Genomic DNA, 72,089 nt, shown 5'->3' with positions numbered 1-72,089 from the left:
CCTGTGATTGGTGCGGTGGGCGGTGCTTGGGTGTCACCGTCTCCTTCCCGCCTGGGCGGGCCCAGACGACAAGAGAGGATCCAGAGCCAAAGCGTTCCAGTCCCGACTCCCGACCCCTGCTGCCTGCTGTGAGCCTCAGCCTGACTGTCTTCAGTACTGTAAGTGACTACTTAGTTCGTGTTTCAGCCAGAGGCCAGGGGCACGCTGTATTAACTCTGCATTGAATGGGGGCACGCTGTATTAACTCTGCATTGAATGGGGGCATGCTGTATTAACTCTGCATTGAATGGGGGCACGCTGTATTAACTCTGCATTGAATGGGGGCACGCTATATTAACTCTGCATTGAATGGGGGCATGCTGTATTAACTCTGCATTGAATGGGGGCACGCTGTAGAAACTCTGCATTGAATGGGGCACGCTGTGGTAACTCTGCATTGAGTGGGGGCACGCTGTAGTAACTCTGCATTGAATGGGGGCACGCTGCAGTAGCTCTGCATTGAAGGGGGCATGCTGTAGTAACTCTGCATTGAATGGGGGCATGCTGTAGTAACTCTGCATTGAAGGGGCATGCTGTAGTAACTCTGCATTGAATGGGGGCACGCTGTAGTAACTCTGCATTGAATGGGGGAACGCTGTAGTAACACTGCATTGAATGGGGGCACGCTGTAGTAACTCTGCATTGAAGGGGGCATGCTGTAGTAACTCTGCATTGAAGGGGGCACACTATACTTTGATTACTGAAGGCCCCTTTCACACTTTTGTGACCTCAAAGTCATGCAATTTTTGCCACGTTTTTTGCCGCAAAGCAATGCCTATTATATTTTTTCTGTTTGCGCCCCCCCCCCAAAAAAATTTTGAGCACCAGCCGCCAATGGGTAAGACCCTCTGAGTATCCCTGCCACCCCAATCCACCTAACAATGCCCTCCTCTCTTAAAACTCTCAACTGCCGTCCTTTGGGCCTAACCTTCGCCCTCTTTGCCACCCAGAACACATAAGAGTGCCCCAGAATCCAGATGAGACACACGGGAAAATTTGTAAAAACATAAAGATGACCATACACCAACTGTACCGGAATTTTCGGCAACAAACAACATAATAATCTAAAGAACGACAGGAAAAACAGACAGGAGGAAACACACCACCCATCACTGATAGACTACAGCAGGTGAGGCCGCCAATATATTTTGTATCTATTGGACTTCCACCTGTCTATTAGTTTCACCATTCCTTATTGAGACCCCACCATGACGCTTCCGTGGCTACCACTATGCGGAAAGAATGGGAGGAACAATCTCCAGCAACCAACCTTGCCTCCGATAGACAATTACGGAAAACCGCAAGGAATTGAAACTTGGACACAAATTAACCATCCGAATGGATGAACAAGGCACCCTCTTCTCTGGGCCGCACATTCATAAATTGTTCTATTACAAAGACTGGACAAAGCTGAGTGCTATTGCCCCTAAAGAAAGTCAACCTGCACTCCCTTGCCTCTCTGGTCAGTCTTGGAACGCCTAATCCAGAACTTTACCGACGAGGCAAAACACATAGCATCCCCCACCATCATTCTCCCCAGAACTCTCCTGGATAGGCAGGCTAACCAGCTCGCTAATCCGGAAAGCACCAAAAAATGCCACCAAAAAAGCAGCCCAAAACAAATTCACCTCATAAGGTGATGAACAAACCATAGGCAAACGGTTCAGCATTGAAATCAGTACTGAAAAGGTAACGGGTTGCCTAGAATCAAAACTATGCCTTTCCCTCTGGTAACCTTTAAGCACCTGATGCAACACAAAAAACTTGGTGAAATCTGTGATACCTGTCAACTTAAATAAAAATGTCCCGACAACTTTCGATCCACCATGGGCACTGAGGTACCCTGCATAAGATTATAGCAAATGAAATATAGCACCAAAAATGACAGGTCCACACCAAAATTCTCCCCGCCTATCTCCTCTAATAAAGAGAACCATTCCTTCCACGCTTTGGAATAAGACACCCATGTTGCCGGGCTGAGCGAGTCCTGTATCAGTCCAGCGGCAACTCCCTGTAACGCTCCTGCGTTTTTATTATAGGCTGGATTTGCAGCTGCAAAATCTCCACTCAGTAGTCATGTAGAGATGTGTTGAATACCAGATCCAACTCTCCAGGACTCATCACCGTGGGCCTGTCAGCTTCAACATACAGATATATACACACTCAATGAGATGTTCCTGGAGTGATAGGATGTATATGATAGTATGAAGGTGATGTGCTGAAGGGACAGGTGAGAACAGTGACAAGGATGGTAATCACTTGATAGGTTTTGTATAGGAGAGTTCAAGATGGTATTTAGGAATGCAGATAGGTTAGTATCGAGTATGCTAACAGGTGGTGAGGACAGCAGATGACAAATACAGGATAGACTAACCCAGTGCAAGGATAGATAGTAGTAGACAGGAGAGCTAGCAATCTATGCAGCAGTGCAGATGATAGATGGTAGTAGGCTGAAGAGCTAGCAATCTATGTAACAGTGCAGATGATAGGATAGTATAGATAGGTAGTAACAGTCCTTAATGTGCATAGGTAGATAGTGCAATAAGTTTATGGAGGGTTCCCCTGCGGGGTACTTATCACTTGTAATGTTAGTAGTTTAGAGAGGTCCAGTAGATGAGGAATGATCCGGTAGCGAGATACAGGGATCAGTAGCGAGGTTCCGGTCTGCTCCAGGTAAAGGGAATGGCTGGAGGTTCCGATCGAGAGACAGGCTTGAAAGCATGTGGGTAAAAAGGCAGGTTGAACGAACAATGTGAGTGAGACCGCCGGCGGTTGAAATAGCCGCTCTGCGGCGCTCAGCAGTGACATCATCGTTCTTAAAGGTATATGCGTACCACCTGAAGAGAAAGGTGGGACGCATTACAGAGGAAAGTGATGATTAAGGGTACCGGAGGTACCAGAATCTTACAGTACCCCCCCCCCCTTAAGGCCGGCTCCGGAAGGCCTATAGGACAGGTTTCTCTGGGTGTTTCGAGTGAAAGTTCCGTATAAGTCTAGGCGCATGAATATCAGAGGTATCTAGCCAGGTGTCGTCTTGGGGTCCATAGTTCTTCCATCTTATGAGATACTGGAGTCTTCCTCTATGGATGCGAGAATCCAAAATTTCCTTGATCTCATACTCTTCTCCGCCTTCAACTTGTATTGGAGGTGGAGGCAAGATGGTAGGCCTTATTCCTTGGTTAGGAACATGGGGCTTCAGTAGCGACACATGGAAGATGGGATGGATCTTGAGATCTGCTGGTAGGGTGAGCTGTATTTTGTGTGAAAAAAATTATATGTATTTTGTTAAGATATAGCATTTTTTGATCACGGAATTACCAGTTAAAGTAACACAATGCTAAATAGCAGAAAATGGCCTGGTCATGAAGGGGGTAAAACCTTCTGGAGCTAAAGTGTTTCAACTTGCTGACTGCCCTATAGTACTTTTACTGCTAATTCACAGCAGAAGCCGATTTGCGGGTCCCTGGGACACGATGTCCTCCGGTATCCGCTGATCGTTAGTAATACACAGAGAACTGAGATATGTCTATGTATATAAGGTTTATCTCAGTTCTGACAGGGGGGAAGGGACAATCCTGTGTCTCTGCAAAGCAGGGACTAGAACTTTATCATTAAAGCGGAGTTCCGGGCACAGATGTCATTTTTCAATAAGCATACCCCCGGGACAGTCAGGGCTAGCACATTCCACAATGGCTAGCCTCTGATCTGTCCCGGTTCGCACTTACCTTTTAGAAGAAATACTTACTTATAAAATTTCTTCCACAGCGTTTCCATCTCTCTTGTGGGCAGCTGAAGCCGGCGCGGTCCTCTTCTGCGTCTTCTTCTGCGTCTTCTTCTCCCAGAATGCGCCGCACCGGCCCCTCTCGTCACTTCCGGTGCGGCGTCGCATTCCTAAACAGCTTCTGGGCATGCCCAGAAGCTGTTTAGCAGTGGAATGCAGCGTTGCATTCCACTGCTGGTGCCGTCGCATTGATTCCTGGGAGCTATGACGTTCAGCTCCCAGGAATCATCGCGAGGCAGGAAGTGACGGGGTGAGCCGCGGCTCCGAGGGAGGAAGTACCCTGAGGTGAGTATTTACGATCTACAATTACAAGGTGAGTTTTAAAAAAAAAAAAAACCTAACTATCCAATTCCTTTTCAGGTTATCCAGAACTAGCGGATGGGCACAAAAAAAAACATTGATTTTGTGCCCGGAACTCCGCTTTAACAGTTTGGTAAAAAGTAATGTTCTTTAGTAAGGAACATACATTCCACAATAATAATTATGCTAAAAGATTAGTGTGCCCTGTAAATTGCCTCCAGCATTGCTCCTGTTTCTTCTTGCGGCAAGCTGCCATTTTGCTAAAACCCAGAGTCCTTGAGCAGCAGTAAATCTTTTTTTCCTGTCAGCAGATTGGCCTCTAGTGGCCTGATTTTCCACACAATAGAGAGCAACTGCGCCTGTGCACAGCAGGGTGAGAAAGTATATTACTGGATTTTAAACAGTAAAGGCACTTATTTTGAATGTTTTACATAGCTATACCCTTAAAAGGGGCCAGCCTAAACTGATCTACCACAACCTATTTTATGACTAAAGTTCCACTTTAAATTGGTTTTAAACCCAAAACCTCAAAACACCATTATTTTCCACAGTTTAGTAAATATTGTTGTTATAACCTAATTCACATTGTGTGTATCTCTCAAAAAAGTCATCCTCATTCAGTTGTAGCACTCCGAAATCTGTGGGCATGGCATAGCAACAAAGCTTGAGGGATGGAGACTTAAAGCGGAGTTCCGGCCACAAAATCGACATAGTCGATTTTGAGCCATCCGCTTGCTATAGCTCACCTGAAAAAGAAATGGGTAGTTACGATTTTTTTACTTACCTTGTAATTGCAGAAAAATATACTCACCTTTCTTCCACTTCCTCCCTCGGCGGCCGCGGCCAGCGCCGTCACTTCCGCTTTGCAATGATTCCTGGGAGCTGAACGTCATCGCTCCCAGGAATCAATGCGCCTGCACTGGCCTCTACGTCAGTTCCGGTGTAGGCGCGTCATACCTTGCTAAACAGCTTCTGGGCATGCCCAGAAGCTGTGCAGGGATGACGCTGCAGACCCGGAAGTGACAGCAGGGCTGGCGCAGTACATCGTGGGACTGAAGAGGACGCAGAAGAGGATCGCACTGGCTTCAAGCTGCCCACACCTGAGATGGCAGCGCTGGACAAGAAATTTTAAAAGTAAGTATTTCTTCTAAAAGGTAAGTGCGAACCGGGACAGATCAGAGGCTATTCATTGTGGAATGTACTAGCCCTGACTGTATGCAAAGTTCATACTCATAAATCACAGAAATCAATTTTTTTTTACAAAATGTGGACACACATGTATATCTGTATCGAATATATATACATCACTAAGCGTATGGGTGCCTAATACCACTCAATATCCTAAAAAAATCTGTAACTTTCCTTCACAAACTTCACTGACAGGTATTAGTGGTTTTTCAGGAAGACGAGTTCAAAAGTAGTAGAGGATGGTGGTAAGGCAGCTCCAATGCTTGACGGCTGTTTTAAGGCTCAGGCTCAACATGTTTTGCGCTTTCACACTTCCTCAGGGGCCTATCAATGAGTACTGAACAATAACATATGGTAAGTAGACATACAATGTAAAATGCAAATAACAAACAAATCAATCAATATTGATCAATTATAATTTTACATATCTAAATATATGGCCATAAGGACGTGTAGAATTCTCAGAACATAATTGGTATATAATATAGTAGAAGTGCAGCTATATTCTCCAGAAGGAAGGCCACCCCATAGAACGATCCAAAAACACTGAAGGTAGGGGATGCATCCATGGACATTAGTACTCTAAGAAGAGATTTAAAAAAATAAAGTAAACTACTATAGACTATTCTGATTGTGTAATTTCTGATACAATCTGAATCCTGACCGGGAAGACCACTGCAGTAAAGGGATCTAAAAGCGAGGGGCAGCATGGAAGGGATGACGTAGATGGCGGTGCAGAGGATGGTCTATGTGGACAGCTTTAGCCTGGATGCCTGCATACTTAGATGTGCCTGTTCCAATCATCAACCATGTGAGTTGCTAAATGTTGTACCTTCATTAAATGTAACCATATTGCTACACTTAGAGGCGCCTCTATTCTCTTTTATACTCAGCTGTGACTTGAAGCTACTTGTATATCAAGACATCGCTTGTAAACCAAGTCAAAATTTATTTGAAAATTTTGCTTGTCTTGCAAAGCGCTCTTAAACCAAGTTACTCTCAAACCAAGGTTTTACTGTATATTGATATAACAGCCTAGTACGTAGCTGGTCTGCCTGCTTCTTGAAATCATGTAAATGGGTGCAATTTCTTCTGAGTCTTACATATTGTGCATACGGAATGCTGCGTATCAGAGCTGGAGGGTGTGAGCTATTGGCATGCAGTAGGGTTTTACCTGCTGTTTCTTTGCAGTAAAGGTCTGTAACCAAGCATTGGTCATCATCAACATATATACGCAGGTCTGAAAATGTGATCAGTTCGCTCACGGAAAATGCCAGCAAATTCGTCGATTTTTTCCTGACCCCTCATGTAAATAGGTTACCTTCATTTATTAACCACTTTAGCCCCGCTCACATGGAGGCTACTGTGGCAAAGTGCCGCAACCCCTTCCAGCGACGTAGACCTACGTCGCTGGACTCCGCCCCTTGTGGGCGGCGCTCGCGCGCCGCCGGAGGCTCGCTCCCGCTGTGTTCATACACAGCGGGAGTCGGGCCAGGGGAGGAGCAGCAGCGATTGCCGCTGCTCTGCCCCGATCGTCGGGGATCGAGTCTGGAGATCCGCCCGCTGTGTGTAAACACAGCGGGCGGATCTCCATAGTGACAGGGACTGACAGATCGGAGTGTTCAGCATAGCTGGACATCCGATCTGTCCTTCTGTCACACAGTCACCTCCCCCCCCCACACGTCAGTAAGCACCAGGCATACATTAACCCCTCCCTCTCCAATAAAATTAACCCCTTCCCTGCCAGTGTCATTTTTACAGTAACAGTGCATATATATAGCACTGATTACTGTAGTAATGTCACTGGTACCCCCAAAAGTGTCAAAAATGTCAGTCAAGGGTCCGATCTGTCCACCGCAATGTCGCAGTCCCGCAAAAAAAATCGCAGATCACCGCCATTACGCGTTAAAAAAAAAACACCAAAAATGACAGAAATCTTTCCCTTAGTTAGTAAACGCAATAACTTTTGCGCAAACCAATCAAAATACGCTTATTGCGATTTATTTTACTAAACATAGGTAGCATAAAACAAATTGGCCAAAAATTTAAAAAAAATTTGATTTTTACATTTTTTTGGGGGGGAATTTCATATAAAAAAATGTGAAAAATATTGTTATTTTTTCAAAATAAACGCTCTTTTTTTGTTTATAGCGCAAAAAGTAAAAATCACACAGGTGATCAAATACCACCAAAAGAAAGCTCTGTTTGTGGGAAAAAAAGGACGTAAATTTCGTTTGGGTACGGCGTCGCACGACCGCGCAATTGTCAGTTAAATTCGCACAGCGCAGAATCGCAAAAAGTGGCCTAGACGGAAGACAGCAAAATCCTCCGGTGGTAAAGTGGTTAAAGATACACTTGATTTATTTAAAAACATAGAAGAACACTGCATTCACTCCTGTAATTACAAGTGGTGTAACAGAGTTTACTACCACTTTAACAACAGCCTACAATGCTAGCTTACCCAAAGGTTTACTAGTCTTAAACCATCCCTTGCTCTTACTCTTACTCCGTGTATACTTCCAAGTGACTGTTTAGTGACAGGTAAGGATACAAGAAGTAAGAGCAAACCAGCTAGTGAACTAGGTTTGGGTAGTACTAGAGTAGAGTTGTAGGTGGTTGTTATGAATGAAGGATAGACCAATGAGATCTGACCTTCAACACACTCCACTGTATCTATGACACTAGTGAGATCACAACTCCAGTATGCATAGCTCACTTTCCAGTATCCATGCCACCAGTAAGATCATTTGCTGGTTCTGCTTTTCCCACACCTTTTCCTTTCTCATGTTTACTCTATCTCTAGCAGGTTATAGATTATCCATTCTTCTATAACAACACAGTGCCTCATACATCTCTGTTACAAACTTTCTCTTACCTCCCTAAAGCTTTCAGTCTTACATGCAAAATCTTATAATTTTCTCTATATCCTGTAGTTAATTACATGCAGTTCCCAATGCCCTTCTGGTACTACACACAGTGATTTGTAATTATAAATAATACAGGGAGTGCCTTATATTATTGTATTAGATGCAGTGCCCTATGCCTCTGATCTAAATACAGTGCCATGAGATATGAAAATGTTGCCAGGTGTGGAGACGTTGTTTAAAGTGGAGTTCCGGCCTATTTTGCGACTTTAGCGATTCCTGGAGTGCTCGCTATGCTGATCAACAATTGGGCATTTTCAATTTTTTTCGGGGGTCCCTTACCTTATTTTCAGGGCATTTTTTGATTGTACTTCCTCCTTCTCCCCCCTCTGTGGCCACGGCCACCGACATCACTTCTGCCTTTGCATTGCATCCTGGGAGCTGTTTGTCATCACTCCCAGGAGGCTGGAATCAGGAAGAACTCCCAGAACACTCCCTGGAATCAGGAAGAAGGACACAGCAGATTACACTGCGGCTTCAGATGCCCACATCCAAGATGGCCACGCCCAGACAGCGTTTTTAAAAGTAAGATTTTGAGTAAAATTCAATACTATACACCTTGTAAGTATGAGAATAGCGGTTCTGTAAAGGGCGATGGATTAGTATTATAGGGGAATTTTTAGTTAAAAAATGTATTTGAGGCCAGAACTCTTCTTTAAGTTAGCGTATCAGGAGGGGGGGGGGGGATTGCCTGGTAAAGGGTATGGTATGTCAGGGTCAAAGTGATTCCAAAGTAGGTAAGAGAAGTCACCCATGGAAAGGAACAATTCAGTTTTAGGTGTGGTATGGTCTTGGGAGCAAGGGACACATTCATTGTTCTAAATTTTGTTTTTATTCAATTTTTGGCCTGAAATTTGGACTTCACCTTTTGAAGTGGGTTCTAAGTGGCTTGCAGTAACCTAGCCATTAGGGCCCTAGTATTATTCTTGCTCAGGGCCTCAAATTATCTATTTATCTGGCTCTGGACAATAATAACATTTTCAGGCACACCACATTGCTGATTATATAATGTTAGCATTGTTAACAACAGGTACAGTGTACTGCTGAACGGATGTAGCACCTCCTAGGTAGGTGCTAGACGAGAGAATATGGGTTTTGGATCTTTTCTGCTCATCAGAGAAACTGCCAAGTAAATTTATATTGCTCTCTGCCTACCAGAGAGCAGGATCTGCTAGTGAGGTCTGCTCATGGTGCTCAGGTGCAGCTTAGTTTGTCTGAAGTGTTTCACACTGGTCCAATAGGGAGGCATATTAGACAGTGGGAGGAAACCTGACAAATGAGTGCACAGACATTTAGTACAGCCTTGATGATTGGCAGGGGAAAGTGCCTCAGTGCATGCTGGGGCACTGTATAAATGCCAAGGGCACATATGCTTGGGGTCTTTCAGCTGGAGAGTGGGGTCCAGAAGGGAGGGGGCAGCTGCCCCTCCTCTGTAAAGGCTGCCATGCAGCATAAGGTGGTCGAACTGAGGGCCAGAGAGTTAGAGAGGAGCTGAACCCAGATGTCCTGCAGAGTTAACTGGAAGGGAGACACTGGAGAGGATCTGATTCTGCATACACTGAGTACAGATCTGTGGCGTGGGGCCTGTTCTAAGAAGGCCATCCCTTTAGCGAAAGAGTCAGTGGATGTTAGAGAGTGTCCTGAAGATAAAGTAGTCGCAACAAGTCTGCTGCTAGAGAGAGAGAGAGCAAGAAGACTTCATTCTTCCATACAAGTGGCAGTATGGTTAAAGCAGTGTGTCTGCTTCCACAAATAACCTGGTGAGGCCAAGTGAGAGTTGTCCTCATCAACTGTAAATAGTTCAAGTTGGAGTATCCCATTATTCCCTTCTCCCATCCAAGTTCCACAATATGTATAAAACACAAACCCCTGGACTGTTGAGTAACGAGCAACTGGGAGTAAGGATGGATGAGTGAACTATTCCTAAGTGATTGTCTGCAGGTAATCAGAGGAGGCCTAAGAAGTCAACTCACAGCAAACCCCAAGGGGACAGTGCTACATGAATGAGCCAAATTATGTGAGATAATAAGTACTTACAAAGCTCACATGTACTCAGTATTGCTTGATAGGTTGGGTCACCAGACAATAGCAAGGTATACTTCTGATCTTTAGTATCGTTTGCAAATATTTTGCCTATCTCTGAGCTCATAGTGGCTACAATGAATGGCTTCAGTAGTCTGATGTGCCTGTTTTTTATAGGGAAACTTTCCAGCTTGTGACATATCTCCCATTAGGCAGGCCCAGTCATTTAGCCCTTTATGCAGTTTGGGTTGCTGTCACCAATTAGGCTCCATTCACACCCAAGGCCACTGATAGGGGGACCACCAGTCCTCCTGTAGGGGGCCCAGGCACACAGGGGGGCCCCAACAGTAGGGGGATTCGGTGCGGTTGGGCAGAGGGGCAATTACAGAAGCCCTGTGTGGCTCTCTGCAGCAGCTGAAAGCCAGTTTCTCCCACTCCCGCCAGCTTTCACCTGCTGCAGGGAGAGACACAGACACAGGGCATTGTTTCTGTAATTGCTTATCCAACAGCGATCCTCCTCCCTGCTCGTTGGTAAAACTGTTGATTTACTGAAATTTTCATGCACAACCATCTCTCTGGTTTACCGAGGATGGTCCAAAAAAGAGAAAATATTCAGTGAGCGACAGTTGTGTGGACGAAAATGGATTGTTGATGTCAGAGGTCAGAGGAGAATAAGCAGATAATAGAAGATTGGAAAAACGTTGCCTGGTCTCGATTTCAGCTGCAACTTTCAGATGGTAGGGTCAGAATTTGGCGTAAACAGCATGAAAGCATGGATCCATCCTGCCTTGTATCAACGGTCAAGGCTGGTGGTGGTGATGTAATGGGGTAGGGGATATATACTTGGCACACTTTTGGCCCTTTAGTACCAACTGAGCATCGTTTAAAAGGCCTACCTGAGTATTGTTGCTGACCATGTCTATCCCTTTATGACTACAATGTACCCATCTTCTGATGGTTACTTCCAGCAGGATAATGCACCATGTCACAAAGCTCAAATCATCTCAAACTGGTTTCTTGAACATGACAATGAGTTCACTGTACTCCAATGGCCTCCACAGTCACCAGATCTTAATCCAAAAGAGTACCTTTGGGATTTGGTGGAATGGGAGATTTGTATCATGGATGTGCAGCTGACAAATCTGCAGCAACTGCGTGATGCTCTCATGTCAATATGGACCAAAATCTCTGAGGAATGTTTCAAACACCTATGCCACAAAGATTTAAGGCAGTTCTGAAGGCAAAAGGGGGTCCAACCAGGTACTAGCAAGGTGTACCTAAAGTGGCCGGTGAGTGTATCTGCTGAACTACCTATAACCATATCATTGCTCCCCAAACAATTCTCATATATTCAGTTAGTGTTCATTACATATCAGATGAAATAAATATACTATTTTTCTAGCCAGTGGGTTTACATCTCTGAAATCCTGCTGCTTCCACTAAATGAGGTGTTAATTAAAATTTCCTTGTTCGAAGGCCTGATTTTCAGCCAGTTGCAAACTGACAGGTTCATTATTATTTTCTCTCTGATGAGCTGGTGCAGAGTTTGCAGTTTGCCTCCTCCGCTCCTCTCCATAGTCTAAACACAATGACAATATGATCATTTATACACTGAACAAAATTATAAACACAACACTTTTGTTTTTTCATGAGCTGAACTCAAAGATCTAAGACTTTTTGTATGTACACAAAAGGCCTATTTCTCTCTAATATTGTTCACAAATCTGTCTAAATCTGTGTTAGTGAGCATTTCTCCTTTGCCGAGATAATCCATCCACCTCACAGGTGTGGCATATCAAGATGCTGATTAGACAGCATCAGGGCTTTTTTTCTCAGAGAATAGGTGCAGGAACTCCTCCCTTCTTAGTCACCCCTTGACTCCGTCCCCTACCCACCCCCCCAGCACCGTTCCTTGGTTTCACCTCCTACCCACCTCCCAGTACCACTCCTTTTAGAGAATTAACGATAATAAGAAAGGCAATATAATAGATCTAGAAACAATGGACACCCCAGCGACAATAGATTCACCCCTGCAACAATGGACTTCCAACATCAAGCATCAATAGACTCTCCAGCAGCCAGCAGCATTAGACCCCTCCATCAACAGTAGATCCCTCCCAGCAATGATTGATTCCCTGCAACATGATACCCCATCAGCAACAACAGACTTCCCCAGCAACAATAGACCATCTGCGCAAATAGATCCCCTCCAGCAGCAACTAGATCCCCTCCAGCAACAAATAGATCCCCTCCAGCAACTCTAGATTCCCCAGTAGCCAGCATCAATAGACCCTCCAGCAGCCAGCAACAAAGATCCCTCCCTCAACAATAAATCCCTCCCAACAACAACTGACCCACCAGCAACAAAAGACCCACCCCAGCAACAATAAATCCTCATGAGCAACAGAAGACCTCCCCAGCAATAATAGACCCCCATCCTCTGCAAAAATAGCAGCAATAGATTTCCTATTAGCCAGCATCAATAGACCCTCCAGCACACCCCAGCACCCCTAGCCATTACATACATTCAGTTCTGGAGGTGCCGGAACTGCGTTCCCCTGTGTTCCCGCTGAAAAAAAGCCATGGACAGCATGATTATTGCACAGGTTTGCCTCAGGCTGGCCACAATAAAAGGCCACTCTAAAATGTGCGGTTTTATCACATAGCACAATGTCACAGATGTTGCAAGTTTTGAGGGAGCGTGCAATTGGCATGCTGACTGCAGGAATGTCCACCAGAGATGTTGCTCGTGAATTGAATGTTCATTTCTCTACCATAAGCCATCTCCAAAGGCGTTTCAGAGAATTTGGCAGTACGTCCACTTGGCCTCACAACAGCAGACCACGTGTAACCACAACAGCCCAGGACCTCCACATCCAGCATCTTCACCTCCAAGATTGTCTGAGATCAGCCACCCGGAGAGCTGCTGCAACAATCGGTTTGCATAACCAAAGAATTTCTGCACAAACTGTCAGAAACCATCTCAGGGAAGTTCGTCTGCATGCTCGTCATCCTCATCGGGGTCTCCACCTGACTGCAGTTCGTCGTTGTAACCGACTTGAGTGTGCAAATGCTCACATTCAATGGCGTCTGGCACTTTGGAGAGATGTTCTCTTCCCGAATAAATCCCGGTTTTCTTAGATCTTTGAGTTCAGCTCATGAAAAATGGAGGCAAAAACAAGTGTTGCGTTTATAATTTTGTTCAGTATATTTAGGGATGCCGTGGATGGCATAAATACCAGGGTGTTCAGATCATGCCTGCAGGCTCAACTGATCTCTAATATCTATGATCACCCTTAGAAAAGCTAGATAAATCAGATTTCAGCTGTCATTTTCTTGTACATGTTAGTAGAAATAAGGCTTCAGACACATTTCCATTCCATTCCATTTTTTTAAAACTCCTCCTTGTACAAATCTTAAATTTATAGATGACTATGCTGGGACAACAGGAACCTAAAACAAAGAGATATTATTTCTGAGAATTGCTTCATTCAGCCTATTTAGTGCACGCTAGGAAACATACTCATTGTCTCTATTGGCATGCAAATGGACCAACCTATCATGAATCAGTTGAAACAATACCTTGCGGGAAATGTCTAATTCAACAGGTTCCATTGGGTTGTGGTTTATTATGGTTCATGATCACTTGGTTCTCATATATTGTGAGTTTGCTACCTTTCTGCTCGTGCATGACTATAAAACCTGAAAAAGATAGAAACAGGGGTGCGCTTGCCTATGCACCGATGCCCAATAACCAGTTCAGCCCCGGAAGGTTTTACCCTCTTAATGACCTGGCTATTTTTTTCGATACTGCACTACGTTTCTTTAACTGAAAATTGCGTGGTCCCTTTACCCAAATAAAATTGATGTCCCTTTTTCCCACAAATATAATTTTTTTGGTGGTATTTGATCACCTCTGCAGTTTTTATTTTTTGCTCGATAAACAAAAAAAGACAGACAATTTTGAAAAAAAATATATATATTTTTTACTTTCGCTTTAATACATATCCAATACAAAAATGCAAAAAATCTAATTTCTTCATCAGTTTAGGCCAAAATGTATTCAGCTACATATTTTTGGTAAAAAAAAATCCCAATACGTGTATATTGATTGGTTTGCACAAAAGTTATAGCGTCTACTTACTAGGGGATATTTTTATAGAATTTTATTTTATTTTATTTTTTTGTAGTAATGGCGGCGATTAGCAATTTTTGCCGGGAATGCGACATTGGGGCAGACAAATCAGAAAACTAACTGACACTTTTTTGGGGACCAGTGACACTAATACAGTGATCAGTGCTAAAAATATGTACTGTTACTGTACTAATGACACTGGCTGGGAATTGGTTAACACCAGGGGTGATCAAATGGTTAAGTGGCAATTTGTTTAGTAGTGACTATAAAAATATAAATATGCCTGTGGACATTACATTATCTGACCCTAAAGCTTAGTATGTCTGTACGGTACGCCTTCAAAATATGACCCTACTGAAGATTGCTGTGGATGGAACAAAGTGAAAATCCATGCTATTGGATTCCTATTCCTGTCTATGATTAAGAGCCGGTTCACATAGGCGCGACCCGACTTGCCGGGGCGACCTGTGAAGTCGCGGTGCGCAGCTCGCACCGCGACCTCGGAGCGGCATGCATGGACTTCATATCATTGAAGTCAATGCAGGTCGCTCCAGGTCACCCCAAAGTAGCTCAGGACCCTTTTTCTAAGTCGGAGCAACTTGTGTCGCTCCTATTAGAACAGGTCCTGTGCTAATCTATGGCAGGCGACCCGCGGCGACTTGTCAGGCGACCAGGTCGCCTGACAAGTCGCCCCAGTGTGAACCGGCTCTAAAACATAATATAATAATATTGAAGTTTGTAAACTTGCTTTGTGAAAATCCCCATTATTCTTTGAATTCTGTGACAAGTATTCAATATACCCCGTGAGTAGGCACTGGTGTGTCACGCATTTCACAAAGCCTGCCTTCTGAACTACAGAGATGCTGGGAAGAGGTGGAGTCTGTGCAGGAATCACTGCTTGCAGGTAGCAAAGTACCATGGGATATATAGTTCATAATAATTGAAAGTAAATAGCAAAGTAGAAGCTGCATAGCACCCAGGGAATCCCAGAAGTTGTGAAAAGAGATGGCCAGCAGACAGGAAGAACTCACAATATGAAAGTATGAACTCACAGCATGAACTCGCACAGATGTCTTTCTAGCCGCCCCGAAGTCGGACTGAAATGCAGCTTTAAAATCGTGCCAGTTCATCTGATTTCAAAGCCGTGTTGATGTGAACGAGGGTTAAAGCACCTGTCACACTGATGGACCGATCAGGTCCACCTGTCAGTTTTCAGGCGGACCTGATCAGACCATCCATTGCTCTCTATGGAGCGGCAGATGTCAGTGGACACCCACTGACATCAGATCAAATCTGTCCGCTAAAAACAGACGGATTTGGATCTGTTCCCTATCCATCCGGCGGATTGGATGACAGGCGGTCCGAATCTATCCAGCAGCCCATAAAGGACAGCGGGCTGTGTCCCTGTCCACTTTGCATTAGTGGAGAGAGCCCCTGCTGAACAGGCAGATCCATTGGCGAATTAAAACCTAGAAGTGGATTAGTTACTATGCACAGCTGCACCAGATTCTGCTTGCACAAGTATTAGTAAATATCCCTCATTGGCTGATCAAGCTGTTTTTAGAGGCAAAAAAAATGCTTCTGAAAGTAAAATGTTTTCTGCCTGTGTGCAGGAAGCCTAAAATGCAACCAGATTCCCAGTTTAAGAGCAAATGTATTTGCTTTTATGTTTACAGCATGAAAATACATTTTTGTTTTTTGCCAAGTAAAAAAAAAATACTAAGGCTTCATTCACATATAGGCGTCTCGGATCGCGGGCAGAATTGCCGCGATTCTGCCCGCGATCCCAAACCATTGCAAGTCGCGGGACACCTGTGCCGTTCCCGTGACTTTTAATGGCACCCCAAATGCAGCACGATTTTGCCTCGATTGTCGTCCGACGAATCACAGTAAAATTGCGCAAACAAACAAGAACTTATTTTGGGCGACAGGCGTCGGGCGACAATCGCAAAACAATCGCGCCACGTTTGGGGTGCCATTGTAAGTCACAGGAATTGCATGGGTGTCCTGTGACTTGCAATGGTTCGGGATCACGGGCAGAATTGCAGCAATTCTGCCCACAATCCGAGACGCCTATATGTGAATGGAGCCTATGAGTGAATACTTTGTATTTATTTTTTCTAGCCAGCAGATGAAATTAAGCTTCTGATCACATCTTTACCAGGCTCAAAAGCCTGTTATTAGCAGAACAGAATATCTAAAGCTCAAAATGTACAATACATATATTGGGGGTGATTTACTAAAGGAGGAGTAAAATAAATGTTGACAAACAAATGTGCATGAACCAGGGGCATAGCTACAGGCGTTGCAGTGTTTGCAATTGCAACTGGGCCCCATGCTTCAGGGGGCCTGTGCGGCTCCCCTGTACACCTGGATAGGAGGGGCATTGGGGGCAGCATGTAGAGAAACCACTGTCCTCCTTTTTCCTACTATAGCTGCAGGAGGAAAATGGAGGAGATTGGTTCCTCTGTATGCTGCCCCCGCCCCTCCTTCTATCCAGTTCACTTTTGTTGTGCTGTCTCTGGGCCCCTGTGTGCTCCCCTGGTCCCCCCCCCCCCCACTATGCTCCCTCCCTTCTCCTGCCGGCTGCTGCAGGGGATATGTCACAATAGAGAACCAGGAAGGGGTAGGTAAATATGTAATTTACCAGCTCCTTCCTTTTCTGAAGGGACAGAGTCATAGTCAGTGATATTGTAAAAAAATAAAATAAAATGATAAAAAATATTACAATTAAAATACCAAAAAATAAAAACTACTGACACCAGTGAGTGAACTTCCAGGATCGCAACGGTTACACTTGCGACCGGGCCCTGGCAATCCACCACCGTGGGGAGGCCCCAAGATGACAGGAAGGGGGCCCACTGCAGAACCGTAATAAAGGGCCCTGCAATGAGAGTAAAGGGCCCCAGGATCAGTGCGAAGAGCCCTAGGCTTGAAGGGAAGGGCCCGGGTCAGGGGTCCGGGGGGCCCTTAATGGTTTCTTGCACCGGGGCCCTGAAGGTTCTAGTTATGCCTCTGGCATGAACTTAGTGAATAGGAGGACACTATTCACTTTTTACACCCAATCATGTGCAAAGAAAAAAAAAAGCTGATGAGGCCTATTTGCCGACAAAGAAGGATAAGCGTTGAAAATCTAGTAGGGATAGAAGAAAAAACACAAATAAAAAAAAAATATTGGCATAAAATATATTATGTTTTTCTTTAATCATTGATGGTGTGTTCCCAGCTGAAAGTACACTATTTTATGTGTTTTGCAGAGAGACTGTTTTGCAATAGTAGCACATTTCTGCGTGTGATTGATGAACAATTTGGAAATGACAGTTAGAAAGAATCAGCACATTGTGAATGCAAGGAGGAGTTTCAAGAAAATTACCGTTTTATCATTCTTTTCCCAGATTATCCAGTGAGGAGGAAACCTTTCTTGATATACATGCATGCTGCTTTGTTCCCTAGACTCATTTTTTAGCAGTTTAATTCCCATATTACCCTGTTTAGAAGGAACTTTTTTCCATCTACGGTATATGCTAATTTATTCCTATTGGATTCATCTTTTATCCATTTCGCTTCCTAATTATCCAGTGTAGAGGAAACCTGCTTCTTTCCAATACGTATTTATTTCTGATTCATCTCAAAATGAAGCAGAAAATAAGTGGGAAAGCATTGAATAATAGCTATTAGGAAAAAAAATGAACACGACGGTAGCATTTAATCATAAACACTAAAATTGCTTTCGGATAAAACAGGTAGACTGATTTTAGCAAACCATGATTTGTACAGATGTAATAAAATTCCCCTAGCAAGAGGGATCTTAGAAAACCTCAGTTCAATAAAACCAGCGTGACACATGATTTGCAAAATTAAACAGCCGACTGGATGAAAAAAATCCCCCATTTGTTTCTCGACCAAGCTTTAAAATGTGCACTTTATCCGGAAAGGTCACTAATTCCCAAAACTGTGTTCCAAGACATGCTCAACAAGACAACCTTTCAGCCATGATGTCCCCTGAAGTCTTTTGAAGTGAAATGCAATTTTACTATAAAGCCTTCTTTTGTTTCCTACCACACTGATGTGCATCCTTTTTTTTTTTTCACGATAATATTCTCTTAATGAATTATTCGCTTGTGTGACACAAAGACATTGTTTTCAACTTAACCTGTAGCTTGACCGCTCATCCTGCTTCTGCGGTGCCAATTATATTACAACAGAACATGACATTTAAGGGGTTGAAGCATGTGTTTTATTCCAGCTTCCCTTCGTTTGACATCATGAAGTCATTTCTAATTGAAACAGTAATGATACTGCTTGAAGGTCAGTTACTCATATCGCTAACAACGCTAGCTTCCTGTTCAATCACTCATCAGATATTCTGGAATATGACTGGCGATTAATAATTACACTGTGTTTGTATGTAGTTTAAACAATGAGCCTTGATTGGACAAGTAATGTTTTCAAAAAATGTTTCTGCTGGGTGGAGATGCATTATAATTTTGCTAGGTAACAGGGATAAAGGTGCTATCAATTAGTTATTTATAGGAGGTAGCAAGAAGAGTGTCTCATTAATTTATGCTCTACACTTTGGGCTGTAGTCTGAGTTACACCTAACTGTGAAGCTCTTTCAAAGACTGATTCATACAGGCGGTATATGTAAATTGAACAAAAAAGCAAGTTACAAGATAGAAATGTATTTTTTATTATGCTGAAAGTGCCTAGCTTCAAAGGGAATATACAGTTTCTGTGTAAGGATCGCAATTATTTATGTAGATGGGGCAACCATATTTGCTCTTTACATATGGAGACTCTGTTCCGGCTTTGCAAGGCTAATCAGTGGAGGTGTGTTTCTGATCCTTCTTTTAAAGTAAAGGTGGCCAAAGACTACTCTTTTTTTTTGATCAGCAGCGGACTAATCAAAAAAAACAGAAACAGGGTGCTGGGGTTAGTAGGATCAATAGAGCAACACTTTATTAAAGCAAAGCACTCTTACAATGTTAAAAGTCCAAGGTCGGCTATAGCTGGTTCGAAAACTCAGGCCAGTTCAGCAGGAACCGGCCGAGATTTGAACCATGTATGGGCAGACTGAATGTACCCAAGTTGATCAATCAATAAACTGGGGTACAACCAGCTTGCGTTACGTGCAATTATTCCTAGTGGCTGGTATAGCCACTAGCAATAATTACTGTCCAGTGGCTCAGCAGGAGGGATTCCCCTGTCAACGCTATCTGTGTTGATGGTAGGGTTGCCACCTCATCCCTTTAAACCAGGACACACAATAATTACACAGGGTCTGAGGCTGATTAAGGTGGTAATTAAACTCACTTAGTGCCTTATGTTCTTTATATTAGCCTTAGAACCTGTGTAATTAATATTTGTCCTGGATTAAAGGAATGAGGTGGCAACCCTAGTTGATGGGGATATCAAGCAAATTTCTTTGCAGGAAAGAAACTTGCTCTGTGTATGACCCGCATTAGTCCAGCATAAATGGCAGCCAAAGAATGCAGCACATCAGCAAACATAGGCCAGGCTGATTAAACAGCAGCAAATGTGTCAAACCGTCAAAGGCCACCAGAGGAACTAAGGACAGGCGGTGTCCACAGACACAAAACAGAGCTGAAGGATGACAGACGTGACATCAGAGGATGGGTGGGCTGCAAACCATTTCAGGGGCAACCCTTGCTTTGTCAAGTAGCCTAAGGAGAGAGAATCGCTGGTGGCCCGCCCATCCTCTGACATCACACCTGTCTTCTTTCGGTTCTGTTTTGCGTCCGTAGACATCGCTGGTCCTTCGTTCCTCTGGTGGTCCTTGCCTGAATGACATTCTATCACAATTTGGGAGCGCAGAGTAAGCAGTGTATACCTGTGTGGCGTACACAACTGTAATGTGTGTGGCCTGATCAAAAAAAATGAATAGGTTCCTTCATTCACATAAGCGAGGTGACAAGAGGAATCCTCCTTCTTAAAACATTGTATTCTGAGAGCAGTACTCTTCCTGATTGACTACAGCCACTATTTAAGAAAAGTTTTCCATTATTGTTGTTGGGCAGAAGTCAAGCTAATGATCACCTTCTGTTGAACAGGGACAGACATACATGGATCGAAATTTGTCTCTTCCCTGCTGAACTGGGCGACTTTTGGACCATCTATGGCCAGCTTAGGTCTATAAGGGCTCATGACGATGAGTGTTCTTGTTAAACACTGCGTTTGATTTTGAATAGCAAATGTAGCTTTTGACAAGAAAAGGTTGTATTAGGCTTGCTTTGCACGCAATTCCACCATGCACATCAACAGGGGAGTCTGAAAAAATTCCGTCCAACACAAAGCAGGTCAAATGAATCCTCTGAACTGTCATGTGTACAGCTAAATTAAAATCAATGGGATTTTCTTGACCAGCATTTGACATTTATTCCAAATGCATGTCAAATGAAGGAAAATAACGGCAGTCAACATTCTAAGTTCTAAAGCTGGCCATAGGCGGATAGAAATTTGGCCAGTTCAGAAGGGACATGTCAAATTTCAATCAATGTGTGGCTGTTCCTGTTTGACTTCTGTTGAACGGACAAGTTGAAAAACTTTTGGCAATTGGTGGCTGTAGCCGCTGATCAGTGTATTTTGAAAGTACCGGGCGCGACTGTAAGAATACAATTTCCCACCTCACAGTTCTTCCTATCAGCCACAATATCACTACTGAGTTCTGTAGTGACTTAATGTAATGTTCTGGTACCTTTGGTACCCTAATTCCACTTTTCCTAAGTGTATGCGCCCCACCATTCTCTTTTGGTAAGGTGTGCATACACCTTTAAGACCGATGCTGTCATCACTGAGTGCCGCTGGAGCGGCTATTTCAACCTCCGGCGGTCTCACTCACATGTTCGTTCAACGCCGCATAATCTGCCTTGAAGCTCTCATGCTTGCAAGCATACCTCGCTATCGGAACCACGCTGCTGATCCCTGTATCCCGTTACCGAATCATCCGCTCTTGCCGAACCTCTCCTCTACTACATTGCTACTAGTGATACGTACCCCACAGGGGAAACCTCTATAACCTTCATACTAAAGCTTACACTATCTAGCTCTGCATACTAAGGACTATTACTACATCTGCACTAACTAAGATTGCTAGCTCTTGAGCCTAATACCATCTGCTCTTGCACTGGGTTGGTCTATCCTGTATGTTCACCTGCTACTCTATCATCTGCTACCATACATGATTGCTAAACCTGTCTGCACCCCATCTGCTACTATCTTACTTTCAAGAACATTCCTTTCAAGTGTCTGTCATCTACCATCTCTACCCAACCTGTCTCTTCAGCCTATCATCACTATATTACTATACATATAAGTCACTCTAGGAACATCTTATTGAGTGTGTGTATTTACTTGCTGAATTGAGACTATCCACACATGATGAGTCTTGGGAGTTGGGATTGGTGTCTCAGCGTTTCTCTACATGACTACTGAAGTGGAATATTTCTGCAGCTGTAAATCCACATTATACATAAAACGCAGGAGCGTTACAGATTGGACGAACCTCAAATGGATTCAGCAGAAATAACCACTCAGGTGACACAATTAAAACAGCAAGTAACTGCGTTAATACACGCACTTGCTGAATTAAGAGAAGAAAATCAGGCTCTGACGCAGCAGGTAACCAGACTGACACAACTTACCATTGCTCAGTCCCCTGAACCCAAAATAAATCCTCCTTTGGTATTTACAGGCGATCGCAAAAAAATTTGCGAATTTAAAAACGCATGTGAGTTACTTTTCTTGCTAAAACCCCGTACCTACCTTACTGATCACATTAAGGTTTGTACTATTATTTCTTACCTAACAGGCGATCCTCGGGCCTGGGCAGACTCTCTTTTTGAGAAAAACGATCAGCTTCTCAAATCCTATGCCTTATTTCTAGCAGAACTTACTAGCCTATATGATGATCCCAATAGGCAGAGTACTGCCGATCTTCAATTAAGGTCCTTGAAACAAGGTAGGAGACCTGTGGAAGACTTTGTCGCAGAATTCAAGAGATGGACCCTTGATTCAGAATGGAATGATGCATCTCTGAAAACTCAATTTAGGCTTGGCCTATCAGAGGCCGTTAAAGACGAGCTCGCCCGAGCGGATCTGCCAAAAACCCTGGATGCATTGATACAACTCAATATCACCATAGATAGAAGACTACGAGAAAGAAAGGCTGAAAAAATGGGAATGCCATTATCCAGTTCTTCTCGGATTTCGGCCGATGACCCCACTCCTATGGAGGTAGGAACCATACGCCCACCTCTATCAACTGTGGAAAGAGCCAGAAGACGATCTGGTAATCTCTGCTTGTACTGTGCATCCCCGGATCACAAGATAAACGTCTGTCCCCTAGTCTACAAAAAGAAGGGTGAGTGTTCACATGTCCTCCTAGGGGGATTGACAACTTCAATTACTAACCCTTACCTTTTTGTTTGCTTAACATTACAGTGGGACCAGAACAGGATTACTACTAAGGCCATGATTGACACAGGATCTTGTGGAAATTATATTGACATACGTTTTGCTGCTTTAAATAAAGTCCCTATTATTTCTAAACCTAAACCTGTCTCAGTGAGTCTTATTAACGGTGTTCCTTTATCCTCTGGTCCGATCACTGATCAGACACAGGCACTGCTAGTCACTACTAACGGGTCTCATATGGAGACCACTACCTTCGATCTAATACCTTCACCCCACTTTCCCATTGTTTTGGGACTTCCCTGGTTACACACACATCAACCAACCATAGATTGGAAGGAACGGACCCTGGCCTTCCTCTCTTGCTATTGCGAGGGTACGTGTAACCTCCCGTCTTCCGGGAAGATCCTGTCTGTGGTGACAGATGAGATTGCACCTGTAATGGTGCTGGTGGCTGAGCCTGACGTGCAGAGGTAGCCTCGTGGGATCTGGTACAACAGGAACACGGACGGGTCACACTGGTGGTAGACACGGGCTAGTCTGAGGTGCGGAGTCTAAGTGCTAGCTGGTTTTCACTAGAGCCCCTGGTGGTGGGGATAGACTGCGCTGCAAGCTAACACCAGGTCGCGGTCCCCAGGGTTGCCCCACCAGGAGGTGAACACGTCCAGAATCAGAAGCAGATAAGCCGACAAGGATAAGGCAGGAGAGTGGTCACAGGAACGAGCCAAGGTCAGGGCGGGCAGCAAGCAGACGAAGTAGTGGACAAGCCGGGAGGTCGATCAGGAAGTCAACAGGAAACAGCAGGTTCAGGATCAGGAAGTACAGGTAAAGCTGCAGACAAGACAGCAATGGCTCAGTGCTGCTGTGGTGTTTAAATAGGCCAGCCTTTTGCCAATTAGTGCAATTAGTCTGCACTAAGTTAACTCTTAACTGGCAGATTCATGACAGCACTTCAGTGTACACAGGGAGTGTTCCTAACATTGCCCCCCCCTTAAGGGCAACCTCCGGGTGCCCAATAGGTTTTTCTTTTGTGGGTGACTGCGAAAGAAAGCATAGATCAGTTCTTTAGCATGGATATTCCGTTCCGGTTCCCAGGAATTTTCTTCCAGACCGTAACCTTTCCACTTTATGAGAAACTGTAATTGACCTCTCCTCCTCCTGCAATCCAAAATAGCTTCCACCTCATATTCTTCCTCCCCATCGACAATCACAGGTTCGGGTGGTTCCGAGCTTCTGCCCGGGAAGGAGTTAGGGACTGTAGGTTTTAACAAGGAGACATGAAACACCGGATGAATTCTAAGAGAATCAGGTAAGTGTAATTCATATGAGACCTCGTTGAGTTTCCTCTTGACCGGGAAGGGTCCAATAAACTTGGGTGCCAATTTCTTTGAGGGACAGGCTAGGCGGAGGTTGCATGTAGATAGCCATACCTGGTCACCTGGTTGAAGGATTAGTTCCCCTCTCCTCTTCCTGTCAAAAATCTTTTTAGAGGCTGCTTGTGCCCTTATTATAGCATCCTGCAGCAGTTTACAATTGCGGTTGAGGAAGCTAATGATATCCTGTACTGCTGGAACTGTGGGTTCAGCGGGAACGTCCGGTAAGAAGGACGGATGGAAACCGTAGTTTGCGAAGAATGGAGCTTGCCCTGTAGCAGAATGTTTAGCATTGTTGTATGCAAACTCTGCCAATGGTAGTAGGGCCACCCAGTCATCCTGGACAAATGTGGTGAAACAACGGATATACTGTTCCAACGTCTGGTTTGTCCTTTCGGTTTGTCCATTAGTCTGAGGATGGTAGGCGGAAGACAAGGACAGCTCAATCTTCAACGCGTCGCACAAGGCTTTCCAGAAGCGGGAGGTAAACTGGACCCCTCTATCTGAAACAATATTTGCAGGAACCCCATGAAGCCTAACGATCTCTTTAATAAAAACTTCTGCAGTCTCCTTGGCCGTGGGCGTATTCCTGAGTGGCAAGAAATGGGCCATCTTAGATAGACGATCAACGACCACAAAAATGGCGGAACAGCCCTCTGAGGGGGGAAGCTCCACTATGAAGTCCATGGCGACCATCTTCCAAGGCCTGTCAGGGACTGGTAGTGGCCTGAGCAGGCCCCACGCCTTGTTTCTTACAGACTTGCTCCGGGTACAGACGGTACAAGACTTCACGTACTCCCTGCAACTCTGTTCCAGATCTGGCCACCAAAATGTTCGTTGTAATAGATCCAGGGTCTTATGAGTACCAAAATGGCCCGCCAGAGGGTGGTCATGGCATAACCCTAAAACCGTCACTCGGACCTCTTCAGGGACAAAGATCTTGTCTTCAAGCCATAATAACCCATCTCTGGGTACCAGGGACACCTCAGGGAGACAGAGATTCTTTGCAGAAGCTTGCTTTATTTGGGCCATCAGGTTGGTCTGTAATAACAAAAAATTACCTGCGGACAGGATGGTGTCGGGTACTGGCACTTCCTTTGGATCATCAAACATGCGGGAGAGCGCATCTGGCTTGACATTTTTAGATCCCGGCCGGTAGGTAATATGGAAGGAAAATCTTGAGAAAAACAATGCCCAACGTGCCTGACGTGGCCTCAGCCGTTTAGCAGCTCTTAAATACTCAAGATTCTTGTGATCTGTGAAGATGAGGATAGGATGCGTTGCCCCTTCCAACAAGTACCTCCACTCCTCAAGGGCAGCCTTAATGGCCAGAAGTTCTCGATCGCCAACGTCATAGTTCCTTTCTGCTGGGGAAAGTTTACGAGAGAAGAAGGCTATAGGATGTATGAGATCTTTAGTACCCTGCCTTTGCGAAATAACTGCCCCCACGGCCACTTCTGATGCATCTACTTCAAGAAGGTAAGGAAGGGCCGGATTCGGGTGACTCAGGATGGGAGCAGTTGTAAAGAGCCTTTTCAAGGTTAGAAAGGCAGTCTGGGCTTCAGGAGGCCAATTGAACCGGGTATTCTGCTTCGTGAGCTGTGTAATGGGGGAAATGATGTCAGAGAATCCCTTAATAAATCTCCTGTAAAAGTTGGCAAAACCTACGAAGCGCTGGACCCCCTTCTTGTCTGACGGGGGTGGCCAGTCCAAGATGGCTGAGACCTTTTGGGGATCCATCTTAATTCCTTCAGTGGAAATTATGAGACCTAGGAACTGAATACTCTGGCGTTCAAATTCGCACTTCTCCGGCTTGGCATATAATCCGTGTTGGCGGAGTCTGCCGAGGACATTTTTGACATGTCCCCGATGTTGATCCAGGGATGCAGAGAAAATCAAGATATCGTCCAGGTAGACAATAACAAAGATATCTAACCAGTCTCTGAAAATATCATTTACAAAATGTTGAAAGGTTGCTGGGGCGTTGCACAGGCCGAAGGGCATCACCAGATATTCAAAATGCCCAAACCTGGTGCGAAACGCTGTTTTCCACTCATCCCCCTCACGAATACGGACCAAATTATAGGCCCCACGTAAGTCTAACTTAGTGAAAATGGAGGCTGACCTCAGTCTTTGGAAAAGTTCTGGTACCAGGGGAAGAGGGTAACGGTTCTTGACCGTGATCTTATTTAGTTCCCGATAGTCCACACAGGGGCGGAGAGAGTGGTCCTTTTTTTCCACGAAGAAGATTCCTGCCCCTGCTGGGGATGTCGATGGACGAATGAACCCCTTCTTTAGATTTTCATCCACGTATTCTTTCAGAGCCTCCAATTCCCGTTCTGACAAAGGGAAGATACGACCGAATGGAATCCCGGCCCCAGGAAGTAACTCGATCGGGCAGTCGTATGTGCGATGAGGAGGAAGGGTCTCGGCCCCCCGTTTACTAAAAACGTCCAGGTAGCCATGATAAGGCTTAGGCACAGCAGAAAGCAGATCTGTGTCAGAGTCCAAACAGAGCAGGGTACTGGCAGGGCTGAGAGAGACCGGTAAACAGGAGTTTATGCAGTAATCAGACTGAAATTTGATCGTTCTTGTCATCCAATCGATTTGCGGGTTGTGGGCCTGCAGCCACGGCAATCCCAGGATAACCGGAAATAAAGGGGAAGCAATAGCATCCAGGCTGAGTAGCTCTTTGTGACCTGAAGAAGTGACCATAGGAAGTGGAGGGGTCTCCTGAGTCACAGGTCCAGACTTAATATGAGACCCATCTGCAAGAAAAATGGAAAGTCCTTGAGTCTTGGTTTGAAGAGGGATGTGTTGTTGGATGGCGAACGTGAGATCAATGAAACAGCTGCACGCTCCAGAATCAATAATTGCGGTGACTGGTATTGTACCTCCCGGGAGTTGAAACGAAACAGGGAGCGCTAAGTGAGTAGCACTGGCAGCGGATGCTGGATAACTTGAAGGAGAGATGGAGAGAAACTTACGTAACTTTGCTGGGCAAGAACGTACGTAATGGCCGGCTTCACCACAGTATAGGCAGAGGTTATTCTTTTGCCGGCGGTGTCGTTCTTCAGCGGTTAGGGTAGACCGCATAACGCCAACCTGCATGGGTTCTGGGGCATCTGGTGTGAAGTTAGCAGGAGCCAGGTTGGCCGGAATGGGCCTGGTGGAGGTGACATGAGCCGGAGTTGCGAACCGCGGCATCATCCAGAACGGGCGTGGGTGCTGGACAGACCTTTCCGCACGGCGCTCACGAAGCCGGCGATCTATCTGGATAGCCAATGAAATCAATGCCTCTAGGGAGTCTGGAATGCCAACTCGGGCTAGCTCGTCCTTCAGACCCTCAGATAGGCCTGAGCGGAACTGGTGACGTAGCGCTGCGTCGTTCCACTCGGTATCAGTACTCCACCGTCTAAAATCCGAGACGTACTCCTCTACTGCTCTGCGGCCTTGCTGGAGTGCATGAAGAGCAGCTTCCGCTGTGGAAGTGCGCTGTGGATCATCGTATAATTGAGCCATGGCAACAAAAAAGGAAGACAAGGAGTCTAGGTGTGGGCTGCACTCTTCAAGAAGTCGGTGTGCCCAGGACTGGGGTTCATCCAAGAGTAGGGAGATGACAAATCCAACCTTGGTGGCTTCCAAGGAGAAAGTCCGGGGCTGCAGTGAGAAATAAAGTTCGCATGCGTTACGGAACGCCCTAAATTTGTCCCGATCTCCTGAAAATCGCTCTGGTGTAGGAACCCTGGGTTCAGGTGGTAGCATCACCACTGTGGGTCCTGAGACCGAACCTGTTGGTGTCGTGGAAGTTGGGGGTACCAAAGAAACAGGAGGGATCCCCGGGTTAGTCACAGAGTGCATGCGTTCCTCCAAGTGCACATAGCTGTCCTGGAGCGACTTGACTGTTTGCGACAATGCTGCCAAGTGTTGGCAGATCTCGTCCAGAGGAGAGGCCCCTCTTGCAGGCTCCGACATGGCTGTCTTGTACTGTAATGGTGCTGGTGGCTGAGCCTGACGTGCAGAGGTAGCCTCGTGGGATCTGGTACAACAGGAACACGGACGGGTCACACTGGTGGTAGACACGGGCTAGTCTGAGGTGCGGAGTCTAAGTGCTAGCTGGTTTTCACTAGAGCCCCTGGTGGTGGGGATAGACTGCGCTGCAAGCTAACACCAGGTCGCGGTCCCCAGGGTTGCCCCACCAGGAGGTGAACACGTCCAGAATCAGAAGCAGATAAGCCGACAAGGATAAGGCAGGAGAGTGGTCACAGGAACGAGCCAAGGTCAGGGCGGGCAGCAAGCAGACGAAGTAGTGGACAAGCCGGGAGGTCGATCAGGAAGTCAACAGGAAACAGCAGGTTCAGGATCAGGAAGTACAGGTAAAGCTGCAGACAAGACAGCAATGGCTCAGTGCTGCTGTGGTGTTTAAATAGGCCAGCCTTTTGCCAATTAGTGCAATTAGTCTGCACTAAGTTAACTCTTAACTGGCAGATTCATGACAGCACTTCAGTGTACACAGGGAGTGTTCCTAACAGCACCACTATGTTATCAGGATCTCTCTGAGGTTTTTCTTGAGAAAAATGCTCAAGCACTACCTCCCCATCGAGACTATGATTGTAGTATTGATCTACTCCCAAATAGCAAATTGCCGTTCGGTCATGTTTATCCTCTTTCACAGGATGAACTTTCCCATCTCAAAGAATATTTGGATGAGAATTTGAAAAAAGGTTTTATTAGACCTTCCACTTCTTCCACAGCAGCAGGACTCTTTTTTGGCCGCAATAAGGACTCAAGTCTCAGGCCTATCATCGACTATAGGCAATTGAATGCTATTACAATAAAAGATCGCTATCCTCTACCGCTTATCCCTGAGCTCATTGAGCAGGTGCGTGGAGCTACCTATTTTTCAAAATTGGACCTGAAAGGGGCATACAATCTCATTCGAATCCGTGATGGACACGAGTGGAAGACTGCATTCAGAACCAGATACGGATTGTTCGAATATCTTGTAATGCCATTCGGGCTATGCAACGCCCCTGCAGCCTTTCAACGATTTATAAACGATATTTTCAGAGACTTACTAGATGTCTGTGTTGTGGTATATCTGGACGATATACTTATATATTCACGATCCTTGTCTGAACACATAAGACATGTAAGACTAGTATTATCGAGATTGCTTGCACACAACCTATACGTGAAACTGAAAAAATGCTTGTTTCATAAAGAAGAGGTACTGTTTCTAGGCTACATCATATCCAAAACAGGAATCAAGATGGACATGAGTAAGATATCCTGCATTCAGGATTGGCCTACACCAACCACCCGCAAGGCGCTACAGCGATTCCTTGGATTTTCTAATTTCTACAAGAAATTCATCAGGAACTTCCCTGCCATTGTGAGACCCCTCACACAGCTCACTAGCATTAAGAGACCATTCAAATGGTCAGATGAAGCAAATAAAGCTTTTCACCTGTTAAAGACAAGGTTTACTTCTGCTCCCATACTACGCCATCCAGACCCATCCCTCCAATACATTCTGGAAGTAGATGCGTCAAACATGGCAGTAGGAGCAATACTCTCCCACGACCAACTAACACTTCACCACTCCATCCAGTCGCCTTCTTTTCTAAATCCTTAAGCAGTCCAGAGGTAAATTACCCCGTGGGTGAAAAGGAACTGCTTGCTATAAAATTGGCTCTGGAGAATTGGCGACATCTACTCGAAGGCACCCGATTACCAATACTTATATACACGGACCATAAAAATCTTCAATATCTTCAGACTAACAAAACTCTCTCTCACCGACAGGTACGATGGTCACTATTCTTTCTAAGGTTTAACTTCCTAGTGACCTACACACCTGCAGATAAGAACAAAAAGGCGGATGCACTATCACGACTAACTGAAGAAAACTACTTCGAAATCCCTTCCGTTCCTATAATACCTCACAAGCGTATTATTGGAGTTGTCCGTTCTTTGAAGGAAGAGGTTTTGCATGGTATAAGTTTGGATTCACCCCCACCACAACTAAATACCGATGCAGAAGGCTTCCTCTACTACAACGACAAACTTTACATACCACCTACCATGCGCACCAAGATCTTGGAATTATCGCATGATGTGCCTATGGCAGGACATATGGGTATGACAAAGACTCTTAATCTGATTACCAGACAATTCTGGTGGCCTGACATGAAAACATCTATACAAAAATTCGTCTCTTCATGCAATGTCTGTGCCAGGTCCAAAATTGACACTACGAGACCATCCGGTCTACTATGCAGTCTACCAATACCCCAAACTCCATGGGAAGTTGTGTCCTTGGACTTTATAGTAGAACTACCTCCTTCCAAAGGATTTAATACCATCTTGGTGTCAGTGGACCATCTGACAAAGATGGCACATTTCATTGCTATTCGCAGACTACCTTCGTCCAAACAAACGGCAGAACTCCTGATGAAACATGTCTTTAAGTTACATGGTATCCCAAAAACTCTTCTGTCTGACCGTGGATCACAATTTATTTCCAAGTTCTGGCAAGAACTATGTCACATACTACGAATTGAGCGGAAGCTCACTTCTCCTTACCATCCGCAGACCAACGGACAGACTGAAAGAGTCAACCAATGCATCGAGCAATATTTACGTTGTTACACTTCTTACCAACAGGATGATTGGGTGGATCTTCTCCCTCTGGCAGAATTTGCCTACAACAACGCAACCCACAGTACGACCAAGCAGAGTCCGTTCTACTTGAACTATGGATTTAATCCCTCTATTCTTCCACCACGCATCCTTCCTTCAAATAACCCAGTAGCCTCAGACTTTCTTACCCAAATAAAGGACTCTCTGGGTTTGCTTAATACTACCATTGCACACGCTCACAGTCAACAAAAGAAGTACTATGATCTTCGCAGAAGACCTTCTCCTCAGTATGCTATTGGGGACCTCGTTTGGCTCTCAACAAAAAATTTAAGACTGAAAATCCCTAGCAAAAAGCTTGGACCTCTCTTCTTGGGACCTTTCCCAATCAAGAAACTTATTGGAAAAGCTGCAGTACAGCTTACATTGCCAATAGACCTCAAAATACATCCCATTTTCCATGTGTCGCTACTGAAGCCACATGTTCCTGACCAAGGAATAAGGCCTACTATCCCACTTCCTCCTCCTGTACAAGTTGAAGGTGGAGAAGAATATGAGATAAAAGAGATTCTGGATTCTCGTATTCACAGAAGAAAACTTCAATACTTAGTTCGATAGAAGAACTATGGGCCCCAAGACGACACCTGGCTAAACACCTCTGACATACATGCCCCTAGATTAATCTGCAACTTTCATGCGAAGTACCCAGACAAACCAGCTCCAGAGGCCTTCAGGAGCCGGCCTTAAGGGGGGGGGGGGGTACTGTAATGTTCTGGTACCTTTGGTACCCTAATTCCACTTTTCCTAAGTGTATGCGCCCCACCATTCTCTTTTGGTAAGGTGCGCATACACCTTTAAGACCGATGCTGTCATCACTGAGCACCGCTGGAGCGGCTATTTCAACCTCCGGCGGTCTCACTCACATGTTCGTTCAACGCCGCATAATCTGCCTTGAAGCTCTCATGCTTGCAAGCATACCTCGCTATCGGAACCACGCTGCTGATCCCTGTATCCCGTTACCGGATCATCCGCTCTTGCCGAACCTCTCCTCTACTACATTGCTACTAGTGATAAGTACCCCACAGGGGAAACCTCTATAACCTTCATACTAAAGCTTACACTATCTAGCTCTGCATACTAAGGACTATTACTACATCTGCACTAACTAAGATTGCTAGCTCTTGAGCCTAATACCACCTGCTCTTGCACTGGGTTGGTCTATCCTGTATGTTCACCTGCTACTCTATCATCTGCTACCATACATGATTGCTAAACCTGTCTGCATCCCATCTGCTACTATCTTACTTTCAAGAACATTCCTTTCAAGTGTCTGTCATCTACCATCTCTACCCAACCTGTCTCTTCAGCCTATCATCACTATATTACTATACATATAAGTCACTCTAGGAACATCTTATTGAGTGTGTGTATTTACTTGCTGAATTGAGACTATCCACACATGATGAGTCTTGGGAGTTGGGATTGGTGTCTCAGCGTTTCTCTACATGACTACTGAAGTGGAATATTTCTGCAGCTGTAAATCCACATTATACATAAAACGCAGGAGCGTTACACTTAACAGCTAATGAGAGGAACCATGGTGCCGAGTGGTCTACAGGAAGACTGGAAGAATTGTATTATCCTAGCAACAGGGTCATCCTCAGGTGGAACTGAAATTCCTATAAAATTGTAGTTAACACCTCCATGTCTGAACAAAGTAAAAACTATTGTCAACTCTGCCTATACCAACTCTGCCTTATTGCAAAAAAATATAAAAAATAAACATTTGCTCTGAAATATAGATTTGTATGAAGCTTAAAAAAACACTTTGTTGCTATTATTTTATTTATTTTGATTCTCTATTCCGAAAGCCATGTCATGTGAGTGGCACAGAACCAATCCACACAGTGCAGACATAGATCTATACATCAGCATAGTACTGGCAACTCCTTCCTCTTTCTCTGAGGATGGGAAAGCCCTGGGAAACTCTGAAAAGCAATGATTAAATAAGGTACTCAGATGCTTTTTTATATTAAATTAAATACAGTGGCATGATCTTGATACATAAATAGAATGGATAATGGAAAAAAAAAACATTGTTTGTTTAGTATCACTTTAATATCTAGGCCCTCAAAAGCTAGGCCCTCTTTCACACAAGCTGCAAGGGGGGGGGGGGGTTAAAAACAGACAGCTGAGCAGGGGAGGCTGTTCATATGTCTGCCAAATCAATGGGGCATCCGATTTGACAGGCCTGTCAAGCTCCACCCAGTGCTGTATCTTGGCCTAGGCCAACAAGGCCCACGCCTAGGGCAGCACTTTGCAGGGGGGCAGCAAAGAAGCTGCACCCTGCATGATAAAAAAAACAGCCTCCTCCTGGCTCCTGTACGAAAAGGGTGTCCGCTGGCTTGCGCTACACTTTTAGTATAGTGCCAGTCTTATGGGGCAAATTGGGCCAGAGGGCAGGGTCCAGGAGGCAAATCAGTCTGGCACCCCCATAAACCAGTTACACTACTACCTGCCGATATGATAATACCGACAGGTGAGGACATTCGGACAGGCCACAAGCTGGTGAAATAATCCTATGATTACAATCAGTGAAAGCAAACACAAGTCCAAATATCTTAAAAGAAAGGAGAAATCTTACTCATCCAGTGACATAAGGCTGCACTGATGGCCACTGATGAGGTGGCACTGAAAAGCTGCACTGATAAGGCAGCACTGATATGCTGCACTGATGGCCACTGATGAGGCGGCACTAATAAGCTGCACTTAAAGACTGTACTGGTGGCCACTGATGGGGCTGTACTGATGGCCACTGATGAGGCCGCAATGATATGCTGCACTGATGGACATGACTGTGGTTGTGGCCTGTGGTTTACAGATGATAGGGCGGGTAACAGGAAGGGGTGTGGCCTTTACAGGAAGGTGTGGATTTTAAATGAGGGGGTGCCCAAGTTTACTCAGGCCTAGGGCAGCACAAAACCTAAATACACCACTGGCTCCACCATTCAAGTCAATGGAAATGCTTGGCTTGAAGTTGTGGAGCATTAGCCCCACTATTGAAGAGGAGCTTCAGTCCCACCCCAAAAAATTTAAAGACAGCGGCTGCAAATACTGTCCAGAGATCCAGATCTGTCCTCACTCAAACCTGTTCTTCACTGAGCTTCAGGTCCCTAGTGCCAGCATCTTAATTATGGAAAAAGGATTCTCACTGCCTATGCTCAAGCCATGCTATGCTTTGTGAATGGTCCCACAGTCTTCTAGGATCTGTGATGTGTCCCAGAAGGCTGTGGGCAAAGGGGGTGAGTGAACTGTCAAAACCAGGTACCCCCCCCCCCCCCCAATAAAACAAAGTGCCAAATAGTAAAGAGGAGGGTGGGGAGGAGGTCAATGAGCAGAATTTCCCCTGTTGGGTAAGGCTCGGTTCACACTACGTCGCTCCGACTTAGGGGGCGACCTGTGAAGTCGCGTGCAGCGTGACATCGGCACGACTTGCACGGACTTCATAAAATGAATGTCTATGCAAGTCGCCTCCAGGTCGCCCCGAAGTAGTACAGGACCCTTTTTCTAAGTCGGAGCGACTTGTGTCGCACCTATTAGAACGGCTCCTGTACCGCACAATGGGAGCGTGACGGACCGCGACTTGTCAGGCTGACAAGTCGCGTTTCAAGTCGGATCAGTGTGAATGGACACTTAAGGTCCGTTTTAACTGTCATTCGGCAAAAAAACAAAAAACAAAAACAGGTACTGAGAAAGCGGCAGGATCGCCTCCTGAATACCTGACAGTGGGTGCTTAACCACCCTCTGTAAATTGACCCATCACTTTTCAGAGCATTGGCTAGCTCTGAACAACAAAACATAGTTGCTTCCACAGAACTCAGTGGGTTAAGTACACAAAGAACTTTTCAATACAATACAATGAAGCATATAGATGATGTTATTTATTCAATGTAGGTACTAAAAAGTTGCATCTCAAACTGACAGCTTTATGAAAGGCTTGAAAAGAAAAACAATGATGGCTTTCAGGAAATACAATAAAGTGAAGGCAGTATGGGAAACTGGTAATTATTTATTATTTATTTCCCATAACTGTAGCACCAACATATTACGTAGTGTTTTACAAGGCATATAGAACCATTCTCATCAATACCTCTCACCAGTAGGGGCTAACAAATGAATTACTTACCGCATGCACTAGAGGCAACTTCACTTTAGGTAGGGGTACACTGGGGAAGGGGGGTTTACTTTAAAGGGACAATTTCACTAAAAGTGAAGTTGTAATCTGACCTGGCCACAGAAGGCCATGGTTGTACTGAGTGGGACATAGTTGATCGTATAGGTTAAGCTGGCCAAATACTGCCAAGGAGAGGGGATTAATCCAGGTCTTGTCAAGGAGAGGGATTTGGGGGTGGGAATAGAGCACTATACTGGGGGAGGGGGCAATTTTGGGGAAAAAGGGGCACCTTGTGCTCTGCACTCTATACTCAGTGCACCCCAGAGCCCTGCATTCTCTATGCAGCACACCCGAACCCTGCACTCTGTATGCAGCGTACCCCTAAACCCTACACACTGTACCTAATGCACAATCTTGGTATTTAATGCCCCTTTAAAACCTTCCTACTGTGCAGGAAGTAAAATTGCTGCCTCCTGAATGTGTTTTTTTTTTCCAGCCAAATGGGAATTTTGCATTAACCACTTAAGCCCCGGAAGATTTTACCCCTTTCCTGACCAGGGTTTTTTTTTGCGATTCGGCACTGCGTGAATTTAACGGACAATTGCGCGGTCGTGCGACGCTGTACCTAAACAAATTTGACGTTCTTTTTTTCCCACAAATAGAGCTTTCTTTTGGTGGTATTTGATCACCTGTGCGATTTTTTTGATCATGCGCTATAAACAAAAAAAGAGCAACAATTTTGCAAAAATAACAATATTTTTCAAATTTTTTTATATGAAATTCCCCCCCAAAAAAATGTAAAAATCTAAATTTTTTGGCAAATTTGTTTTCTGCTACATATGCTTGGTAAAAAAATCACAATAAGCGTATTTTGATTGGTTTGCGCAAAAGTTATTGCGTTTACTAACTAAGGGAAAGATTTTTGTCATTTTTGTTGGTTTTTTTAACGAATAATGGTGGCGATCTGCGATTTTTTTTGCGGGACTGCGACATTGCGGTGGACAGATCGGACCCTTGACTGACATTTTTGACACTTTTGGGGGTACCAGTAACATTACTACAGTAATCAGTGCTATAAATATGCACTGTTACTGTAAAAATGACACTGGCAGGGAAGGGGTTAACTTTATTGGAGAAGGCGGGGTTAAGTATGTCCCTAGGGGCGTGATTCTAACTGTGATTGGACATGGCTACTAGTGTAAGAACAGAGATCAATGGTCCTACATAGTAGAACCGTGTGATCTCCATTTTTACACAGGGGGGAATGACAGGCGGCTTTGTTTACATTAGCCGCCTGCCTTTCTCCCTTCACAGCGAACGATCGCGAGTGACCGGCAGACATCGGGTCCGCCAGTCACACGCACTGACTTGTTAGGGAACGAGCCGAGGCGGGCGCGCGCCTCCGCGGGCGCGCGCTCGCCCGCTATTGGCTCACAAGCTAGTGACAGGCTAGTGACATACCCATATGTCACTTTGCCTGGCTGGGGCTGACTTGCGGCGGTCGGCAACCGGTTGAAATTCTGTGTCAAAGCCGCAACTCAAGCATATGGCTTTTGGCTGCTGTGCAGCCCCATGAGCTTGAGCAATGCCACCTGTGAAACTTGACATGTTGAATTAAAATTGCCGCACTATAAAGTATAGCTTTGAGGCCATAGCAATTTGTACTCACCCAAGTAGCTGCTATGTTGGTTTAGAAGTATGTGGTCAGGGAACTGTTCTGTTTACCACTTCCAGACCACCCACAATATGCATACATCATTTGACGTTAAATCCCGGGAGTTAAAAATGTTCCCGGCAGCAGATTTGCCACGGGATCACTTTTATAGGCAGTGGGAGAGGTGCCCCCCTCCCTCCCACTGCTTCCCAGTCGTTTCCCTGCTTATCCTAGAGATCATAAAGCCGGAAATTATCCAATTCCTTGGAGCGATGGCCAGGAAGTCGAGTGAGAGCAACTCGGTCCCCACTCGACTCTTTGCCCTTGGACCGGAGCGACATAAAATGTCACGTAAAACGTCTCTCCCACCTTGGAGGCCAAGTTTTTGGTAAATTTAAAAGTACATTTTTTTTTTGCGCCCGTCCCTCCGAGCTCACGCACAGAAGGGAACACATACTTAAGTCATGCGGGGTATCACCGTGATCATTAAAGCGCAAGCAATATTTCTAGCACAAGCTCCTCTCTAAACAGATAACCTCTAAAAACTTTTTAAAGCATCACCAATAGAGATTTTTTGGTACCGTAGTTTGTCGCCATTCCACAAGTGTGCGCTATTTTGAAGCATGACATAATAGGTATCTATTTACTCATTTTTCACATTATACAAAAAAATTGGGCTAACTTTACTGTTTTTTTTTTTTTTATAATTTATGAAAGCGTATTTTTTCCAAAAAATTGCTGCCTAAATAGAGTGTGACATAAACCAGCATGACCGCCATTTTATTCTCAAAGGTCTCTGCTAAAAAAATATATATAATGTTTGAAGTTTCTAAGTAATTTTCTACCAAAAAATAATAATTTAAACTTGTAAACAACAAATGTCGAAAAAGACCTGTTAATCATCCTCTTTTAAGCCACTCCGACTATTAGATGCAATCTAGTCATTACCATTGCTTTTATTGGCATGCATAGCAGAACTTGTTTTTCAACTGTATCCCAGCGGGGTGGCAGATAATTTGTCATGCTGTGTCTACTCTTTAAATGTAAACTCAGCCATTGTGATGGGCATGTAATACACAGGTTTATTTATTTATTTATTACAGGTATTTATATAGTGCAGTCAATTTATGCAGTGCTTTACATATATATTGCATATTCAAATCAGTTCCTGCCCTCAAGGAGCTTACAATCTAAAGTCCCCAACTCACATTCATACATACACATATAGTACTTTAGCCAATAAACCCGGGAGCAAATTACCCTACCAGCATGTCTTTGGAGTGTGGGAGGAAACCCACACAGGCACAGGGAGATCATTCAAACTCCAGGCAGATAGTTAGTGCCATGGTTGGGATTTAAACTGGCGACTCTAGTGCTGCCAGACGGAAGTGCTAACCAACTCCAAGTAACTTTATTCTGGAATATGCAGTTCAGTTTTGGTACCAGTTCTTCAAAAGGATATCGTGGAACTGGAGAAAAGGCAGAGAAGGGCAACCAAACTGATAAGAGGCATGGAGGACCTCAGCTTTGAGAAAAGATTAGAGGAACTGAATTTATTCTCTCTTGAGAAGAGGAGATTAAGGGGGGATATGATCAACATGTATAAATACATAAGGGGTCCATATAGTGAACTTGGTGTTGAGTTTGTTCACTTTAAGGTCAACACAGAGGACAAGGGGGCACTCTTTACGTCTAGAGGAAAACAGATTTAGTCTCCAAATACGGAAAGATTTCTTCACTGTAAGAGCTGTAAAAATGTGGAATAGACTCCCTCCAGAGGTGGTTCTGGCTAGCTCAATAGATTGGTTTAAAAAAAGTCTAGATTCTTTCCTAGGTGTACATATTATAAATGGGTACTAATATTTATAGGTAAAGTTGATCCAGGGAATATCATATTTCCTCTCGGGGGATCAGGAAGGAATTTATTTCCCCTGCTGTAGCAAATTGGATCTTGCTTTGCTGTTTTTTTTTTTTTTTTTGCCTTTCACTGGATCAACTGCGGGTATAGGATTGTGTATATGGGATTGTATGGTTGTTTTTTTTTTTTTTTTACCGTTTTTTTTTTTTACCGTTTTCATTGTTTGAGCCAGCTGGACTTTTTTCAACCTGACTAACTATATAACTATGTAACTTTAAAATTCTCTCTTGCAGTGGAGCTGTACCCGATCTTGCATGTGTTGGCTGCTCTATTAGGTCAAGAAGGCATGGAAAAGTGTTTACTCTCCCCTAGATCTAAATGAGAATTTTTTTTTTTTATTCTTTTTTACCCTCTTTCGAGGGAGCGACTTATCCTGCAATTTGACAGGTCAAGTTGTATAACAAGTCTCCCCCTATTGCCAGAGATTACACTGTTCAAAATTGGTGTGACGCTGACTTTGTGGTGCCACATTGATTTGAAGAAGTAGTTCCTGCACTACTTTTCGTGATTTCAGGTGCAACTCGCATAGACATCTGTGCATGATTTCAGATGAAGTCGCACGATTTTAAAGCCGCAGTCAGCTTAGGTTCAAAATCACAGTCCGAAATCACAGAGAAGTTTCTGCGGATTCGGCACCACATCTACATCGCAAACCCTTCAATGCAAACTGGTTGCAGAGTGTATGTTAAGTTAATGACACCTGGCAATCAATTTACAAAACGCAGCATGATTTGCAGAATCGGATCTCATGAGTGTGAATGCAAACTGGTTGTAGAGTGCATGTTAAGTTTACGACACCCAGCAATCAATTTGCAAAATGCAGCGCGATTTGCAAAATCTGATCTCATGGGTGTGAACACCCATGCGATCCGATTCTGGGGCAGAAAAAACAGTGTACTGCGCCAGTTTGGTGCAAATACGGTGCTATTTGAGCCATACAAATCCATGGCTCAAATCGCTAACCAGAGACACCGCATGTAATTTGCACAGGAATGTGCTGGGATTCCAGTGCGAGTTACATGCAGTGTCTCACACCACAGCAGTGTGAACCCAGGCTCAATGTGAACGAGGGCTTATCGGTTTGCAGTAAAACAACAACATACACAGTACAACAAAAAAAAAATAACAGACAAGACACAGAACGCACTGACAACCAGTGTGACGAACTATGCCATAACACTGATAGAACAAAAAACTAAGATCTACTAACCCCCCTCCAGTCAGTGTAACAATCCTCAACATGGATATCAGTCCAAACTACAAAAAGGTTAGACCCCATTGTATAGAGCAGGGCCGGGACAAGGGGTGGGCAGGAGGGACGGCTGCCCTGGGTGCAATGGTTTAATTCAGGAATGGGGTTGCCCTGAACCCTAAGGGAAGGGAGGGCGCAGTTTGGCATCTTTGCCCTGAGCGCTCGATGACCTTGTCCCTGGCACTGGTATGGAGTATAATTACCAAAACTATTTCAGTTTCCATGGTAAAAAGCCAGATACCATATAGTTTAATCCAGGAGATAAATAAAATATCAAGAAGAAAAAAGATCCAAAATATATTGTAATCGGGTGTCAGAGGGAGGCCTTAACTGCTTTAGCTCCGCCCGCCGCAGTTTTACTGCGGCAGGCAGCCGCTCCTGGGCAAAGCGATGTTATACTACGTCGCCCGCTCAGGAGACTCTAGGGGGTGAGCGCGCGCCGCCGGCGGCGCTCCTGCCCCCGCTCGTTAGCTGGGGAGCCAGTGTGTGTGACTGGCAGCTCCGATGGCCACCGGCCACTCACGATCTCCCGCAGCTGAGAGAGGAGGACAGACGGCTGATGTAAACACAGCCGTCTGTCATTCTCCCTGAAATGATCAAAGAGGCTATGTGATCCTGCTATATAGGATCGCATGTCTCTGTGATAACTTCACAAGATACGCCCCCTGGCAGTTAAAATCACACCCCTAGGGACACATTTAACCCACTGATCACCAGTAATGTTAACCCCTTCCCTGACAGTGTAATTTTTACAGTAACAGTGCATATTGTTAGCACTAATTACTGTAGTAAGGTCACTGGTACCCCCAAAAGTGTCAAAAATGTCAGTTAGGGGTCCAATCTGTCCGCCGCAATGTCGCAGTCCCGGTAAAAAAAAAAAAAAAAACGCAAATCGCCGCCATTACTAGTAAAAAAAAAAAACAATAAAAATTACATAAATCTTTCCCGTAGTTAGTAAACGCAATAACTTTTGCGCAAACCAATCAAAATACGCTTTTTGTGATTTTTTTCTTCCAAAAATATGTAGCAGAAAACAATTTGGCCTAAAATGTTTGATTTTTACATTTTTTTGAGAATTTCATATAAAAGAATGTGAAAAATATTGTAATTTTTTCAAAATTGTCGCTCTTTTTTTGTTTATAGCGCAAAAAATAGAAATCGCACAGGTGATCAAATAGCACCAAAAGAAAACTCTATTTGTGGGGAAAAAAAGGACCTCAATTTCGTTTGGGTACAGCATCGCACGACCGCGCAATTGTCCGCTAAAATAACACAGTGCCGAATCGCAAAATAGGGCCTGGTCATTGAGAAGGCAAATCCTCCGGGGCTAAAGTGGCTAACCAAGGGTTGTATTAGCCACTCATGCCACCTAAATCAGCAGTTAACACAATGCAAGGTAGAATTTTCAGAGTTGAGCTTTAAATAACATATTGATCTGGGCTAATATGTTGATAGTTGAATTATAAAAAATACTGACATTTCGTTAAACCTGAAAAAGGTTTTGTTTCATTAATCTGCACCATCTTTAGCTATCAGTGTCAGCAAATAAGCTTTTATATGAACTGACCTATTGAAAAGCCACACAGCCTTCCACCCAAAGACACAAATGTAAACTGATATTTCCTCTAAAAGCAAAGGTACATTTATCTACGGAAAGTGTTCAGCTGTTAAAGCCTTTTCAAACAGTTTCTAGGTCAGCTAGCAGGCGCTTGTCTGTTTGATCTATTGATATCTGCTTCCTCTAACTGAAGCTTCTGTTTGCAGGTGTCTTTGGGAAGCCACAGCCTTTCACACACACTGACTTGTTTTCCTTTTTTCTTAGGTTTTATATCGTTCACAATATGTACTATGTACACATTAACGGTGGATGCACATCCAATCCCTGTAAATTTGAGGCACTACAATTGAACATGCACTGCAATATGGCCATAGACTGAAGGTGCATGACACCTATGTACGGAACAGGATAAATGTATAGTTTATTTATTGTACATTAAAGTGGAAGTCCACCCTAACCCCTAACACTAAAATCTCTACAGGCATCCACGATCTAAGACTATCCTATCTAGCCCTGGAAAGAAGAAATCGCTATACAGTACATACCCTTTTTGAGGCAGCTCCGGTCCGTTCTCCAGCGGCAGAAGATTTGCAACAACGGCTGTGAAATGAATGGGAAGTGACGTTACCCATGGAGTTACTACAGGGCGTCCATTGTCGGCTGCCTCCTCTGCACCCACCTACACAGAAAAGCCAGCGCTTACAGCTCAGCGTGGGATCGGGTCAGATCGGCTTCAAAAAAGGTATGTATAGCGATTTCTTCTTTACAGTGCTAGAACTGTTAGCAGTGGCGGTTGTCCATTAGGGGCGCTCGGCCATGCACTCGGCCTCTAACCTACATGCGGGGCGCCGGACACATGGATTCCAACGGGTTTTTCTTTTTTTAGAAGCACATTATTAGAGCCAGAGGCTCTAACTGACTTCAAAAAAAGGGTGGGCTCAGGCACTGCACCCAAAGCCCACCCAGTTGTGTGTTATTAGCAAAATAATATTCGCTAAGGTCTTCCTGTTTCTCCTCACGGCCAATCAGGGAGCGGGTCCTGAGTGTCAATGGGCCGTGAGTCCTAAGACCCGATTAGCCGCAAGTCCTAACTCCTGATTGGCCGGGAGCAGAAGCGACCGCCAGGACTCGGAAGGAGACGCAGGGGGAGAAGTCGCTACCTGAATGGGGTAAGTGCAGGAGCTGGCGATCGATTGATTGATCGATTGAGCTTTGGGGGGGAGTGGTGGGTTATGTGATTGGCCTGCTGCTTGGGCCGTGGGCCGCCCCCCTTCCCCAAGAAAATTGAGCACCAGCTGCCACTGTAGGTTAGTCTTACATCGTGGATGCCTGTAGATTTAGAGATTTTAGTGTTAGGGTGGCCAATCACCCTAACACTAAAACCCTTGACTTCTACTTTAAAGCCTAAATTTAGTAAAAAGAAATTATGAAAAACAATTAAGATGTGTCCCTGCTGTCTCCTGGTTTAGTAGAAATCTTCCTCTGATCCCCTCCTACCACTGCAATCTTCTGGTGGGGCAGGGGTTAACAGAGCTGAAGGATCTGTCATATGCACTCATCAAGAGTGTCCAACTGTGTCCAAACTTTCTGCCCACCTTCTCCATTTATAGAAGCCATACTATCACTTCTATGTGCACTACCCCTGGTAATAACTTTTTCTTCCCAGATAGTACAGAGGCTGCCCATCCCCACAAGTACCAATCCATGCACACCAGCTCCAATAGGATGGTCTTTTATTGCTTTAAGAACTTTAAACAGGAAAGGCATGGGATACTCCAAAATGCTTGTACGGTAAGGACTCTCTTCTCTAGGCTCACGCATATGGATTCTTCCGGGGACACGGGGGACTGGCCAGTACTCTGAGACCCTATAAGAGCTGTCTTAGTCAATAGCTACCTCTGGCACTTACATCCCAAAGCATGCAGTCACCAGGGATCACAAGTCAGGGTCAGTACTCACAAGTCCCCAGGACAGCTGCACACCTTCGAGCTTCCTCTGGACGTGGCCCAGTGAGGGATAAAATCCTTTTCCAGACCAGATCTCTTATGGTGAAGTTCCACAGCCAGATCCTCAGGGAACCCACTCCTGGCTCTCAGCCCTGACTCTGCTGAGGCCTCAAGAACAGCTACACAGTCCACAGGCTACCACAGGGCGGGGGGGCAGAACAATCTCTCCAGTGCTTCAGACTATTTATCCTCCCCCAGCCACCTTCTCGGCACTCCCCGCTAGGGATTGGCTAGGGCATGATAAATGTTCAGTCTGGCTATCTGACTCTCCCAATACCATATTCTGGAACCCTATTCCAGAAGCCGGGGAAAGCAGTCGACTGACATCAGAGACAGGAAAGATCTTGACCATATGGTCAGGATCCATCCACATGCCTGGACCGGCACCCAGCTCAGCCTCTCAGTGAGCTGGGTGCCGCTCCACAGCCTAGCACTCTAGTGAGCATGTGGGGCAGAGTAGAGAGCCGGTGACTGACAGACACCAGCTCTCTGCTCATGGAGCTCTGAGAACTTAGTATTTGGTGGTGTCTGATCGCTCCATTCTCAGTGTTAGACACTGGTCTAGAGATGGGCTTTATGAGGGCATGTTGAGGGCAAGCAGCCTGGTATGGTTCGGGGGGGGGGGGGGGCAGCTCGCTCTGTTAAACTTTCAGTGCGAAATAGAAATACATTTTTATTATTATAGGTCAAGAATTGTGAACTTTGAGGCCTCCATTGACCTTGCTACATATTGAGTCAAAACTCTTTCAGTTTGAAACACACATTGCGTCCATTGTTTGACATGGTTTTGTTTGCCTGAACTTTGAGATGAGAAGCTGTGTCATCTGCCCCGAAAGGAAAATGTGTTTGACAAATTTTTAAATACAATACTCAGAAAGACAGATAAATAAATCGCTTATCACAGGTGGATCGGCCTTTGGGGGAAAAGGTTTACATAAGACATCCTTCCCCTGGTCTTGAAACACGAAAAACCAGAAAGATCATAAAACTATGTTCAGGCCATGAGACATTTTATCACACAATGGCCGAAACTCAATTTCAGGATAACACCTGTGTTCACCCATCCACAAGCAGGATAAGCTATTGTCTATATCATGAGGAGACAAACAAACGGAAACGGACAAAGGCTAGAATCTATCATTCATTTACCTATAAACCAACAGGGGGGTAGGGTTGTTGGAATCTACATGGAGTCAAATAAACAGAGTCACTTAGGCTGATGAGAACTGCAAATCTCAAAATGAATTTCATAAAATCATAAACTGATATCTTTGCCCCATCATATACAAAAGGTGTTATGGAACTATGATGTTATGACAACTTCCTACTGAGAAGTACATTATATTCTATCATATAGTAGTGTCAAATGGTCAGACATTTCGCCCATATTTTATCATCCAGTCCAAATCATAAATGTACTGTTGTCAACATAATAATCCCTTAAATGGATAATACTCTAATTGGAAACAAACCATGTATAGAAAAAGTTACATATACAAGCTGTTGTGTATCAATATATATAACTGTATATGTATCTATACAATTCTTACTGCTACTAATTGAAGTCTTGGGTTAAAAAGTAAAGTCCAATATATATATTACATAAGATATATTAAATATTAGAATAGTGTTACCAAGATTAATCTTTATTCAGATACCTGGTGGATTAAATGGACGTCATAGATGAGAGCATGATTACATTTTATGTTTTTTTTATAATAGTCTTAAATGGAGAAATTTTAATTAATTTTAATATACTGGTTAACCAAGAGGTGTCACCCTATGACATCACCAGTTAATGAATAAGATGTTCCAACCAATAGGAATAATGTTCCTCCCACTGGGTTTGGCTTATGATAATTTTTACTGCCCTTTTGTTCAACACAAAATAAAAAGAAACCAGAGATGTAATAACAGAACACAACACAACACAACGGACACACACAAGACACATCACACTTACAACATACACACTACTAACAGCCATGCATAGACTCATCTACACAGACGCCATCTTGGTCCACCATGTATCTGAACCTTTGAGGGACGCCAAGCGAAACTCCTCCCTAATTGGCCACCATCTTGGAAATGCAGCCTTCTTAAGGAACCTGGTAACTACCATTCTAAATTAGCGGCCATTTTAAATATAGTAATTATGCCTTGCTGTTACTTGATTATTATTCAATATTGTTTATGTACTTCCTTAAATGTTTTACATTTCCTATTTAAAGGGTAATGAAAGTACAATCCCAGCCGTATAAACCATATGTAGATTTTTCTCTAAAGAGATGATTTTTGTTTTTATAACATTTTTAATATCAGATTAAGCGCATTATTTGCGATTTTACGTCTTCCGTTTTGCATGGCTTATTCTCATTTCATCTGCAGTGGAATGACTTTCGGCCATGTGATTCGCAGACTATTGTGGTCTGATTATATAGAATATTAATTTATGGTTCATACTACACCTGGGAAAAACATAATCTTGCTTTATTTCACTTTCATCGTTTAGCTAAATATCACATTGCATTTATCGTTTTAAGTTTGTATCTTATGTAAGGTTATCTCTTTGTGTCACTCAAGTATGATCATTTATGGTGAAAATATGTCTTGCGAATAAATATTCTTATATATATATTCCCTATTGTAGACTGTTTCACTAAGATTGGTATATGCTTTTAAAAAGAAATTAACTGATAAAAAAAGAACTCGGGAAAATTATTGTGGTATATTATTGGAGGTCTGAACAAAATTGATTGGGTTTTTCTTAGTTATTAAATTATTTGCCGTAATCGGCTGGAGGCACTGCGTCATAATTTTATTGATAGTTCAGACACCGCCTTTTAGTAATAAATTAAAAATAGTCAAATTTTATACCAAAACGCACAACATATTAATTGGAGTTGCACTGCTGAGATATCATTAATTTCTTACATATGCTAATCATAATTTTGATCATGGTGACATAATTAATAACTTTGCAAAAAAAAAAGAGAGAAAATTTTTTTTTTTCTTTAAAAATTTTTTTTAATTATTTAATTATGAATATTGATAGTAATGCCCTAAAATGTCTACATAAGGTAAGGTTCACGCTGCCAACTCTGGCTAGATGTTAATCCCACAGCCCCAGTAGATTCGGCACAGATCTAGAATATGTAGAGACACCTCTCTGAGTCTAAAATGGTGGTATATGTATAGGCTAGTTGGAGTCATACCAAAATCCTCAGAAAAAGTCGGGCCAAAAATGGGCACCAGACGTGGGTAGGGGAAAACCTGATGTATGAACTCACCGAAAGCTTCTCTAACCCCAAAGACGTCAGGAAGCGTGATCACATACTTTTAGAATCATGGCCAATCTTACTGTATCTCTGTGAGGAACTGCACCATAAGGCTCAGCAAAAAGGAATTTAGTAAAGTTCTAATCTCCACTCCAAATAATAAGAAGTGAGATAAGGAACCTTCTTGAGCAGGTGAAAGTGACCTCTATTGGGACACATAGGTTAAGAGAATGTAGCGTGAAACTGCAGGAAAAAGTAGAACTGTGGCAGAAGTTTTATTCAGAAAGCTGTAATATAAGCAACCATTTGAAAGAGCAATGTAAACGATTAATGCAAGAAGTAGGAAGTTTTGAGCAAGGAAATGTTTTTTTTTATTAGTGGAAGTTGCAGAGTAATCAGTAGTTGAAAATTAAGTTGCCGAGTAACCAGCAGTGGAAAATTTATAAATAAATAAATAAAAATAAAAATGTAACAGTTCCAGTAAGGACAGGAATTCATCAATAAATAAATAGGAAAATTCAAAAAGGTTATGGTGTCCATACAAAATGGTACTGCTTATCAGTCCTACATTATAAATAAAATGAAGAAATTAATTAGACCCAGATATGACTCCCAGTCTGATGGTTATGACCCAGACAAGGGGGGGAGAGTCAGGCAAAGAGTCCACGTCCTACCCCAGCCATATTCCTAAGATAGGAGGGCAGAAACTGGGCAGCCATGCGTAACTAGGTATGAGTCATATCAGGTCACCGCAAAAAGACTAGCACCCCTAAAAAGATACCATACACCTCCAGAATTTAAAAAGTTTGTTTTAAAAGAGTACTGTCCCGATTTTTATTAAGAAAGGGTCCTTAGACATTACTAATCATCTTGAGGCCTACGAAAACAGCCTGTGTTGTGCCTCAAGGATGTAATTTAAAAGTCGGCCCACACATAAAAAAAAAAAAAAAAAAAAAAACCCTTACCGCTGCTAGAGCTGCTATATATAATTTAAAATGTACACAGCACCAAAGCCCACTGAATTTTTGCTGTACTGTACTCAAAAGTGCCTAACACCCTTCCATGGAGGAGCCTGAGTACAACCATCCAGAATTTAAAACCCTGTGCTTTGAGGCATCGGCCAGGTACATAAAAATAAGTTTGGCCAGGGACTACAAGTTGGGGTGTTCACTGGAATGGTTGGCAAGAGAGCGACAATTTGCACTCCATCCAACAGACCAGTGAATACAAAGAAAGGCGTGAGCCTGTCACCAAAATTGTGGCAGGAACACACCTTTCTCCTCAACCTTAACACTAAAAATAAATAAATAAATAAAAATAAAAAGGAGCAAGATTTTATACTGGATACCTCAAGGAGGACACCGGACACCCCACAAATAAGGAGGGGGGAACAGAGGCCATTTTAGGATTTCCTTCCAAGGGGACAGGGCCCAAGGGTTAAAAGAATCTCCAAGGAGTATCCCCAAAGAGCCCAATTCACCCTTGAGAATGGAAATCCTCGCTATGCCAAAAATCCTCAACAAGAGAGGGGGACCCCACAAATAAATAGGGATTTGCCCCATCTTAGAGCTCCCCAAAATCCTCGGGAAGATGAACAGACATTAAGGCCCAGACCCCGCCAGAACCGAGCAAATGGTTCTGATGGGGATCTGTCCCATCTGTCTGTACCCGAGAGACATAGGCACCGCAGGAAGCGGAGCCAAATAAAAAAAAAAAAAAAAAAAAGCCAATAATTCTATTTCTGAAAAGATTTTTCAGCAGAGTAGATGCCAAGGTGGGTCGGATGATCACTTGGTTCACTCAGGGCACTGTAGCCCGAACTAAAATAATTCCTTTTTAGGAACAAATCTTGTGGCCAGCCAAAGGCCACAAAATCCTTAAATGCCCAAATAGCAAGGGATCAGAGGGACACACTGAATGGATGCATAGGAGACAGAGGTTCTAACACCATTTTATCCCCAGGTCACAGTATTAAGGATCCTGAAAATCCCTGTCAGGGGGATCTTGGTTGTTAGATAATAACTACTCTCCTATTTTTCAGTGGTCACTTCATCCCTCTGACTCAAACAGGTCGCTCAAAGCGGGCACGTTTCGAAAAATCGCCAATGGCGGTGATACAAGGAGGATCAAACCCTAATGACGTAATGAAGTCAAGAGGTTAAAGGTGGTATTACGGTAACCAAGAAGAATCCTCAATGTCAGGTAGTTTTGTTGCCTACCATGAATTGCATTGATGCCCCAAAGGGGGGATATTATATTTTTTTCCTCCCAAGTAGAAGGTAAATTCTAACAAAATAGTATATCACTGTTCAATTGTTCAATGTGTGGTATCCATGGTGATGAATACGTCCCCATGTTAATGAGCCCCAGAAGTCAGTCTCCCCTGGGAAAGGTTGCATATATAGTCTCACCGTCCATGGTGGTCAGATAAAAGGCTGATCACACGATGGAATAAAAGGAGGACTCTGAGGAAGCTCAGGATACCAACCTCACATTGAAATCCCAACTAAAAGTTATGGCTGAAAACTGTGTGTATCATTTTCTCATGGAATCCATTTTCCTTTATAGGACTAAGAGATCCAGGAAGTAAGCAGGAAACCGAGAGTCTGATGTGTCTGAGACACCCAAAGGGGGGTACAGTGTGAAGGACCCTGGGATACCCCTGATGGCCAGTCTACCAAGACGAACCCGTCAAGACAGCCAAAGGCAAAAGTGCCCGGAGAAATCCACATTCCACTGGCCAACAGATGATAACCCTTGGATCCACACCTCACTCGGAGTCACCATGCTTGTTTACTGAAGTCACTACACCTACTTGCAGGTGTCTACACCCCATTCAACTATTCCATACCTATCTACAAAGCTGTCAAAGTCCGATTTAAGCCCTATTTCTTCAAAAGTTCTGCCTTGGAAAAATGTTTCAAACGGCTACGGCAATTTTCACAATTTTTCCAAGAGGGGGGATTTGTTAAACTTTCAGTGCGAAATAGAAATACATTTTTATTATTATAGGTCAAGAATTGTGAACTTTGAGGCCTCCATTGACCTTGCTACATATTGAGTCAAAACTCTTTCAGTTTGAAACACACATTGCGTCCATTGTTTGACATGGTTTTGTTTGCCTGAACTTTGAGATGAGAAGCTGTGTCATCTGCCCCGAAAGGAAAATGTGTTTGACAAATTTTTAAATACAATACTCAGAAAGACAGATAAATAAATCGCTTATCACAGGTGGATCGGCCTTTGGGGGAAAAGGTTTACATAAGACATCCTTCCCCTGGTCTTGAAACACGAAAAACCAGAAAGATCATAAAACTATGTTCAGGCCATGAGACATTTTATCACACAATGGCCGAAACTCAATTTCAGGATAACACCTGTGTTCACCCATCCACAAGCAGGATAAGCTATTGTCTATATCATGAGGAGACAAACAAACGGAAACGGACAAAGGCTAGAATCTATCATTCATTTACCTATAAACCAACAGGGGGGTAGGGTTGTTGGAATCTACATGGAGTCAAATAAACAGAGTCACTTAGGCTGATGAGAACTGCAAATCTCAAAATGAATTTCATAAAATCATAAACTGATATCTTTGCCCCATCATATACAAAAGGTGTTATGGAACTATGATGTTATGACAACTTCCTACTGAGAAGTACATTATATTCTATCATATAGTAGTGTCAAATGGTCAGACATTTCGCCCATATTTTATCATCCAGTCCAAATCATAAATGTACTGTTGTCAACATAATAATCCCTTAAATGGATAATACTCTAATTGGAAACAAACCATGTATAGAAAAAGTTACATATACAAGCTGTTGTGTATCAATATATATAACTGTATATGTATCTATACAATTCTTACTGCTACTAATTGAAGTCTTGGGTTAAAAAGTAAAGTCCAATATATATATTACATAAGATATATTAAATATTAGAATAGTGTTACCAAGATTAATCTTTATTCAGATACCTGGTGGATTAAATGGACGTCATAGATGAGAGCATGATTACATTTTATGTTTTTTTTATAATAGTCTTAAATGGAGAAATTTTAATTAATTTTAATATACTGGTTAACCAAGAGGTGTCACCCTATGACATCACCAGTTAATGAATAAGATGTTCCAACCAATAGGAATAATGTTCCTCCCACTGGGTTTGGCTTATGATAATTTTTACTGCCCTTTTGTTCAACACAAAATAAAAAGAAACCAGAGATGTAATAACAGAACACAACACAACACAACGGACACACACAAGACACATCACACTTACAACATACACACTACTAACAGCCATGCATAGACTCATCTACACAGACGCCATCTTGGTCCACCATGTATCTGAACCTTTGAGGGACGCCAAGCGAAACTCCTCCCTAATTGGCCACCATCTTGGAAATGCAGCCTTCTTAAGGAACCTGGTAACTACCATTCTAAATTAGCGGCCATTTTAAATATAGTAATTATGCCTTGCTGTTACTTGATTATTATTCAATATTGTTTATGTACTTCCTTAAATGTTTTACATTTCCTATTTAAAGGGTAATGAAAGTACAATCCCAGCCGTATAAACCATATGTAGATTTTTCTCTAAAGAGATGATTTTTGTTTTTATAACATTTTTAATATCAGATTAAGCGCATTATTTGCGATTTTACGTCTTCCGTTTTGCATGGCTTATTCTCATTTCATCTGCAGTGGAATGACTTTCGGCCATGTGATTCGCAGACTATTGTGGTCTGATTATATAGAATATTAATTTATGGTTCATACTACACCTGGGAAAAACATAATCTTGCTTTATTTCACTTTCATCGTTTAGCTAAATATCACATTGCATTTATCGTTTTAAGTTTGTATCTTATGTAAGGTTATCTCTTTGTGTCACTCAAGTATGATCATTTATGGTGAAAATATGTCTTGCGAATAAATATTCTTATATATATATTCCCTATTGTAGACTGTTTCACTAAGATTGGTATATGCTTTTAAAAAGAAATTAACTGATAAAAAAAGAACTCGGGAAAATTATTGTGGTATATTATTGGAGGTCTGAACAAAATTGATTGGGTTTTTCTTAGTTATTAAATTATTTGCCGTAATCGGCTGGAGGCACTGCGTCATAATTTTATTGATAGTTCAGACACCGCCTTTTAGTAATAAATTAAAAATAGTCAAATTTTATACCAAAACGCACAACAGCTCGCCCCCCCCCCCATCCTGGCCTGCCAAGCTGCATACTCCGATAAGGGTCTGGTATGGATTTCGGGGGGACCCTCACGCAGCTTTAATTTTGGCATGGAGTTCCCCTTAAATTCTGTCCCAGATCCAAAGGGCCTGGTCACGTGATGTCAAAAGTGGCGGTGCCACTGGGTGACGTAACCCAGTGGCCACCATCTCTTCCCTATAAAGCAGTTGTCAAAGCTAAAGAACAGCATACGGCGGGACGCCTCAGAAGAGGCGAAGTGTTTTTGAATTTTTTTTCTATTTTTCAGGTAAGCGAGCGCCGTGATTGACGATGGATTTACATCGAGAGACACTATTTTTTTTTTCTTTTTAATAAAGGACTTGTCAAAACTGTCTTCTAGGGTTTTTCCTTTTTTACACTTTTTTGGTGAATGGATAGGGGTACAATGTACCTTATACCCATTCACCTTGGGGGGGGGTCTGGGGGCCCCCTTGTTAAAGGGTGCTTACAGATTCCGATAAGCCCCCACCTGCAGTCCCCCACAACCACAGCCCAGGGTTGTCGGGAAGAGGCCCTTGCCCTTTGGGTCTGGCATGGACTAAGGGGGGACCCTACGCCATTTTTTTCATGTTTTTTATCGCACGCCTATGAGTATAGTAGTGCATTGGTGCAGTCAGTTGGATAAGTAAAATACTGTATGTTATATCTTTTTATTTAGATACAAAGTATAGTATTACTGATATCCACTGGATGTTTTGCAAACTCTCCTAGAAGCTTTTCCTCCTGGCAGCAGCCTTTTGGCAGATTAAAAAGCAAAAAAAAAAAAAAAAAGCCAGACCCTTGTAAAATTGTCTAATGCTTTTACAAGCTTTTAGGCGCGTTTACAGGCATCATGAGCTTGCTTGGGCATGCATTTATTTAATTGGCCAGAATAATAATGTATTCTGGCCATTGAAATTAATTAACGCTCAAGCACTAAACGCACCTAGCGTTTAGGCATATTTTTCTGCGCCTAGCAGCTTTCTGCCAAAACTCTGCTATTTCTGGATGCACTGGCAGTGTTTTTTTGTTTTCTGCCTCTAAACACCCCTGCCACTAATTGCTGCTAAAAAGCCTATGTTTACATGGACACATAGGCTAACATGCAGGCAGTGCCGGGACAAGGTCATCTAGCGCCCAGGGCAAGGATGCCAAACTGTGCCCCCCCTTCCCTTAGGGTTAGGGTCAAGGCGCCCCCTGCACTGCATGCAGGGGAGATTAGAGGGAGAAACAAAATGCCTGATGCCCCTAGGAGCAGCTGCAAAAACATCCAGTGTGCATGAGGCCTTAATAATCCAACAGGTCTTTTGCCTATGCAAAAAGATTTAAGCCAAGCGCATATTCTCTTAACCACTTAAGCCCCGGAGGATTTGGCTTCTGAAAGACCAGGGGGTATTTTGCGATTCGGCACAGCCTGACTTTAACGGACAATTGCGCGGTTGTGCGACGCTGTACCTAAACGATTTGACGTCCTTTTTTTCCCACAAACAGAGCTTTCTTTTGGTGGTATTTGATCACCTGTGCGATTTTTTGATCATGCGCTATAAACAAAAAAAGAGCGTCAATTTTGCAAAAATAACAATATTTTTCACATTTTTTTTAATGAAATTTCCCCAAAAAAAATGTAAAAATCAAAATTTTTTAACATTTTCGGCCAATTTGTTTTATGCTACATATGTTTGGTAAAAAAAATCGAAAAAAGCGTATTTTGATTGGTTTGCGCAAAAGTTATCGCGTTTACTAACAAAGGGAAAGATTTTTGTAATTTTTGTTGGTTTTTTTTTTAACGCGTAATGGCGGCGATCTGCGTTTTTTTTTGGCGGGACTGCGACATTGCGGCGGACAGATCGGACCCTAGACTGACATTTTTGACACTTTTGGGGTTACCAGTGACATTTCTACAGTAATCAGTGCTATACATATGCACTGTTACTGTAAAATTACACTGGCAGTGAAGGGGTTAACTTTTTTGAGAGGGAGGGGTTATGTGTATCCCTAGGGGCATGATTCTAACTGTGATTGGCTGTGGCTTGAGCTGTAGGAACAATAATCAACGGTCCTACATAGCAGAACCGTATGATCTCCATTCCTACACAGGGGAGAATGACAGGCGGCTTGTTTACATCAGCCGCCTGCCTTTCTCCCTCTCCACCTGACGATCGCGAGTGACCGGCGGACATCGGGCCCGCCGGTCACACGCGCGGGGGGTCCGTGACCAGGCGGGAACGGGAGCTCGCCTCCAGCGGCGCGCGCTTGCTCCCTAGACCCTCACAGGCTAGCGACGTATCCCGACGTAAATAGTCGTGCGGCGGTCGGCAAGTGGTTAAACTTGCCATGACCCACCTTCCCTGCACAGCCATTCACTGGGAAGCTCAATGTACTGTTGCTGTTCTTCCCCCCAGCTCTGATGCAGCTGAAAACAGAGGAAACAAAGGTAATGTGATCACGTATAAAAAGGGGGGGGGGAGTATTGATGAAGTTTTTTTTATCTATTCACAAATGTTTTGCCTTTCATTTCGATTTTAAACTGAATGGGTTGTTTTACAAAGTGATCATTTACAATCACTTTAACATTTTTTTCTATGGTATTTTAGGGGTTAGAAATGGGAAAGGGATAGGGTTAAGTGTTGGGGCAGGGCTTTTTATCAGCAGGAATGCAGGGGAATCTGGCATCTCCAGTACTGAATGTATGCAATGGCAAGGGGTGCTGGGATGTGATGGACGGTCTATTGATGCTGGATGCTGGGGGATCTATTGCTGCTAGAGGGGATATATTTTTGCATGGCAATTTATTGTTGCTGGTGTGGGATCTTTTGTTACTGCAGGGTCAATTGCTGGAAGAGATCTACTGTTTGGGGAGGGGTCTACTGTTGCAGGCTGCTGGAGAGTCTATTAATGTTGGCTGCTGATCTATTGTTGCTGCTCAGGGTCCATTGTTTCTGGCTCTGAGGGATCTATTTTATTGATTTTCTTATCAGTGCCAAATTCCATACAAATTACTTAGCACTACAAAATTGTAATTGGCCTCTAAATTCTCTAAAATGGGTCTGTACTGAGAGCTGGATTAGGGGTGGAAGCAAGGGTTGGTGCTTGGAGGTGTGTAGGGGCGGAACCAAGGGTTGGTGCTTGGAGGTGTGTAGGGGCGGAACCAAGGGTTGGTGCTTGGAGGTGGGTAGGAGTGGAATCAAGGGTTGGTGCTTGGAGGTGGGTAGGGGCGGAACCAAGGGTTGGTGCTTGGAGGTGTGTAGGGGCGGAACCAAGGGTTGGTGCTTGGAGGTGGGTAGGAGTGGAATCAAGGGTTGGTGCTTGGAGGTGGTTAGGGGTGGAATCAAGGATCAGTGCTCGGAGGTGGGTAGGGGGCGGAGACACAAAGTGACTTAGATGGGGGAGTTCTTGCACTTATTCTCTGAGAATAAAAGCCCTATGTTAGAATATTGTCAAGTGTTAGGGATAAGCTGTACATTATGAGTATGGGTACATGTTTCATACCACTCTCCATATGCTGTGACTTGTGATGAGTGAATGTTATCCAGGGTGGGGCCGCTTAGACTCCATGCTGGTTGGGGCACACCTAAATGATGACATGCTATTGTATAAGCTCCCCTATTTATATATTATATCTTAATGTTAGAATGTGTTATTAGATGAAGCATACTGTCTGCTTTATAGTCACAGCTAGAGACTACCGAGGAAATTAAATAAGAGATGGTTTTGTGTTTCTTGAACTACAGCGACATAGCTCCCTACTGTCCCTCTTTGAGACCAAATCCCCCCCCCCCCTCCCTTATGCAGCCTCAGTTTTTGGTCTAATTGATGTGTGCATCAAAAAAAATAAAAAATACTATTTTACTACCAAAAGTGTTATCTTGCACTACACTTTTTATCCAAACTCAAATTGCTACATTTGTTCATTTGAAAAGCCAAAAAAAAGAAAGAATAGAGGCCATTTTTTGCAATACGGCACTGCGTTACTTTAACTGACAATTGTGCGACAATGTACCCAAATAAAATTTATGTCTTAATTTCACACAAATAGCGCTTTCTTTTAGTGGTATTTGATCACCTCTGCGTTTTTTTATTTTTTACGCTATAAACAAAAAAAGACAGACAATTTTGGAAAAAAAAAATATATTTTTTTTTTTTACTTTCACTTTAACCACTTACCGCAAAGTGACGTAGGGCTACGTCGGCAAACTTTGCGGTGGTATACCGGGATGATGCCTCTAGCTAGAGACACCATCCCGGTACCGTGGTTTTTCAGCCGACGGTCGGCTTTCCGTCAGTAATGACCGATGCGGCTCCGGAGCCGCTCGATCGTTACCCGGGTGAGTGGGAGGGGACGTCCCCCCCCCTCCCGCCGCCTTCCATGACTTTCAACGGGCCTCCCGTCCCACCGGGAGACCCGAGCACCCAGCCGGCACGTCCGCCGGCTGGGTGGAGTCCCGATCAAAGCCGTAAACGGCTTTGATCGGGTCTCCGATGACGTAACCCGGAGGCGGCGTCCATGACGTCACTTCCAGGTTACTGTGCTGCAAAAGGCGGCAAATTTAAAAAACGGCTGTATGCAAAAACGCAGTTTTCAGAGTTTTGCATACATGAAAGTGTAGTGGAGGGGTCGAGGGTCTTTTAGACCCTCGATCCCTCCATAAAGAGTACCTGTCACTGCATATTGCTGTCACAAGGGATGTTTACATTGCTTGTGACAGCAATAAAAGTGATCAGATTTTTTTTTTTTTTTTAAAAAAACCTGTAATAAAGTTAAAAAAAATAAAATAAATAGGAAAAAAAATAAATAAAAAATTTTAGTCGCCCCTGTCACTGTTAGCTCGCGTACGAAAAAAAAAACATATACGGAAGTCGAGCCACAAATGAAATCGCTGTTCAAACCACACATGTGAGGTATTGCCGCGATTGCCAGAGTGTGAGCAATAATTTAAAAAAAAGAGCTACACTCTAACTCTAAACTGGTAACCGTTAAAAAAATTTAAATTGTCGCCTATTGAGATCTCTATTGACCGTAGTTTGTCGTTATCCCACGGGGGGGGGGGCGCAATTTTAAACCATAACATGTTGGGTATGTATTTACTCGGCGTGACATCATCTTTCACAATATACAAAAAAAATGGGCTAACTTTACTGTTGAGTATTTTTTAAATGCAGTGAAATGTGATTTTTCAAAATTTTTCCAATAAGCCCATACTGATTGGTCTTTGCAAAGGTTATAGCGTCTACAAACTATTTATTTATTTTTACTAGTAATGGCCATGATCAGCAACTTTTAGTGGGATTGCCATATTGCGGCAGACATTCTGACACTAACTGACACTTTTGACGCTTTTTTGGAACCAGTGACACTAAAACAGTGATCAGTGCTAAAAAAATTCACTGTGACTGTACTAATGATACTGGCTGGGAAGGGGTTAACATCAGGGGTGATCAAAGTGTCCCTAGCCTGTTTTTTATCATACCGTGTGGGGTGCTTTTACTGGGGGAAGAGATGGAATTTATTCCCTGAGTTGCAGGGACACAAACTCCATCCTTTTCTCCCTGTCAGAACGGAGATTTGTTTACATAGGGAGATACCAGTTCTGTCTCTCTGCCTGACGATCGGCGGGTGCCAGCAGACATTGAGTACCTGGCACCCACCAATGGGCTACTACTGTGTGTAATGACAGCAAAAGCGAGCTGCTGCCAGCATGCATGTGCACCCTTCACCCGCAAATGTCGCATCACGTATATATACATGATCTGGCGCACAGCTGCCGCCCTGTAGCAGTAAAACTCTATAGAGCAGACAGGAAATGGTTAACCAATCATGTTCTCCATATCAGATCTTTGTGGTTTGTGTAACCAGAGGCTGTGGTAGGGACGTGTCCTTTGCCCACATTGTGTGCTAAAGGTGTCCCTCTTTATCATTTAAGAAGGCTGGGCTACATGCAGAATAATTCTTCTGTTATCGACATCTGCTGCAAATGTGTTCCCCTTTAGTTTATTTGCTGAATTTAGCCACAAATATCCAAAAGGGGGGAAACATAGTTTTGTTTGTTAATTTTGAGGCTTGGTTACCCACCACCATGTCTGCTCCCCTTTGCACATAGGATAGCACATTCCTTTTAATAGGCTGTCCTAAACGCGCTAAAGAAGCTCAAGTATCTTTTTGAACTTAAAAGTGTAAGTCCACCCTACCACTAAAATCCCTGCATGATGCATCTACAGACATCCTAACCTATCTAGCCCTGTGAAGAAGAAATCAGTATACATGCCTTTTTTTAATCTGATCCGGTCTCCAGCGGTGGTAGCTCTCCAAAGGACACGGCCAACAACGGCTGCGAAATGAATGAGAAGTGACGTCACCCAAATAATAACTATGGGGCTTCCATTGTCGGCTGTGTCCTTTGCACCCGTCTCCACAATCTAGCCGCGGCTGACAGCTTAGGAAGTTCCTTCAGAGTCTTGTGCCCTAAATGGCGGCTCCCATGGGCATGCGCGGGGTTGATGTCATCGTGGCTCAGGCCACTCACACAGCCGGAGTCTGCAAACCCGGAAGGAAGATGGGTGAAGATGAAAGTCTTGTCATCAGTGACAGCTCGCTGCTGGAGGGGATTCGTTCTAAGGTAAGTATAACATAATGTGCTAGTATGCGATGCATACTAGCACAGTATGGCTTTATCTTGCAGGTTTCAAAAACAAAACAAAACAAAAAAAAACACACAGCTGTTTACTACCGCTTTAATATGTGCCTGCTGTAGCATGTACTTGTTTTTGAATTTCTCTGGTGTTCCTGCTAGTCCCTCTGCTTTCCTACCAAAAGCTGACCAAACTAGGCAGGAGAACAAGGAGAACACATAGAGGTCAGGTCTCTAGCTTTGCTGGATGGGCGTGGTCTCCTCCAATGATCAGACATGTACTAACACATGCGGTATCTCACAAAAGTGAGTACACCCCTCACATTTATGTAAATATTTTATTATATCTTTTCATTGGACAGCACTGAAGAATTTACACTTTGCTACAATGTAAAGTAGTGAGTGTACAGCTTGTAAAACAGAGTAAATTTGCTGTCCCCTCAAAATAACTCAACACACAGCCATTAATGTCTAAACAGCTGGCAACAAAAGTGAGTACACCCCTTGCTGGCTCAATTAGCCATTTTCCCTCCATGTCATGTGACTCGTTAGTGTTACAAGGTCTTAGATGTGAATGGGGAGCAGGTGTGTTAAATTTGGTGTTATCGCTCTCACTCTCTCATACTGGTCACTGGAAGTTCAACATGGCACCTCATGGCAAAGAAATCTCTGAGGATCTGAAAAAAAGAATTGTTGCTCTTCATAAAGATGGCCTAGGCTATAAGAGGATTGCCAAGACTCTGAAACTGAGCTGCAGCACGGTGGCCAAGACCATACAGCGGTTTAACAGGACAGGTTCCACTCAGAACAGGCCTTGCCATGGTCGACCAAAAAAATTGAATGCATGTGCTCAGCGTCATATCCAGAGGTTGTCTTTGGGAAATAGACATATGAGTGCTGCCAGCATTGCAGCAGAGGTTGAAGGGGGTGGTTGTCAGCCTGTCAGTGCTCAGACCATACGCTGCACACTACATCAAATTGGTCTGCATGGCTATTATCCCAGAAGGAAGCCTCTTCTAAAGATGATGCTCAAGAAAGTCCCCAAACAGTTGGCTGAAAACAAGCCTAAGGACATGGATTACTGGGACCATGTTCTGTGGTCTGATGAGACCAAGATAAACTTATTTGGTTCAGATGGTGTCAAGCGTTGCGTGGCGGCAACCAGGTGAGGAGTACAAAGACAAGTGTGTCTTGCCTACAGTCAAGCATGGTGGTGGGAGTGTCATGGTCTAGGGCTGCATAAGTGCTGCCGGCCCCTGGGGAGCTACAGTTCATTGAGGGAACCAGGAATTCCAACATGTACTGTGACCGAGTGAAGCAGAGCATGATCCCCTCCCTTCAGAGACTGGGCCGCAGGGCAGTATTCCAACATGATAACAACCCGAAACACACCTCCAAGACGACCACTGCCTTGCTAAAGAAGCTGAGGGTAAAGTTGATGGACTAGCCAAGCATGTCTTCAGACTTAAACCCTATTAAGCATCTGTGGTGCATCCTCAAACAGAAGGTGGAGGAGCGTAAGGTCTCTAACATCCACCAGCTCTGTGATGTTGTCATGGAGGAGTGGAAGAGGACTCCAGTGGAAGGAAACCTGTGAAGCTCTGGTGAACTCCATGCCCAAGAGGGTTAAGGCAGTGCTGGAAAATAATGGTGGCCACACAAAATTTTGACACTTTGGGCCCAATTTGGACATTTTTACATGGGCGTTCCGTATGTCCGTATATCACCCCATCCGTTTGCGGGTGATATACGGACATAATGCATGTCAGTGGGATTGCGGATGTCAGTGGATGACCATCCGCTGACATCCGATTTGCGTCCTTTCAGTTCTGTTCCGTTTTTTGGAACGGAACAGACCCCTATTTTTTCTTCCGTTTAAAAACCGGAAAGGACGCAAAATCGGATGTCAGCGGTGTCATCCGCTGACATCCGCAATCCCATAGACATACATTATGTCCGTATATCATCCGCAAACGGATGGGATGATATGCGGACATACGGACCGGATGACACAAGTGCCACCCGTGTCCGTAAAAAAAAAAGTGCCGAAGCGGATCGCAATATGGTCCGCTCCGTGTGAAAGAGGCCTTAGGGGTGTACTTGCCAACGGTTTAGACATTAATGCCTGTGTGTTGAGTTATTTTGAGGGGACAGCACATTTACACTGTTATACAAGCTGTACACTCACTACCTTACATTGTAGCAAAGTGTCATTTCTTCAGTGTTGTCCTATGATAATAAAATATTTACAAAAATGTGAGGGGTGTACTCACTTTTGTGAGATGCTGTACTTGTTTTTTGTATTTCTCTGGTGTTTCTGCCAGTCTCTCTGCTTTCCTATCAGTTCTCTAGCTATGCTGGGTGGGTGTGGTCTCCTCCAATGATCAGACTTGTACTGACACATACCTCCTGCACAGCCTTCCACTGGGAAGATCAGTGTACTGCTGTTTCTCCTCCCCAGCTCCCCATGCACCTGAGAACCAAGGGACTGGGATCGCTTATTAAAAGAAAAAAGGGAAAAAATATGTTTATCATGTTTTTTTCTATCTATAAACAAATGTTTTGCCTTTCATTGTTTTGGGTTGTGATCACTTTAAGCGTGGGTATATAGGGGTTAAAAAGAAAAAAGCTGTTGCGTCTGGTATAACCTGGACTAGCCCTGACATTTATTCTCTACTGGAATAGCTAACAGGAAATCCATACAATTAGTCCACACGAGGGAACAAAGAGCATCAGAGTTTGCATAAGCTATTTATGCAAAAAGCCTGGAAAACACATCAGCAATCACTTTTGCTGTTAATCCTAGGAGCTTGCGCGGTGCATCTGATATGCTTAACTGGCTGTTGTCAGTGATTTTCATTAAATATATAAATATGTACATGCCTCATTCTGCACCAGCTGGCTGGAAACACAAATAGAGCCATGTAAATTATGCACAAAGAAGTGTGGGCTGTTTAATGAAAGCGCACAATTGGTACAGCGGAGCATCATCATCTTGACCTGTCTTCTTGCTCGGTATGAGATGGCGTGGGCTGCCGAGTGCCTCTCATCAAACTCCGTGCCACGTTAAATACGTTCTGCCATTTTAATTCCTTTTACTTGACAGTGCAGAGAAATGAATAGATTTCGGTCTGGGAACAAAGGCTTTTTCCAGGGAGGAGATTAATAGGGAATTTCGATGCCTTTCTGCTCACGTTAACATATGATATTAATTGTCATTTTGTTATCTTGGATTTCATGTCCCTGAATGACAGGAAGACCGACATCAAACAGGATCACATAACTTAGGGCCGGTTCACACGGGTGCGATGCCAGACATCGCATGTGATTCGCACCGCATTGCTGTGCAGACATGTGCGAATTCAGCCATAAAAACTGTATGGCTGAATTTGCATCGCATTTGGACCAAACTCGTGCAGGACCCTTTTTTTGTCTGCACCAGAACCAGAACATGTGTTTCTCTATAGTCACATGGGCTGCTCAGATGTGATGGGGAAGAAATGCTCAGCATAGAAACTTACTGAAAACTGAACATGTACATAGCACCCTACAGAATAGGTTCTAGGTAAAAGTATAATGGGCTTTGGCTGCCTAACAGCAGGGCCATGATTTCAGCTGGGCTGTCATGTCTCCCAGGTGTGGTTACTGAAAGGAGAGTTTCCCCACTGGCCCTGTGAGAGGATTCTCATTGGGCAGTGGAAGAAATTCAATCAGAAGTCCATTCAGGCTTGATTCTGCCACAGTATCCCACTCATTCCCTTCTCCCATCCCCTAAATACAATAAACAAAACCAACCAAAGATGCTGGAGTGGTCATTGTCTCAATTCTCACACTTGGGTTCACAACTTAAATGTGTTGGAAGTGTCTCTGGTAACAATGGCAGTCCTCTTACAGAACCTGCACTTCTCTGTGCATCCACAGCACCCCCTTGTCTCTGTCTCCCCTGGTGTCAACATTCAGCAGAGTCTGGGAGGTGACTCTAGCCCACCCTCTGTTCCTTCTCCAGACCCTGCACTTTCTGCTTCCCAGCTTCTTCCAAGTCGGGGGGGGGGGGTACTGTGATGTAAAGGAGGGTGGGGGGACACATGACTTCAGATGCTGGGGGAGGCTCTTGACATCTAATATAAGGAGTGGGGGGGATATGTTATGAACATCTAGTTTTACAGATACAACCAGCCCGAGGGCAACCATAATGCTGATGAGGTCCACCATGAAATTGAGTTTGACACCCGTGATAGGGGGTAGGTAGACTACATCCACCATGCTACTAACTTCACAACTTGAGGGTTTCATTATTATTATTTAAAAGAAGGAAATTAGAGAAGAATTTGGATATGCAGAAGACAGAAAACAGATCGGAGAACAAATTGGAGAAAAGTACAACGTGGTATCTGTGTTTCTAACAATGATCCCCAAATCATTCTATATTTTCTGATTACACGGTTTATTGTAAATTTAAACTGATCACTGACATGGCATGACAATTGTCAGATCTGCAATTTTTCAGCTATATTGGGTGTAATCCCATGTCTACCAGCTAGAGCAGATGGCTGGCAGCCAGTTGTGCTTAGGGTCGGTGTCGACAGGCTTTGAGCTTGTGTCAATGATGTTAGGCTGACATCAGTTTTAATTCTGAGATCAGAATTCATTGACCGGTGCATATGACTTGCTGTTGAGTTCTTTCTTGACTTGCTTCAAGCGGGTTTTGCATTCCCATAGACTTGTGTGGGTATGCAAACTTATCTGCCATAAACAAAGCCGTCAATTTTCCAGTGTGTTGCTACTGGGAAATATTTTTAGCATATGGCTTAGTGGCATTTGAATCAGTCTTATTAACTGCATATTTACTATTGATGAATGGACTTTTAAAAGCTGCTCCACCATCAGTTTGACTAGATTAGCAGCAATATCTATGGATCACTGCAGTGATTCATTTAAATAAGAAGCTATTTTCAACTGGGTGTATTCCTGCTTTTAAACTGCCTTAACAGATGCAGCATAAGTGTTACAAAACCAGGGCTGAACTTTTAAAATATATGTATTCACAAATGAAAAACCAATGAGCTACAAAGTGAGAGACCAACAATAAAAATAATATACAATGTATATATCAAAACTGGATATAGCGGCCAATCCTTGTAATGTCACCATATACACAGAAATAAATAAAACAGTATGGAGCGGCGCTATATCAATAATGCAATAGTGAAAAAACATTTATAACAACATATATAACAAATATATCTCCTGCTTCAACACATATAACATGCATGTGAAAAAAATAATTATGAAGAATAAAAAGTGCATGTGTCAAAAAAACTTAACATCAATGAGTGTTGCACACCATCCAATGATATATCCAAGTCCCAAAAAACGATATACTGTATATATATATATATATATATATATATATATATATATCATGTAAAATACTCAAATACATATAAAGAAACGTGTCCAAATGCACTGTGCAATACTGCATTTCTCAAGAGCCCTTGAGAATGTCACGTGATTGTGACACAACGCGTGGGGAGGAGACGGGTGACGTCAATTCTGGTCTACGGCGGAGACCAAAAGTTTGGAATTTCATGCTGCTATTATCCTGGGACCCCCTGGTCTGGTTCCTTTGCTACATTTGCTGTCTTTTGCTTGATTGTAAGTGATTACTGTTTTTATTAAAGCTATATTTTACATACTGCACTATGGAGATCCTCATTTTATTTTATATGAGCTGAGATTTAACTACTATGGAGTGAACCTCTTTAGCCAACGACTGATTCCCATGTAAACGTATTACCATTTTCCCTAAGGTGAACGGCCACTGCACTTAGTGTTGGATATCGGTTGTGGGGAAAGAAGACATTTGTCCTTATTTTGTGGATCACAGTATTCACAGATCAATAGACATTTCTGCTGATCACTTATCACTATTGCACAGTGCATTTGGACATGTTTCTTTATACATTATGTCTTTAAGTATTTAACATGATATATATATAATTTTTTGGCACTTGGATATATCATTGAATGGTTTGCAACACTCATGGATGTTAAGTTTTTTTTGCACATGCACTTTTCATTCATCATAATTATTTTTTCCCATGCATGTTATGTGTTGAAGCACGAGATAAATATTATTTTGTTATAAATGTTTTTTCACTATTGCATTATTAATAAAGCGCCGTTCCATACTGTTTTATTTATATGTAATCACAGTCACTGAAATCTCATACGCACTTTGAAGAGGAAGTAAACCCTCTGAAAAAAAAAAAACCTGTTATGACAAAGGCATAATGAGCTAGTATGCATCGCATACTAGCTCATTATGAAATACTTACCTAAAAACGAAGCCCCCGCAGTGCCCCCGCTCAGCAACAGAACGGGCGACATGTTCAGCCGCCCTGCTTCCTGGATCGCGTCTTCCGGCCATCTGATTGGCCGGAGGAGTGATTACACCATGCGCGCGGGAGCCCCCAGTCACGGCACAGGGCTCTGAAGGAACGGCACTGGTGGCCATTCCTTCAGAGCGCATGCCCGGATGATGTCACTGGCTGCATGCACTGTAAATATCTCCTAAACGGTGCAAGTTTAGGAGATATTTATAGCACCTATAGGTAAGCCTTAATATAGGCTTACCTATAGGTAAAAGAATTTAAAGTGGGTTTACAACTACTTTAACATGTTCATACAATTTCAAAAGTCCACTTCAACATTTTAAATCAGCAGCTTTTATTAAAGAATAATTCCAAGTGTGGTCATTTTACATAATGAAAAAAAAAAACATTTAAAAAATTGGCATACCTGGAATTCAGGTTTAATATAATACTTTATGATCCTGCCATGAAGGTCTTTGTTCATTGACAGCACTAATTCTCAGCCTCCTATTTGTGCTTCTGTATTGTCAGTGGAGACTGCAAGTGACCTGATCAGTTCACAGTATTCAGTCATAGTCCACTGTTGTCACTCTCAGGAAACCTGTTCTGGAAAATGCCATGTATATATGCAGTGCATGGATTAGATAAGAAGTGACTGCCCTAAATATCATTCAGTTTGAGTTTACATCTAATTTAAATTTTCCAGTCTTTGCCTTTTAGAATAGCGTCTGGTAATACTGGGTGAGGATATCATTTATGTGTTTGCCCCTGTAATTTATTGGATCTGTTTCCGCTCATTTATATAAATGATTGGTCTACACATGCAGCTGTTTACTGTCTACGTACTACTTCTTTTTTTTGCCATTGTTTCTGTTTGGCTTGATTTAAACTGTGGCCCACTCGGGCAGTGTACTGTACTGTATTGTATGGCAGTGCTATGGTTCTAATTTTCAATAAAGTTTTTTCAAAAGTCTGGTATTTGTATAGCTGGAGAGCCACAAACAAATCCATCCATGTTTCCTACATTATATAAAAAATACTCTAAAGAGCTTATTTTGAAATACGTAAAAAGGTTCTTCACTCAAGAAAAAAAAATAAGTCAGCAGGCACAAATCCCATAGCTGCTGACTTTTAATATTCGGACACTTACCTCTCCAGGGGTCCAGTGCCGTCTTCACTCGGGCTAGTTCTTCACTGGTGTCTGGGTTCCCAGTGCCGGCATCTTTAGTGTGGAAGCCAACTGTGATAGCTTTGTGAATGCCCGGCAGCCTTCTGGGGCCTGTGATGTGTCCCAGAAAACTGCGGGTGAAGAGAGGGGGCCGGACCTCCGCTCAGATTTGCCTAGGCAATCCAAGAAAAAGTGGGAGCGGATACCTGTCAAAACTGGGCACCTGCTCCCCCTTAATAGTTAATAGGATTTAATAGTTTCGGCTTATTTTGCATCTTTAGTGATTCCTGGAGTGCTCGCTATGCTGATCAACAATTGGGCATTTTTAATTTTTTTCGGGGGTCCCTTACCTTATTTTCAGGACATTTTTGATTGTACTTCCTCCTTCTCCCCCCTCTGTGGTCATGGCTGCCGACATCACTTCCACCTTTGCATTGCATCCTGGGAGCTGTTTGTCATCACTCCCAGGAGGCTGGAATCAGGAAGAACTCCCAGAACACTCCCTGGAATCAGGAAGAAGGACAGAGCAGATTACACTTCGGCTTCAGATGCCCACATCCAAGATGGCCGCGCCCAGGCATCGTTTTTAAAAGTAAGATTTTTACTAAAATCCAATACTGTACAGCTTGTAAGTATGAGAATAGCGGTTCTGTCAAGGGCGATGGATTAGTATTATAGGGATATTTTTAGTTAAAAAGGGTATTTGAGGCCGGAACTCCCCCTTATGGGTGAAGTTCCGCTTTAAACGTTTTTTTTTTTTTGAGCCACAACAAGCCTATGTGATCAGAATTTTTATATGACTGATATATCTTTTTGTGCATTTCATATAAATCATGTTTTTAAGGTATGCAGTTTCCACGCAACAATCCAAGTTTCTCTTTCAGAGAATTGTTCAGTGTGCAACTGATTGAAAAGATGCAATCCAGGGGTTCATCCAAATGATGGAGGAGCCTACTTTTAATTTCAACTGTTTATATAAGGTTTAACCGATTCTTATTTCAACCTGACTATGTACCACTACCTACTGTATATCTACACAAAGCTGTTCTATGTCTGCGCATGATGAATTATATTAGGTTGCATTTACTGGATAATTAACATACCATAGAAGAGAGATCAATACATTGCAAAGAGGAATTGTGTGCATTGTCAATAGTTGTATTGATGATTTCAGACGTTGCACTGACCCTGGATTCAACTTTTATTCTAAAGCAGTATTAAATCCGAAAGCAAACATTTATTATATTACAGCTTACCAATTCTTAGATGTGATGGCTGCATTCATTTTCTTTGTTAGGCTTCCTTTTTCCTATTTTCATCTGGTGATCCAGTCAGTAAGTCTGTTTTTCAAAAGAACAAGCTCTACAGCAAAACGTATCAGTTACAGAGATAAGACAAAATTTACCATTGATCGGGATGCTTTTAGTTATTCATGTAAAACCTTTTTCCCAAAAGGGAAAAAAACTGTTTGCTGTAACTGATTATAAATTTTGAGCTGGAGTTTGGCATCAATTTGCTAGTGCATTTAAATCTGTCCATCTAACAATAACCTTCCAAGCAAAGTCCATAAAGACATGAATAAATGAGTTTAGGGTGGAGGAACTTGACTAGCCTGCACAGTCCTGACCTCAACCCGATAGAACACCTTTGCGATGAATTAGCACAGAGCCAGGCCTTCTCATCCAGCATCAGTGCCTGACCTCACAAATGGGCTTCTGGAAGAATGCTCAAACATTCCCATAGACACACTACTAAACCTTGTGGACAGCCTTCCTAGAAGAGTTGAAGCTGTTATAGCTGCAAAGAGTGGGTCAATTCAATATTGAACCCTGCGGACTAAGCTTGGGATACCATTAAAGTTCATGTGCTATACTGCTGTCTGGGACAGGGACCTGGGGCGAGCCCTCTCATCTACCGACTGGCACAAATGTTTTGCGCTGACCCACTCGCTGTCTCCTGCTACACAAGTTCAAGAGAAGGGGTTCAAACTCTTGAGCAGATGGTACAGGTGCCCTTCCTCGATTGCCTACATTGACCCACTCCAGTCGGACCAATGTTGGCGGTGCACGTCCTCTAGGGGAACACTTATTCATATCTGGTGAAAATTTCCCCAGATCCATGAATTGTGGACTGGAATTATAGCTCTGTATTGCAGGCTCCAGGCAACCAATGTTCCTGCGACACCGGAACTGGCCCTGTTGTCTTTGTTACCCGGCTCCTTCCGGTCGATCAAGAGAGATGTTCTGAGGTTTTTCTTGGCGGCTGTTCGGACGGTGATACCCAGACACTGGAGGACCAAGCACGTACCCTCTAAACTTGAGTGGGCTCTGGAACTAGACCAGCTTAGGGACATGGAAAACCTGTTGGCGCGGGAGGGGGGCAGGGAGGACCGCTTCTCTGCTGCTTGGAGGTCCTGGGACATGTTTCGGTGTTCGGATGCCTTTCAGTCCTGACTCGAGACGTCTGTGCTACCTGGTACTGGGGGGCAGTAGTGGGACGTGGGCGGCCCCTCCTGATTTCCTCCACCTTCTTTGCCCCCTTGGCATACCTCTTTACATTCTCCTGCTTTATCCCACCCTCTTCCCTTTATTCCCCTCTCTGGCTATACCATTGACACCATAAGGCAATCCTTTTTTGCTTATTTGTTGTTTTTAGGCGCTGGGAAGCCGGGATATTTATCAATGCCTTCCACACTTCCCACAATCTTCCCAAGTGACGCCAGCTATGATAGTGTTTCTACCTGTGTTGGCCTTTCCTTGACTTTTCTCTTGTTTATGTTAACACCTGATACCCCAAGTTGCTGTTTTTCTTGTCCTTGTGCTGCTGCCGGGATCTAACGGACCTGGCGGTTTATGTTCCTTATTTGCACTTATTGATATTGATTGTTGTATGCACTTACTCACAGTTTACTATATGTCATTCCTGAACAATTTATTTTTCTGTATGTTTCATACCCCCATGCTTCTCCCCTAACTCTGTAAAACCCTTCTCTTTCAATAAAATAAGATTGAACTAAAGTTCATGTGCGAGTAAAGGCAGGCGTCCCAATACTATTGACTATATTGTGCATACTATAATTGGCACAATAAAGAGGAGATTATCATGGCCCCTGTGCAAGGACATGTAAATTTGTGAATCAATCTATAATTTACAGTATCAATTTCCATTAACTGGCTTTATCTTGTACATCTTTTTAGTTTAAAGCAGAAGTGCACCCTAACACTAAAATATCAAAATCTACAGTCCTCCACAATCTAACACTAACCTATTTAACCCTGTAAAGAAGAAATCAGTATACATACCTTTTTTGAAGCCGCTCCGGTCCGGTCTCCAGTGGCGGAAGCTCTGCAGAGGACACGGCCGACAACAGCTGGGAAATAAATGGGAAGTGACGTCACCCAAAGACTTACTACGGGGATTCCGTTGTCAGCTGCCTCTTCTGCACCCGCCTACACAGTGAAGCTGCTGCTGACAGTTCAGCGTGGGACTGGACCAGACCTGAATGGCTTTTCTACTCCTTAATCTTTGTAGTTGTTGCCCACTACTACAGCCAGGGCCGGCCTTTGGGGTGTGCGAGCTGTGCGGCTGCACGGGGCGCCATATGCAACAGGGGCGCCGTGCAGCTATCACAGCTCGCAGACTGTGAGTCGCAGTTAGTTGCTCACATCAGTGGAGTCCGAATGAGTCACACCAGCAGGAGCTGCCAGGTCCCCCTGCCCTGGGACTGGGTGAAGATCATCGCATCGACACCTGAAAAAAAAAATGGCTGCTGCCAGCCCCCGAAAGGCACACTACGCAGGCGCCGCTGCTCGGGAAAACCCAAACACGCTCGGCTATTCTCGGGCAGACGGCGCATGCGCAGTGGCGTCTAATCTCCTCCATGCTCTTGAGACTGTGCTGGGAGACACAACAGATCTTCTGGCACGTATTGATGTGCCATCCTGGAGGAGCTGAACTGCCTGTTCAAACTCTATAGGGTCCAGGTATCGCCTCATGTTACCAGTAGTGACACTGACCCTAGCCAAATGCAAAACTAGTGGAAAAACTGTCAGAAAAAATTAGTAGGGAAAGAAATTTCAGTGGCAATTACCATTGGTAATACCATTGGTGGTACCATTTACCAGTGGTAAACCATTCCTGTTTTGGATGTCGACTCATTGTTGCCCATCTAGTGCACCTGTTGTTAATTTCATTACCACCAAAGCAGCTGAAACTGATTAACCCCCCCCCCCCCCCCTCTGCTATTTAAACTGACCAGATCAATATCCCAGGAGTTTAATTAGCTTGATGCTATACTATGATTAAAAAGTGTTTCTTTAATTATTTTGAGCAGTGCATCTGCTAGCAATTATATTTGTATAGAAAATCCCCGCCTGGTTGATGGTTGATGTATCTCCCTGGGTGCAGCCTACCTCTACTGTATATAATCTCAATAGAGAATATAATAACAATATAGAAAACCGGGAGGTAAATGGCTCTGCCTGGAGCAAGAAATGATATGACCAAATACATTTGAATGGTCTAAATCCCACTCTCCTTAGAAAAATAGACAGTTGAATGAATAATTCTAATATACATAGAAGAATAAATTCATAAAAGATCAGGATCAAGTGCCTTAGTACAAAAAACAGTGTCCATGTGCACAATAAATAAATTAAAATTCAATAAATCATGTGAATAAAAGTAAATATAAACACACAAAAATATAAATACATAAATATGAAGAATTCCCACATAAAATATATTTATAAAGTGATTAAGTGCCAAAAATGTCCATATACAGTGTGAATAATTTAACAATGGATTTTTCAATGGTGATAGGTGAGAGAAAAAAAACTTGCACATAGCTTATTCCTTTGTAGCACCCTCCTAGGTAGGTGCTAGGTAAAAGCATCTTATGCTCCTTCTGCTTCTCAGGGGAGCCTGATATATTAGGTTGCCTGTTGCATGTTTCCAGGTGTGATTCACTGGGTCTGAGGGAGTGTCCCCAATGTATCCAATAAGGGAGCTTGTTGGACAGTGGAGGAAACCCAGCCAGTGACACATGGATTTTGTGGGAGTCTCAGTGGGTGGGCACTCTTGCAGTGCTTCCTGAGATTGCTCATAAAAGCCGGGGGGACATGTGACAGGGCGTTTGGCGGGAAGCAGAGTCCCAGGAGAAGGCTGAAGGCTGGTCTCTCCTCCTGCTGTATGAGGAAAGTGGTCTTAGGCAGTCGGCCTAGTGAACCAGGTGTGGAGCTGAGCTGCAGAGGATCCTGTAGAGCTGACAGTGGAGCTGCTGGCAGAATCTTCCTGGAAAAACAGTGTCCGTGAGTACCAGGGGACTTGCCAAAGGGTCTGCTCAGGAAGGGGGACCACTCCAGTGAAGTCAGAGGATCAAGGGGCTAGCTCACACCGAGTGTTAGAGTAAAGGGGGTGCCATGTAGAACCCTGAAGAATAGGGACAAAGGGGGTGCCAAGTAGGGCCCTGAAGAGTGATTTGCAATACAGTGGCAAGGTGAAGCAGCGGCCTTGCCGCATTCAGCTAATCAGAAAGTCCCAACAATTGTGCATAGTTTATACAGTTGGAGTATCCCACTCACCCCTTCTTCTATCCAAGTTCTCAAAAAAAACAACAAAAAAAACAAAACCCCTAGACTGTTTTCTGAATGAGCACTTTGAATATGCTAAATTGTCAAGTTGTTGCTATGGTTAATCCAGGGGAATCCGTAACCAGCAGCTCCCAAGGGAGTAGTGCTACACCTTAAAAGTGATTAAGTGCAAAAAAAGTTGTGCATATGTACTGTGAATAAATCTTCAATAGTAATACGTGATCGTGGTGAAACACACGTGAGACTAAATGGATTTACCAGTTGGGATCTTTGCAACCTTATGGGTTAAATCTAGACATTGACCTAAACTGCATTATCTCCAATTTTTAGGAAACATTGTCAATATTAGAGTACCCCCTTTCCATCTAACATGTATCTTATTTACATTTAAGGTCTTACCTGGCCATTAATT

This window comes from Pelophylax lessonae, assembly GCF_965119305.1.
Source record: "Pelophylax lessonae genome assembly, chromosome: 2".
Lineage (NCBI taxonomy): Eukaryota > Metazoa > Chordata > Amphibia > Anura > Ranidae > Pelophylax > Pelophylax lessonae.
Note: the sequence above shows the minus strand (reverse complement) of the source record.